General features: G+C 43.3%; 2 protein-coding genes across 2 annotated transcripts; one reads left to right on the top strand and one right to left on the bottom strand.

Annotated features, from left to right (window-relative positions):
* Positions 1 to 2,697: 2,697 nt before the first annotated feature.
* Positions 2,698 to 16,590, bottom strand: nae1 (nedd8 activating enzyme E1 subunit 1). The gene is made up of 20 exons (XM_076286663.1): positions 16,484 to 16,590; positions 11,616 to 11,719; positions 11,387 to 11,447; positions 11,158 to 11,188; positions 10,972 to 11,043; positions 10,779 to 10,858; positions 10,346 to 10,455; positions 9,433 to 9,542; positions 8,962 to 9,024; positions 8,782 to 8,845; positions 8,308 to 8,399; positions 8,118 to 8,177; positions 7,720 to 7,853; positions 7,316 to 7,391; positions 6,916 to 6,955; positions 6,045 to 6,131; positions 5,437 to 5,529; positions 5,231 to 5,345; positions 3,328 to 3,377; positions 2,698 to 2,924 (listed from the first exon to the last, which is right to left on the bottom strand). Exons 1-20 carry the CDS (start codon positions 16,531 to 16,533, stop codon positions 2,815 to 2,817), a joined length of 1,602 nt encoding a protein of 533 aa, XP_076142778.1. The 5' UTR covers positions 16,534 to 16,590; the 3' UTR covers positions 2,698 to 2,814.
* A 1,066-nt stretch (positions 16,591 to 17,656) lies between these two features.
* Positions 17,657 to 42,266, top strand: ca7 (carbonic anhydrase VII). Its single transcript, XM_076286664.1, has 7 exons — positions 17,657 to 17,693; positions 18,319 to 18,516; positions 21,832 to 21,950; positions 22,358 to 22,453; positions 23,115 to 23,177; positions 23,502 to 23,657; positions 42,144 to 42,266. Exons 1-7 carry the CDS (start codon positions 17,657 to 17,659, stop codon positions 42,264 to 42,266), a joined length of 792 nt encoding a protein of 263 aa, XP_076142779.1.
* Positions 42,267 to 62,500: the final 20,234 nt, after the last annotated feature.

The raw sequence follows: 62,500 nt of genomic DNA on the forward strand, positions 1-62,500 counted from the left end.
TAGAGTCTTTATAACAGACACTGTGGACAGAGGAGGACATCAGAGGGGCATGGCATGCTCACTAAGCTATAGGATAATGGGTGTTTGTCCAAAAGATCAATAAATAATTTATCCATCAATCTATATCTTTATCTGTCCATCAGCCCTTTATCTAGCTGTGTCCCTGTATTGTCCAGCACAAACCAAACTATGAGACTTCATGTTCTTTGACAGACGTCCGTGCTGCTGGTCTGTGTTCTAGGGCGGGGGGTGCGAAGCGTGTGTTTAGAAAGGGGGGGGGTGGTTAGCTCTGACAAGACAAAATCTGCCCAGGGAAAATTTCCATTTGTTTCCTCTCTTTTGAGCCGGAGGCAAAACCCAGAAAGAGGACAGCAGGCAAGGCCTTGCAGTCTGCAGACTCGCATGAAACCTCACATGCAGGCTTCTCAACGAACAGTCACACGCACACACAAACAAAAAGTTTCCATACAAATGCCTAGCAAGACAAGCCCATATTCAACCCATGTCTCAATCAATAGCTCGTGTTCTGTCCTATACATTAACAAGTTAATGCAGAATGTCCCGAGCCTTCCCAAGCCTTAAAGACAACGTGACAGTCACTGATCAACGCACCGCTGTGTTAGTGAGGCTGCTGATTAACGCCAGCCCCAGTCACAGACTTCTTTCTTCACTCGTACGCTGGAGAAGAGTGGAGAATTATTCACTCAACAATAGCAGGCTGTGCGTGTTTCATGGATGAAAATATGTGGTGCTTTTATTTTTTCGGTTTTCAGTTCTATTGACATGGTCGGGGCCCTTTCAAACATAGAGAAGATCGCCCCCTACTGTTGATAGGCAAAAATGAATGCTGACTGTTGACTTCATTGGAGGCTTGTGATGGTCTCTGCACTTTCCTGCACTCGCCTCGAAAGACAGAGATTATTTTCACATGGGCATGATTCAATCTGCTACCCTCTTTCTTCCTCTCATACACACACATACACACACACACACACACACACACACACAGATTCTTCTGTGTTCACAGATAGACATTCATATTCGATACATACTGTAGGTGTAAGTATACCGTTATACTCATAGTATTACTTATATATGAACACACATATAGATCCTTCATAACACACACAGGCTTGGGAATCGGTTCCAAACATTCAGAGCCATCGGAATTGTACACGTCCACACGTTAACGATTCCACACGTTCCGTTCCGTCCATTCTTAACGATGTCCATCCCTACACACACACACACTGCTGAAGTCTAGACAGTGTGCAGTAAGTCACTTCTCTGGCCACAGAGTTCACACTGAATATAGAAGGGCCCCAGACAAACAGCACCCCGCCCTGCCTTAGGAAACAGACTATAATCTGGCCCGACGGGAGACACAAGCACCACAAACACTGCAAACACACACACACACCAGCAAACATGGACAAACTCACACCACCACAAAAGCTTAAAAAGAGTAACGCAGCATGACCACACATGGGTGCGCACACACACATCATAAGAGTTTTCTAAACGGCACACAAACACAGTAATCACACTGGTGTAAACATCAAACAGCTACTGCGCAAACAAATGTGCTCCTCACAGCCACACAGTAAGACACACACACACACAGTCAAATGTGCACTCGCATATCCTCAGAAAGACACAAATCCTATCAACATTTTTTTATTCAGCATCGTACATCGTTCCAAGCAAAAGACTAACAAAAGTGCCTCTTCTACGTGCTCGTGCCTGTGCGAAGGCAGACATCAGCATGTCCGTGTCTGGACTGCCCGTCGTCCAGCCAAAATGTCTGCTTGCCTTCAGCCCCGAGTGATTATAAAACACAACAGCACGACCAGGCTGATCTCCTGGCCCCTGCGGCATCTGCCCACGCCAGCTTACTAGAGGGGCAGCTTGTCAAAGCAAGTTATGAGCAGGACCAGGAGATGAGGAGGTTGGCGCGCACAGGACCAGGAGATGAGGAGGTGGGCAGGAGGTGGGTGGCAGGGGGTGCGCGGGCAGATTATGTCATTTAGGCGAGAGCTGTTTTGCTGCTATCCTCCAAAACGGCAGCCTCAAAGGCAAAGTGTGTGTATCAGTCTGTGTGTGTTTCTTTGAGTCTGTCAAAATGTTTCTGTGTGTGAGTTTGTCTTGCGTTTCTGAGTCTGTCAATATGTGTGTATGTGTGAATCACAACACTTTCAATAGCAACCGTCCATATGGCTGGGATATCATGATGTCCTGACTGCCGGTTTGTCCAACACAGCACGGGATTGTCCAGGACATGCTGACCAGTGGAAACTTGTTGAATGACATCTGCCGAGGCAGGCAACATATCTTAATAATATAGATAGCATGTTCCCTTAGCCTGTTTATGCGCAATCTACCTTGTTATCTTGTTGTCAAACACACAAAGGTAGCCTTTAACTGTTGCGATGTATGAAATGCCACCTATGACTCTTTAGGAAGTTTTAAACATTTTATGGTGACCAACAACATTCTTGGGAGCCAACAACATACTTAAACATAAACACAAACAAAGCAGAGCTCTAGACCTAGGAGACTGAAACTCTACACACACACACACACACACACACACACACACACACACACACACACACACACACACACACACACACACACACACACACACACACACACACACACACACACACACACACACACACACACACACACACACACACACACACACACACACACACACACACACACACACACACACACACACACACACACACACACACTTTGTACAGGAAAGTAGAAAAGGTTGGGAGGGCTAGCGTGGTCCGACAGCAGAGCCTACAGCTGGAGCGTAGCACTGGTCTGGGCCATGGCATTGTAGATGAACGTGTTGTTAAATGGGACAAACTGGTGGGTGATGACTTTGATGACCTCCTGAGCTGCAGAACCTGAATCACACACACACACACACACACACACACATTTATACAATTTGAGGGGACACTGGACATAGATATGCAGGCAGACATTTTGGGCAATAACATGTCACAATGTACTGTACATGTAAAGCTCTAAATAATTGTCGTAATAATAGTCATAAACTTCGCCCTCGATTTTTTATTGATGTTCCTTGATGCGATCAGAGTACATGGTCACATCAGAGTAGGATAGCAACAGATTTGCTTATGAAAAACGTTAAGCGATGTTCTTCCCTGTATGGTCAAATTTCAAGCCACACAAGTGTGTGTGTGTAGGTAGATAGGTAGATAGATAGATAGATAAATAGATACTTTATTGATCCTTAAGGGGAAATTCAACAGTGTGCGTGTGTGTGTGTGTGTGTGTTCATACCTCCCAAGAACGCCGCCACAGTATGGGGTTCAGCAGCTCCACACCGGCAGCTGTGAGAAGGAGGATCAGACATAAAATGATCACCCAAATGTCCCTTTTTAATAATGGTCAGATCAGAGGTACGTTCAAAACCTGTGAATATTAGAGACAAACACATTTTCCTTCATTTCCTTACCATTTTCCTGTTAAATTTAAGTCCAAATTCTTAAATAACCCATTTGCATAGCTCCCAGTGTCCATAAATGTTTGCAGAGAACTTTCTCATCAGATCGCTTGAGTAAGCGCTTTCAGACATACGTGTAAGACCGGAGGTTCTGCGGATGTTAAACGGTGGGGCCGTATATCTGAACGCCATAACCGGTCATATGGAAGTCCGAATTTAGCCGGTGTTTTTACTACTCCCCACCCTAGTATTTCCTCCGGACATTATGTAAATGTGCTGTGTCTGAACTAAGCGTAGAACATGTGGTTAAATTCACACCTAGTGAGAGGGCGTGTCGGTGACGTTTCTTTCGTGCGTCCATGTGGTTAAATCTGACTTAAATGCCAGTGTTATGATGGAGTGGCATAGTGCTGTCCAGAAAATCTCCGACCTGGAAAGATGCAGACATCACGAAGCTACTGTCCATGTGGGCATACAACATTTTGATAGAACACATTAGGGAACGGCAAGAGACACGTTGTAGCCTACAACTGCATGGCAAGGCCAAACGAATTCAAAAGACTGAATCATCATATAAGCAGAAGGCACTAAAAAAAAGGCAGTAGCCTACAGCGACGTCGTTGACGACAATAACAGGAGTAGCCTATTTAATAAATTGTTAGCCAACACGGTCGGTTTTCTGTTCATTGATAGCCTTCTCATGACCTCACTGCTGAGCTCGCAGTATTGTTGATATCTGTTGAGCATAAATATGCCTAGAGAAAATGAAAATTTTGTTCCAAGCTCCTTACGTAAATGCAATAGACACATGGGGAGAGGATGCTTTTGGAAAAAATAAACCATGAAAAAACGAACCACTTCACTGTTATGTTAGTATTTTGTTTGTTGCTTAAAAACGTTGTATATGATGGCCTTGAAGTCTTGAGTTAGCCTACTGAATTGGCTGGTACCATAAAGTTCGTGCATGCTCTCTCTCCAACACAAACCAGATTTGGGGTTCCATAGCCAAGTAATTCTGCTACATAACGTTGAAAACAGATAAATGTGTTTATTCGAAGCACACATACAAATACTGTAGGTCAATTTCAAGTGTGCACGTGACTACTTCAAGTATTAGCCTACACACAATAGATTTTTCTTCTTTAGCCTACATAATCACTTTGTAAACAAACAGCAGCTGTGACAGGCAGCGGCCGCATATATTCTGCTTCATATCTCAAATCTTGTGAACTCTACAAGCCCCCACCCCTCACTCGACAACCACACGGAGATTCTGTAATGTGCGTGTATGTCGTTCACACATAGGTCCGTATAAGGTCAGTATAAGGTCTGCAGGTTAGCATCATATCTGAATCATCCGAAGGGTAGGACCTCCGTTTGACAAACCTCCGCATATACTCTGGAGGTTCTATCTGAAAGCGCTTAGTGCAAACTCAAAGCAGACAAAAGAGCATTTGCAAGTGTTTGTGAACGCCTGCGTTTGTTTGCATCTTTGAATGCACCTCTGGGGGGTATTCCAAGAACGTGGTTTAGTGACAAACCTGGGTAAGTTAACTCCGGGTAAGTGGTAAACCTCCTAATAAAAGAGCTGTATGGCTTCATTCTCCTAACAAAACAATGCCATAGGGCTCTTGTTGTAGGAGGTTTACCACTTACTTGGAGTTAACTTACCCAGGTCACTAAAACATGTACTTGGAATACCCCCCTGGTCTGCTACGAGTCAACCAGAGAGGAACTCACAACTCGTGGATGTAGTCGTCTTTGACGCTGACGCTCAGACCGTACTCCTGCAGCAGGCTGTTCACACACACCTTCAGCTTACTGATGTCCTCCTCCACCTGGTAGTTATACACACCTGAGGAGAAGGGAACAGCATTTTAGGACCACACACACACACACACGACAGATTCAAGCACTAGACTAGCGGTAGTCAAGCAGGAGGTTACCTGGGTAACGGGAGTGCTGCTGATAGAAGCGGTCGATGGAGCGGAGCATGAGGTAGAGAACCATCTCACTGTCTGGGTTATCCATGCAGGATGCTACACACACACACACACACACACACACACACACACACACACACACACAGGCAGATTATGTCCACGCTGCCATGGCACACCACAGCAGGCGTAACCATCCAGAATTTCACAGTAAATCTACAATCCCTGTTACCCAATGAGGAGGATCAGAGTAAGAGTGCCTTCTCATGGCCTATTATTCATCACTGTAAACAAGCACCGTCTCATGTTCAGGTGAGATTCACAGAGGACTAGTGGTTGCAGGGTTTGAGGGATTGGCGCACATAGCTTCACTCGGACATGCAGTGTGCGTCGTCTGACCACACTGAGCCGACTCACTCCTCAAAGTGGACGGAACAATGTAGCATGGAGGTGGACCTCCAGGGGTAAATACAAATACTCGGACTAGAAATAACACTGGGGCTGGTCATCACATCCACCAGAACAGCTCTCTGATATAGCACACACTATATGACAGCTGTGTATATCTGTGCAAGTATTGTGTGTGTGTGGTGTGTGTGTGGTAAAGCACTTACTAATTTCGTCTCTGTTGAAGGTCTCCACACTGTACTCGTCTGCCAGTGACCTACAGCGCACCACCCTGAGGAAGGCTGCATTCTTGCCTGGGGAGGGACACATGACCTTGTCACACACATGAACAATCTCACAGAGAAAACACACCTGGACGCAGTGACACAATCTGGAGCACAGACCTGAGGAAATCTGCCAGATATGATTTACAGATATTAAGATACCTGAGTGACAAACGTACCTACTGTAAAAATAGCACACTGAATTTCTCTGGGAGTGTGTGTGTGTGTGTGTGTGTGTGTGTGTATCAGTGTCCAGCTGCCACCCCTGCCAGTCCAGTCTGTGATTTAAGTCATATTACATTAGAGGACGTTACACACTCCATACAGGTCACCTGACCAACAGCAGGCTTTAGGTTATCACTAAACCAGTTAGGACATGGCCATTCCTCTCCCCACACACCTCCCTTTCTACATGAAGCGTGTGTTTGTGAGTGTCGTGTGAGTGTCGTGTGAGTGTCGTGTGTGTGTGTGTGTGTGTGTGTGTGTGTGTGCGCGTGTGCGTGTGTGTGTGCGCGTGTGTGCGTGTCAGTGTCCACCTGGCACCCCTATGCTCAGCCTGTGATATTGGCCATATTACATTAAGGGAAGTTGCACAAGTTCATAGGCATAAGGGACACCTGATCAACATCAACGCTAAAGCACTTAGAGGATTCAGCACAGCAGAGCCATTCCTCCCATTCCCATAAACTTCCTGTTCAATATGCATATGGAACGAGTGTGTGTAAGTGTGGTTGTGTGAGTGCGCATGTGTGCATGTTGTGTAAGTGTATATATTAGCACAAGTGTGTGTGTGTGTACTGAAAGCTGTACTTACAGAATAACTTGATTTCCTGTTCAGCAATGCTCTCTGTAGGCTTTGAAGTGAAGAGAGAGAGAGAGAGAGAGAGAGAGAGAGAGAGAGAGAGAGAGAGAGAGAGAGAGAGAGAGAGAGAGAGAGAGAGAGAGAGAGAGAGAGAGAGAGAGAGAGAGAGAGAGAGAGAGAGAGAGAGAGAGAGAGAGAGAGAGAGAGAGAGACCCCTTTTGTTTTATCCTGAAACTTTATAAATAACACTCCCATCCCTCCTTGATGTTAGGCTATCTCCCAAAATAGCTCTGAACCTCTAAATATCATTCCAAACTTCAATACAGCCTTGTGAGGAGGTGTCAGATGAAAGCATGCCACACACACACACACACACACACACACACACACACACACACGGAGAGCAGCCTACCTTTCCAACGGACTGCAGGAGAGACTCCACGTGCTTGGACACGACCGTAGCGTCCAGCATCGCCTTCTCCCTGTAACTGCAACACACACACACACACCACACACACACACACACACACACACTTCAGCTGCAGAGACGTCTGGATGTACCCATACTCAGCATGAATAACATGCACGGTATGAAATGTGATACTTGTGTGAGGATGGTCCAACAGGAGTTTGCACGTGAGATTGAGTCGTACAATCAAGTCTACTTCAGACAGGTCACCGCACGTTTTACTACATTAAGCCCGACATGTAGTCCTTACTCTAGGTCTTTATACTCTGGTACTATTTTGTGTGTGTGTGTGTGTGTGTGTGTATGCATTTGGGTGTGTTCCTGTGCGTGCGTAGTTGGTCACTTACACATTCTGCAGGTTGATGAACTTGTGTGAATCGGCGATCATGTCGGGGATAGTGCCACGCACAGGCAGGCAGCCATTCCCCTCATTCCTCACAAACTCCCTCACCCCCCGCACCATCACCCAGAAGGATGGAGTCTGGGACACACACACACACACATACCACGCACACACCACACACCCACACCACACACACACACACACACACACACATCACACCCACACACCCACACACACACACACACACACACACACACACACACACGGAGAACAAAATGATAATCACGCTGTCCTCTTGGAACTCACTAGTATGTAGTAGGAAACGGCTTCCATGCACTTCAATTGTTTGCATATTGAGTACCATCTGGCAAGTGTTCTACACATGCAGACTTTGGGACTCACCTGGGCAGAGATGTTATTGCACTGCTCTCCATTGAAGAGGTCTTCTACTGCACTGGTGATCTACACGCCGCCGGACAGAGACGGACAAACGCAAATGATCAGTGAACAGAACAAAAAGTGTTCTTTAAAGCTTTAGTGTCCCTTAAATGTCCTTTAAAGCTTCATCAAGAAGGAGCATATTCAGGGGAACCTTAGTGGGGTTCAGGGCTGTGTTGACGTTCTTGATGGCCTCCTCAAAGTTCTCCTCATCCTCAGGTGCTCCATGTTCGTTCTTCAAGATCCCTGGTGGGGAGCCAAGTAAGAACAAAAAAGCAACATGAATCAATACCATTAAACATCAGTATGACGTTCATATAAGCACAGCATTGCTCCTGTGAAAGAGCTGACATGTTCTTCTCAGAAAATGTGTTTTGGGGTTGGTGTTATGAGGGAAGCATGAAATGTAGGAGGGAAATCAACTTTTGGAGTTTTCCTTTTATTTATTTATTTTTCTTTCTGATGTTCGTGTTTAGAGAGAAATGTAATTTAAACATTGCTCTTATTTTCCCTCTGTAAGCATTCAGTATGAATGGTATCTTCAGTTGTAAAGTGCTGACACTCATAACTTCATATAATAAAAAATAATTATAAAAAAAAAAGGAAAATGCATTTTCATCCAACTCACCTTGCCGGATCAGCTCTCTGAAAGCCTCCTTCTCTTTGTAGTTCTTTGGTAGCTGAGAATCATGCTGTAAAAAATGAAGCAATGTAAATAAAACCATGCTGTTCACTAGAATGTATAACTGATTCTAATATGGGGTAAACTGGTAAACAATAAACTGGTAAACAATAAACAGACACATACTTCACTTCTCCAGTTCTCCAAGTACTTTGCAATGACAATGATCCATGGTGTGTGACTGTGATCCTGGCAAGACACATAAGTATAAGTATAAGTATATATACTCCTTTGATCCCGTGATGGAAATTTGGTCTCTGCATTTATCCCAATCCGTGAATTAGTGAAACACACTCAGCACACAGTGAGGTGAAGCACACACTAATCCCGGTGCAGTGAGCTGCCTGCTACAACAGCAGCGCTCGGGGAGCAGTGAGGGGTTAGGTGCCTTGCTCAAGGGCACTTCAGCCATGCCTACTGGTCGGGGTTCGAACCGGCAACCCTCCGGTTACAGGTCCAGAGTGCTAACCAGTGGGCCACGGCTGCCCCTAAAAGGCAGGATATATTAAAAACATAAGAAAAAAAATCCCACCATGCAAGACTGTTTGAATCTCATTCACTTCCTCTTGCGAAACATAGCATAAGAGCCATCCTCACCTTTTTCTCCATGCTATCCAGGTCGTAGGACTCAATGTGATTCTTGAGCTCAGGGAAAGGCTGGTCCAGCCTCAGGTCTTCCAGTGCGTTGTCTGGGTGGGACTCCACAACTGTGGGAATAGAATGGATCACACTGATGGGGTGGTGTGCAGAGTAACTACTGAGATGGGTTTTTAGGTTTATAGGGTGGGTTATAGGTTGGGCTAAGTTGGGTTTTTAGGTTTATAGGGTGGGTTATAGGTTGGGCTAGGTTGGGTTTTTAGGTTTATAGTGTGGGTTATAGGTTGGGCTAGGTTGGGTTTTTAGGTTTATAGGGTGGGTTATAGGTTGGGCTAGGTTGGGTTTTTAGGTTTATAGGGTGGGTTATAGGTTGGGCTAGGTTGGGTTTTTAGGTTTATAGTGTGAGTTATAGGTTGGGCTAGGTTGGGTTTTTAGGTTTATAGTGTGGGTTATAGGTTGGGCTAGGTTGTATTTTTAGGTTTATAGTGTGGGTTATAGTTGGGTTAGGTTGGGTTTTTAGGTTTATAGTGTGGGTTATAGCCAGGTTGGGTTTTTATCAATCTGCAAAAGGATGTGGCTGAATTCTGATTCTGAATTCAACACTGATAACCCCTTTACAAAACAAATAAACCCTTACTGATCATTAATGGGCTGAGTCACTCACCATGACCTAGGAAGCTCTATGAAGGCCCCTAACAGTGAGCTCAGTTCACAAAGGGCATTACAGCCTGGTGAGACATTTGGCCCACTCTGCTGACCAAGAGGAATAAGAGCACACACATGCACACGTGTGTGTGCGCACAAACACACAAACACACATGCCGACGGACAAGATGCAAACACACATGCATTTTTTTACACACGCAGACACCCACACACTCACACACGACTGTATCTCTCTTGCATGTCATACCTGTGTGTTCTCTAACCACCAGTCTCATGTAGCCAGTGAGACCATAGGTCCTGCACACGAGGAAGGGAATGCTTGCGTTCCAGAGGACAACGCCCAACCTCAAACACGTGCTGTAGGACAGAGAGGACACACACACATTTACACAACTCACCGGCACACAGATCCAACATCAACAATGTAAGAGTCATTAGTCACGGTTACCACAGTCAGGGAGTGCATACTGGCCACACACACACACACACACACACACACACACACACACACACACACACACGATCAGCAAACTTCAACGGAGACATTGAATACATAATAAAGCAAGATGCAAGAACCGTTAAACTAAAAAGGTAGTCACCAGTGAAAGATTGTCTGCAGAAGCACACCAAAGGAAAAGAAAATAAATAATAATAATTTTTAAAAAAAACAATACACTGACCTTTCAGGCAACTGAACTCCAATCACCAGGCTAAACCTGTGGAAGAACTCTGGCTCACCGTCCAGGAGTTTGTCAGGAGACTGAAGAGGTCAGAAACAATTTATTACTGAGACGAACACTTCCTTTCTTTCAGTGGACGGCATGAAATAAAATAAAAGATAACATGCAGTGACAAAAACAAACAAGTGTTCACCTCCTCCACAAAATTCCCCGACACATCACTGTTCAGCTCCTGGAGAAGCTCAGTAGCAGCCTGGGCCCGATTCTACGGAAAAAGTGTGAATATCAGTCTGACTTCATACCACATTTAATCAGATTTTCATGCTCCAGGGGTAACTGTACTGATTTAGTGTTGAGATCAATCACCAGTGATGCATACCTTTCCAATGCTGTTGTTGCTGAGAAAAAAGCTGCAATACAACCAATGGGAGGAAAAAGTCAGTTTCTCTGTGAACAGGGTTCAGGGGATTCAAGGAATTAGTAGTAGTGTTAGTAGTAGTGGTTACACCAGGTGGGTAAACCCAAGTATGGCAAAGCATGCTATACTGCACTGCCAATGAACATAAACTTAAAAAGCAGATTTGCTGCAGAAGGGTGTGTCAACATACTTATTTCCTACGTCTTCCCCTGAAACTTTGTGGCCATCAACGATGGTGAAGGCACCAATTCCTGCAAAGACAGAGAAGGCCGTGAGAGAAATAGAGAAATTGAGAGTTAATCATCAAAATACTCCCATACTTCTAGAAAATAAATAGAGAAATTGAGAGTTAATCATCAAAATACTCCCATACTTCTAGAAAATAAATGCATTGAATGGATAAAAAAAACAATCTGTACCTGGCAGGACCAGGTTCTTGAGTATTTCTGTGCCAGTAGCAGTGGCATTGATCAGACATATGTGGGCGTTCTCTAAAGCCTCTTGGCCATGGTCACCCCATAACCTATAAACAGCAGCAAAATCAGCACAATCATGAAGTCTAATGTAGGCTGCATAATAGATAAATAGATAAATAGATAGATAGATACTTTATTGATCCCCAAGGGGAAATTCAAGGTCTCAGTAGCATACAGACATCACACACACATTTACTAACAGCAGAAAAAAGTAACTAGAAAAGCATTTCCTGAAGGAAATACAGTGCATGAAAATGCAAAAAATATGATGTAAAATATCATACAGAGTAAAAACAAACTATATTGGTTGCTAGGTAGATGAGGTTTAATATAGTTGGAGTGACTGAACAGTTAAATAGGTGGATAGTTTATATGGTTAAATGATTTGCTTGGTAGATAAGGTTTAATATAGTTGGAATGATTGAACGGTTAAATAAGTGGATAATACTTAACTTAGTTAACTTAGCTAATGTTTTCATTTTTAGTAGTTATGCTAACTAGCCTGTTAGCAATGCTAACATGCTAACTATGTTAACCATGTGACTTAGCTAACCTAGCTAATCATTTTTAGCAGTTTTGTTAACTATGCTAACTAGCATGTTAACATGCTAGCATGCTAACTATGCTAATCATTTTACTTAGCTAACTTAGCTAATCATTTTTAGCAGTTTTGCAAAAAATGCTAACTAGCATGCTAACATGCTAGCATGCTAACTATGCTAACCATGTGACTTAGCTAACTTAGCTAATCATTTTTAACAGTTTTGCAAAAAATGCTGACTAGCATGCTAACATGCTAGCATGCTAACTATGCTAACCATGTGACTTATCTAACTTAGCTAATCATTTTTAACAGTTTTGCAAAAAATACTAACTAGCATGCTAACATGCTAGCATGCTAACTATGCTAACCATGTGACTTAGCTAACTTAGCTAATCATTTTTAGTAGTTTTGCAAAAAATGCTAACTAGCATGCTAACATGTTAGCATGCTAACTATGCTAACCATGTGACTTAGCTAACTTAGCTAATCATTTTTAGCAGTTTTGCAAAAAATGCTAACTAGCATGCTAACATGCTAACTATGCTAACCATGCTAACTAGCTACAGTGGGTAGGAGTCATAGTTGATGACAAGTAACAGTTACAATGGCTGAATAGTTAAAAAGTTCAGTAGTTTAAAGGGTTAAATTGTTTAACAGTGAAATATTGTAGTGAGGACTTTTATTTTGAAACAGTTTTTGGCAGAGGAAGCAGTTGAACAGGATGTGTAGTCTTAATAGGGCCAGTTTGTATGCTTAAAGCCTGAGACTGGCAGTTGAAACAGGTGGCCCGAACACCTGCCATAGGATTCTAATTGCTTAACGGCCGTATTGTGATGTCATAATCATAATGTTAAGTCAATGGGGAAATTTTGATTAGTTTTTAATTAATAGTTTAAAAAGTATAAAAGTTACAAAGTTGAAAAATACAAAGCTCACAAAGCTAAGTAAGACCTACGTAACATAGTTTGAATGAAGTTTCTACGTTAAACGGTTGAAGCTGCATTAAGTGCGTTAGAAGAAGAATAATAACTAGAAAAGCATTTCCTGAAGGAAATACAGTGCATGAAAATGCAAAAATATGATGAGTTCATATGGTTAAATGATTTGCTTGGTAGATAAGGTTTAATATAGTTGGAATGACTAAACAGTTAAATAGGTTGATCATTGAAATGGTTAAATTATTTAGGCAGATAGTTGACGATAACTAACAGTTGGAATGGCTCTAATGTTTGCTAGTAGTTATGCTAACTATGTTAACAAAGATAATAATGTTAACCAAGTTACTATGCTAACTAGCATGCTAACAATGTAAAAATGTTAACTATGCTAACCATATGACTTAGCTAACCTAGCTAATCATTTTTATTAGTTATGATAACTATGCTAATTAGCATGCTAACATGCTAATTGTGTTAACCATGTTACTTAGCTAACTTAGCTAATCATTTTAGCAGTTTTGTAAAAAATGCTAACTAGCATGCTAACATGTTAGCATGCTAACTATGCTAACCATGTGACTTAGCTAACTTAGCTAATCATTTTTAGCAGTTTTGTAAAAAATGCTAACTAGCATGCTAACATGTTAGCATGCTAACATGCTAGCATGCTAACATGCTAACCATGTGACTTAGCTAACTTAGCTAATCATTTTTAGCAGTTTTGCTAAAAAATGCTAACTAGCATGCTAACATGCTAGCATGCTAACTATGCTAACCATATGACTTAGCTAACTTAGCTAATCATTTTTAGCAGTTTTACAAAAAATGCTAACTAGCATGCTAACATGTTAGCATGCTAACTATGCTAACCATGTGACTTAGCTAACTTAGCTAATCATTTTTAGCAGTTTTGCAAAAAATGCTAACTAGCATGCTAACATGTTAGCATGCTAACTATGTTAACCATGTGACTTAGCTAACTTAGCTAATCGTTTTTAACAGTTTTGCTAAAAATGCTAACTAGCATGCTAACTAGCATGCTAACATGCTAGCATGCTAACTATGCTAACCATATGACTTAGCTAACTTAGCTAATCATTTTTAGCAGTTTTACAAAAAATGCTAACTAGCATGCTAACATGTTAGCATGCTAACTATGCTAACCATGTGACTTAGCTAACTTAGCTAATCATTTTTAGCAGTTTTGCAAAAAATGCTAACTAGCATGCTAACATGTTAGCATGCTAACTATGCTAACCATGTGACTTAGCTAACTTAGCTAATCATTTTTAACAGTTTTGCTAAAAATGCTAACTAGCATGCTAACTAGCATGCTAACATGCTAGCATGCTAACTATGCTAACCAAGTTACTTAGCTATCTTAGCTAACTAGCTACAGTGGGTAGGAGTCATAGTTGATGACAAGTAACAGTTACAATGGCTGAACAGATAAAAGTTCAGTAGTTTAAAGGGTTAAATTGTTTAACAGTGAAATATTGTAGTGAGGACTTTTATTTTGAAACAGTTTTTGGCAGAGGAAGCAGTTGAACAGGATGTGTAGTCTTAATAGGGCCAGTTTGTATGCTTAAAGCCTGAGACTGGCAGTTGATGCAGCTGGCCCGAACACCTGCCATAGGATTCTAATTGCTTAACGGCTCTATTGTGATGTCATCAGCCCATGTTAAGTCTATGGGGAAATTTTGAACAGTTTTTAATTAATAGTTTAAAAAGTATAAAAGTTACAAAGCTGAAAAATACAAAGCACCCATGTCCTAAGTAAGACCTACGTAACATAGTTTGAATGAAGTTTCTACGTTAAGCGGTTGAAGCTGCATTAATTGCGTTAGAAGAAGAAGAATAAGAAGCCTAGGAAGAACAGTACAGTGCATTTTCATGCACTGTAATAAGAAGCCTAGGAAGAACAGTACAGTGCATTTTCATGCACTGTAATAAGAAGAAGCCTAGGAAGAACAGTACAGTGCATTTTCATGCACTGTAATAATAATAAAATGCCTTGGAATAACAGTACAGTGCATTTTCATGCACTGTAATAAGAATAAAATGCCTAGGAAGAACAGTACAGTGCATTTTCATGCACTGTAATAATAAAATGCCTTGGAATAACAGTACAGTGCATTTTCATGCACTGTAATAATAATAATAAAATGCCTTGGAATAACAGTACAGTGCATTTTCATGCACTGTAATAAGAAGAAGAAGCCCAGGAAGAACAGTAGAGTGCATTTTCATGCACTCTAATTAAAAGTATATGATATAAAAACACAACTAAGCAATAACAATAAGGACAGTAGAAGATAAAGAATATACTAAAATACAAATTATACTAACTAACACTTAATCTAAATCAATTCTAAAAACAGTATCCACATAGTGGGTGATTAATCAAGAGGCGCTTGCAATGACTGAGGCAGGGACTGAGCCTGTGATTCTCTGTGCATAGTAAGGTAAGGTAAGGTGCTCTGTGTGAGTGAGTGTCATGGTGATGGTGAAAATGAGTAAGTGCAACAGTGCAACAGTGCAAGAATAAAGTCTAGAGATCAGCATAAAATAAATATGGACATATCAGAGAGTAGGCAAGGTAATATAAAAAAAACTGTAGAAAAAAGTATATTGATTGATCTATCTATCTATCTATCTCTAGTTCCTATATTAAGGTATAAGTGTTGCCACAATCCGGCTGTGGCATGGAGGGAGGGGTTATGCATATGTGCTAATAAAGCACGCAAACAGTGAGGCAGTAAGACAGTGGTAAAAAGTGGCTAGTGGACAGACAGTACCCAAACATGGAGAGGGAGACAGACTATTGTCCTTGACAATAATGTTTGACTTGGGGAAGGGGTGAGGTGCAAGAACGGTGGAATAAGTTGTGGGCAAAAACATTAATGTTGTTTTGAATACTGACAGGTGCCATGTAGCCTACACTGGCCTGGGTAACATTTGCTAGTCATTTGTATCCATCTCCAATGGTTCACCGTGGGTTAACGTTACATCTAGACAGCTAGCAAATTAGCGAGCAAGTAAGAACAGTCTAATATTAGACTATTAATTCGCTTCACTCCAAATATTTGTTTGGCTAGTCAGCAAGTTTAGTAGCATAGCTTTGCAGGACAAAAAGTGAAAGAAAATAATCTTAAACATGGTAAAGTTATTCTGCTCGGTAACAGGCTAAGATAACTGCTATAACACAACACCTGATCAGGCCCCCATCGCACCAGGGCATTGATAAACACAAATAATAAACTAATACGCTTTAGGTTTGCCATGATGACGCAAAATAATAATAATAAAATAAACGTATTTATCGTTACCTCAGCTGTCTGTCATACTTTTGTTCCTTAGATGTTTTAGTTGCTGCCATTCTGCTCAGTTTTAAACCGGTGGTGGCCAATTTTACAACTTGTCTTTCCACTGACAGATTCGTCGCTCTCTTACTTTGATTACTAACAGCACATTCGCCAAATTTTACTTGTAATTTCAATTTATACCACGAGAGGGCGCACTTACTGTAGTAGGCTACAGCCAGATGGCTCTGGCTACAGCTTTAGGTAAATACACTGTATTATCTATTGATTTTCGTTACGAAAGATTATTGTATTAAGAATAGTTGTGAATATGTTTATTATATTACGCAAATAATAATAGGTATATTGTAGGCTATGCCATTGTGATTAAAAAGGCAAAATATCCTACCGCCAATTAGACTTTTCTCGTGGCTGAGGTGCTATGCCCCAATTGTTTCAAATACATAATGTGGTATGCATGCCTTGATATATGGTGAGAAACAGATTCAAAATATTAGCCTTCATCAATCTTTAACTATCTTTAATGTAGGCCTAGGCCATAGCCTGTTGCAGAGGCGGACATCCCGGGTCCAGACATGTCCTTAATTCGTTCTACCTGTGCACTTAACACAGCTGATATCACTAATTATCTGATCCACCTGGCTGTTTAGGATGAGCTGCTTTACTAAATGGTAGGCCTTTTACTTTCTGAACCCGGGATGTCAGCCTCTGCCTAATTGTGGAAATCTGATCCCTTATTCAGCCTAATTTGTCAGAACACCGAGTTGCCAACCCTGTAATTACCCCCCCCCCCCTGATTCCATGCTAAAATCTCCTTAATATTCCCGTTTCAATTACCTAAAAATGAGGGGAATAATTCTGTTGCATTGTGTAACCGTAATGCTCAGCACTAACATCACGCACGCAACAGCTTGTGGCAACCTACTACGTTTTGAGAATATCTTTGAGCAAGAGGATTCTGAGGGGGCGTGGTAAGAGAGGATAACTACACTTGCCTCATAATACACGCGCTCACAAGAAGCTTTCAGTTGCCCCATCTCTCCCTCAAGCTTCAGTCAGGGCATTTCTGCGAAACTCCATTCATTCATCAGTTCACCAGCGCCCCCGTTGTTTGGAAATACCCTCGCAGCCAGAGTGTGTTGCAGCTGAGAAGCCAAGTGCCAAGAGGAATTCCTCGAAATGACCGGACACCACTGGGGATACGGAGAGGAGGACGGTAAGTTAATTAAGCGAGTGTGCCAGCAGTATGCACGTTTTCTGCATATTAAATCATCATCTCTTGCGGTCAGTCAGAGATCTTTTGAAGATAGGAATTGTAACTTCACAGGAACGCACTGAGTAGTAGCCTACCATTGGTCAGTAACTATTGTATCAAGACAGAACTCCAAGTCCTCTTTCATGTTCGTAAAGCAGGGCACAGGGATTAAGAAGTAGCCTACTTTGCAAGTGGCTTGGACGTGAGCTCCTTTGTCTTTCAATTGGATTCATAATGCATTGTCAAGAAAGGCAGAGGCAATCCATCAGACAGAAACAGAAGGGCACAGAAAGGCATAGGGCAGTCTTTTTGAGCTCATTTGGTATAATGGTCACTGGGTATAATGGTCATTGGGTATAATGGAAAACAGCACATCACACTGATATGCTGTAATGATGGTACACCTATGGATTATAAAAATGCTTTAGACGGGGTTGAAGGTTGACAGGTTGTTCACCTGTGATCTCATCTTCTGGGTCATTAACGACAGGTTTTTGTGACATCATGACTTTGAACTGTATCTTTTTTTATGGGACCAGTTTCTGCACTTGTGTGATTCTACCCTCTGCCCACCTGTGTCTCTCAGGCCCTTCCGCATGGCATAAAGACTACCCCATCGCCCAGGGCAACCGCCAGTCTCCCATCGACATTGTCCCCACGGAAACGGTCTACGATGCCAACCTGCCCCCCATCTTCCTGTCCTATGAGAACTGCACATCCACCAGCATCTCCAATAACGGCCACTCGGTTGTGGTGGAGTTCGAGGACTCGGACGACCGATCGGGTAAGGAGACCAGAGAGGAGATGTGATCACCTACTCACCCACCAACCAGCTCACCTGCAGCACCTTGACCGGTGACATCATGTGACTGACTGGCAGGCGACCTGGGTCTGTGATGTCACCCAGCTCTGGTGGGGTTTAGGGTTTGTAGGTTGGGGCTTATTCTTAGCCTGATCCCTTTAAGCTCACCTCACCTCTTTCAGCACAGAGAACAGAAGTGCCTGACCGGTAGGGCCCACAGACCATAGCCAGTCCTTGAGGATGACCCCATTTTGGTGAGAGGGAGTTCTAATACGAGACCTTGGGAAATATTAGTCCTGAGGTGTGGAAATGTATGATTTGAATAGCAAATCAAGTGGAATGCCTTGATATGATGCTGGTGATTCACCTTTGCCTAAGAGTCACCACAAGGCCTGTCCATGTTCTTTGCATAGACTGGTGTGGTTACACATGCCATACCATTGTTTAGTACACACACACACACACACACACGTGTGTTCTCTTTCTGTGTAAACAGTTGTAAAACAGTTGTGCTAATCCACTTATTTTAAAACCTAATACTCTTTGCACATTCAACCATTGTTTAGTATACTAGTTTAAATGTCCATGTAGGCTGGAAAATGTTCACCATTCATTATTGAGGACATGTTATTGTTTTATCAAAAAGTGTATTTAATTCTTAAGGAGCCATAATATTTACATAACCCCGCTGTGATTTGGCTGCTAGTTTTTATCAGCTTTTATCATGTTGTACATTGGACCAGGCTCTCTGTGTCAGACTCAAAGCCATTGTTTTCCACTTCCACAAGTCCGATCTTGGAACATAACCATATAAATCACTGTACACATCAGCAATATTACTCCCACAGTGATCTGATTAGCGTTGAAGCCATGTCTACTTTATAATGGCTGACGTGTACTAAAAGATGTACTTTGAAAGGTTAAACACAGATGTGCAACTGCTGAGCTGGGTCTCAGTGGTATAGTCATTGCAGTTTCTTATATATCTATGGTATGCAGTAGCTGTCTCTCAGTGGTATAGTCATTACAGTTTCTTATATGTCTATGGTATGCAGTAGCTGTGTCTCAGTGGTATAGTCATTGCAGTTTCTTATATGTCTATGGTATGCAGTAGCTGGGCCTCAGTGTGTACTCTAAAGACAGGCGAGGGGACTGACCTGATGTGTCAGCAAACACAACACAAAGTATAAGTATATATACTCTTTTGATCCCTGTATAAGTATATATACTCTTTTGATCCCGGGAGGGAAATTTGGTCTCTGCATTTAACCCAATCCGTGAATTAGTGAAACACACACAGCACACAGTGAACACACAGTGAGGTGAAGCACACACTAATCCTGGCGCAGTGAGCTGCCTGCTACAACGGCGGCACTCGGGGAGCAGTGAGGGGTTAGGTGCCTTGCTCAAGGGCACTTCAGCCGTGGCCCACTGGTCGGGGTTCGAACCGGCAACCCTCCGGTTACAAGTCCAGAGTGCTAACCAGTGGGCCACGGCTGGCCCAAACCGTATGCCGGTGCCTGTTTAGGGAACTCTCTGGTTTAGCGAGTCATTTCATGACTGAGTACACTCCTATCTATGTGCACACACAAACATGGACACACACACACACACACACACACACACACACACACACACACACACACACACACACACACACACACACACAAACAATACATGTAGCCGTGTAACAGTCACATAACTACACTTTATCAGAACCAATAGCTTAATATAGTTGACTGACTGACTTATATGCTATGTACACACACACACACACACACACACACACACACACACACACACACACACACACACACACACACACACACACACACACACACACACACACATACCCAGCTGTTATTAAAGACTTGAAAGCCACAGATGCTTCAGGTTTAAATCAATTAGTGGGGGACAAATGTCTGGTCAATTATGCTGTCTGTTTTGAGAGAGAGAGAGAGAGAGAGAGAGAGAGAGAGAGAGAGAGAGAGAGAGACACACACACACAGACACACACACACACACACACTGCATTTTATTTTACTTTTACCTATTTATTTTATTCTTATGAAAATCTACTGACATGTACAGTATGTGTTCAGATTTATTGTATAACTGCTTTGGCAATATAAGTGAGCTTGTCATGCCAATAAAGCATTCTTGAATTGAATTGAATTGAATTGAATTGAGAGAGAGAGAGAGAGAGAGAGAGAGAGAGAGAGAGAGAGAGAGAGATTGTCTGTCATGTTGCATGTGTTGTCTCTAGTGGTGTTTGACAGATTTTCACACCTACTGGCCTGGCATGAGTGGCATCCACTGGCATGAGGGGCGCTCTAACGAAGGGCTCTGGCCTCTAGTCGCCAACAAGCCCAGCCGAGCAGCTGGACCAGAGATATTATCTCAGTCACCCAACACTGCCAGCTTTCTCTTCACCCTTCTGAACCATGTCAGATAGGCTGCCTCTCTCTCTCTCTTTTTCTCTCTCTCTCTCTCCCAAAATCAACAGACAGAAGGTAAGCAGTCAGTCATGATACTGAATGATGAAATGGAAACAATATGTGGAAATTGCTTACATGCGTAATTCTGTGGAAACAGAATTGATGAGACATGTTCCTAACAGATCAAATCAACCCAGGGTCCACGCACAGCCTGGTTAGGTGCAGGTAGATTGCAGGAACAAACTTAAATAGCAATAATTAGAACGCTCTACCGCACACTATTGACTTTACTCAATTTAATTCAGAGCGAACAATGCGTTTCGCATACAGCGTTCTCAGGTTTGCTCAGGTATATCTGTTCGCTCTGAATAAAATTGAGTAAAGTCAATAGTGTGCGGTAGAGCATTCTTCTTATTGCTATTTATGTTTCTAACACATGTTTGGCACAATGCATTACAGATTTTCATTTATGTCATGTGCTGGGTGTTAGCAATGTGTAGTTTGATTAACTGGTTGGACCTGCACTTCACAATAGTTTTATTGTGCTACCAATGAGAGTTTTCAACATCATTGTCTCTCTGTCATTAAACAGTGGCCATTGCACAATGCAGCTTATTGGAATGGAAACCCAGCCAAGGCCATAACAGTTCTACCATCATGGAGAAGGAAAGAGAGTTGTTGTTTTGTGCACTACTCTCTCTGTCTCCACGCTTGATGATGCTGTAGATGCCTGCTGAGGTGATCGTGTCTGTTGTGTGGCAGCTGGTTATGCCAAGCTGCCAGCTGGGCATGCCATGGGCTCAGCAGGGCATCGCCAGGGTGACGGGGTTAATAAGGCTGCTTTGTGTTGCCATGACAGTGATCCAGGGAGGCCCGCTGGACAACGCCTACAGGCTGAAGCAGTTCCACTTCCACTGGGGGGGCAAGGGTTGCCATGGCTCTGAGCACACTGTCGCCGGCAAGACCTTTGCATCGGAGGTGAGCACACAGTCACAGTGACACAATAACTCCAGGCCTCTCGGACAGCCTGTTTGTCCGCTGGACAAAGCATGTTTTGGGAGCCATGAATCTGATTGGATCTGTGTGACTGCAGTGTGTGACTACAGCCTTGTGCCACAATGTGTTACATCATATGGTTATGAGGTGCTGTTGAAACCTCCGCTGCTGTTGAAACAGCGGCTAAGTACGCATTGTGTGCCAGGGCAGAGGACCAAGATCTGAAACTGACGTTGTATAATATCGTCCATACATCAAGAGATTCCTCTTCACTGTGACATTGCCCTGTTTGTAGACTTCCACTGTGCCCCCAGTAAGCCCTCTTCCTTTTCCTTCCTCTTCCCCTCCTCCTCCTCCTCTTCCTCTTCTTCCTCTCGTCCGGTCCATAGCTACATCTGGTCCATTGGAATGCCTCCAAGTACAAGACATTTGGGGAAGCAGCATCAGCTCCTGATGGCCTGGCTGTCCTTGGTATCTTTCTGGAGGTCAGTGTGAGCGTTTGTGCATGTGTGGGCAAAAATCTAGGCCACACACACACACACACACACACACACACACCAGTAATTCCCAGAGAATTTAATTCCATTTGTGGTGGTTGGTTTGCAGAATTAACTTGACTGCAACAGTTTTTAACAAATTAGCGCAGCGTGGTTATGATGCTAACCAGATTTAAGCACAATTTAGTACAACCTGAAAAATCATTGTGTGGTGGTCAATGTTGATATTGTGGTGGGCCGCCACAAATACATGTAAGTCAATGTATGGGAAACACTGCACACACACACACACACACACACACACACACAGTGGTATGTGGATATTAAATGGGCAGTTGCTCTTTTCCTGTGCCATATTTCTTCTCTTTGGGATAGTCCTGCTGTTGAAGCTGAATCTGTCCCCTCGTAGCCAGCAGTTTATGGCCGGTTTGCTTATGGTCCTGATTATCTGTCTTATACCACAGCCACCATACTGTCACTGTCCACTTAGCTGTGGAATAAATATGCTAGCTAAAAGCCTGTGCTGTATCATTAATAGAGACACTATTAGGAAGAGTGGGGAACGTGGATGACAGTCTATGACATTAGTTTCACTTTCAGCTGGGTCCATTCTTGTCAGTGTTTTAGTTTCTTTCCTCTACGTCCCTAGACAGGAGATGAACACAGAGGATTGCACAAGATAACAGACGCCATGTACATGGTGAAGTTCAAGGTACGTGGGATTCCCTTGATGGTTGTATGTTTTGGGTGAGAGGGTTTGCAAACATTAATAATTTCCTTTTAATTAGTGAATATGATTGATTTGTCACTGCTGATAACCTGCCCTGAAATATTATTTTTAGTATTTAGAGAGCTAGAGTGGTAACAAAAAAAATGAATAATCACATTGAATGACACAGCACACAATCAGTATTTATATATAAACGTCAATACCCCAACACCATGACCACCAGGTGTGCATTTATTGTATTGGACTGTAGTGGACTTGCTGAACTATCTTGACATGGTTCGGTTTGGTGGCTGCTTTCCTTCTTAGGGAACGATGGTGGACTTCAAAGGCTTCAACCCCAAATGCCTTCTGCCCGACAACCTCAACTTCTGGACCTACCCCGGATCCCTGACTACTCCCCCCCTGCACGAGAGCGTCACCTGGCTTGTCCTCCAGGAGCCGATCATGGTGTCCGAAAAACAGGTGAGGGGCAGTTAATGTGGTTGTCAGAGCACCTTGCCTAGACCTCGTGTGTGTGTGTGTGTGTGAGGGAGAGAGTGTGTGTGAGAGAGTGTTTGGGTGGGGCACAACTATGGAAATGGCTAGTGTTTTATGTGATGTGTGGAAAATTGGTGGTCACATGAGCAGACCACATGATTTGACCAGGAGGAAACCGGACCAGACGGTTTGGCAAAGTTGTCTGCCCGCAGATGCCTCTTCCTCTGTTCATCTCACGCTTTCCTCCCTTGTGCCGTGTTGTCTTTAGTGTGTGTGTGTGAAAGACAGAGTCGAGGAGAAAAAACTAATTCTGATGATCAAAAGATGATTTTTGAATAAATTAAACATCTATTTTGTCTGATCATGGTACTGGGCACACCGTGTGTGTGTGTGTGTGTGTGTGTGTGTGTGTCTGTGTGTGTGTGTGTGTGTGTGTGTGTGTGTGTGTGTGTGTGTGTGTGTGTGTGTGTGTGTGTGTGTGTGTGTGTGTGTGTGTGTGTGTGTGTGTGTGTGTGTGTGTGTGTGTGTGTGTGTCATTCAATCATTTAGGGGAAACTGTAAGTATCGGTGGGTGGTATCGGGGACTTTTTTAATTTTTATCGGCCCGATGCCAGTATCGGGCCATCACTACAATCATCCAATGCTATTCATCCATTCTTTGTCTTGTTGGATTAGTTGTCTCTGAATGTCCAGATCCTAATGTATCTGGTCAGCCAGAAGAAGCTGAAGGGTTGTGAATTCCTCCAGATTGCGGATGATCATTGATCATAATACTCAAATATCTCCTTATACTTTCTTCTTTTGTTCTCCTTACTCTTGGGGTTCATGGTGGTCAGTGTGTGTGTGTGTGTGTGTGTGTGTGTGTGTGTGCGCGCAGTCGTGGCCTGCTGGTTAGGGCTTGGAACTGAAGGGTTGCTGGTTCGATCACCGACCAGTAGGAAAAATGTGGGTGGGGGAAGTGGTCGAGCACTGCTCTCCCATGCCCACATACCGCTGAAGTGCCCTTGAGTGTTAGTGTGTGCTTCACCTCACTGTGTGTTCACTGTGTGCTCTGTGTGTTCACTAATTCACGGATGGAATAAATGCAGAGACCAAATTCCTTGTATACGCAAGTATACCGTATTTTCCGGACCATAAGTCGCTCTGGAGTATAAGTCGCATTAGTCAAAAAAAGTGTCATGAACAGGAAAAAAACATATATAAGTCGCACTGGACTACAAGTCGCATTTATTTAGAAATGTATTTTACAAAATCCAAAACCAAAAACAGAGACTATGTAACTGGACTATTGAGGCCAAAAGGATTAATGTTAATGAAGACGAAGGAGTGAAGGCAGCCAAGAAGAGGGCCAGAAGGTCTAATTGTAAAGCAAAAGATTCACTGAAAGAAAATGCCATGTGGTACACCAAAATTTAGCTAAAATGTGGAGAATACAATGCAATCAAGCATTTTGGGCGATGTGGAGTCACAAGCTGGCAGCAGATTAAATGTTCATGAGAGAGAAAAACATGGTTTTAAAAGGAAGTGACCGAAGCAAGCCAGGCATAGACCTATAGGCCCGAAGGTAATTGTAAAGCAAATTACAAAAGATTCACTGAACAAAAATGCTAATATAGTACATGCAAATTTAGCTAAAAATGTGGAGAATGCAATGCAATCAAGCATTTTGGGCAATGTGGAGTCAATAGCTGGCAGCAGATTAAATGCTCACGAGAGAGAAATAGACGGTTTTAAAAGGACGTGACCAAAGCGCAAACCAGGCGATCGGCCTATAGGCCCGACAGTAATTGTAAAGCAATTTACAAAAGATTCACTGAACAAAAATGTTGATGTGGTACATTAATATTTAGCTAAAAATGTAGAGAATGCAACGCAATCAAGCATTTTGGGTGATGTGGAGTAACAAGCCGGCAGCAGATTAAATGCCCACGAGAGAGAAAAAGATGCGGTGTTAAGAAGACGTGCACAGACCGGTTTAAATAGGACGTGCAGAACCAAAGCTGCAGGAAGCAGGTGATATTAAGAAATGTATTTCACAAAATCCAAGACCAAGAACAGACAGATGTAACTGGACACATAGAAGCCAAAAATATTGACAATGTTAATGAAGACGAAGGAGTGAATAGCGGCAAGAGGCAAGCCGACGGCTGCTGACGAGTGCCCGCGCTAATTGTAAAGCAATTTACAAAAGATTCACTGAACAAAAATGCTGATGTGGTACATGAAAATTTAGCTAAAAATGTGTAGAATGCAACGCAAGCATTTTGAACGATATATTGGCACAAGCTGGCAGCCGAAGAAACACTCGGCTGGCCACCTCCGAGAGAGGCTATGGCATTTAAGCTACGTTTATACGGAGACGATGAAAAGAGAAGACTCAGAAGTGGCGTCTCGTCTTCATTTTTTTATTCGCGTTTAAACAAGCATTCTCAGGGGAAAATCTTTGTTTATATTGTAATGATTTGATAGCAACACTCACAGTTGTCCAATCAAAAGGTTTATTAGCTGAGAACGAGAGCAGGGACACAGACCCAGAACACAATGCACACAGAGTAGGTCAAGTACACACACACACTACACATACAGGGGAGGACGCAGCCCCCCACACAAAAAGGATCACACACGAAGGAGAACTAAAAGGGAAACATGTTACAACAAAGACGCTAACTTTAGACTTATAACTTAGGAGAAATATAGACATAAACCCCCAAATGTTCGCTCCCGTATCCCAGCATGCCCTGCGTGGGAGAACGCTAACAATGTCTTGTGCGCCGACGTTACATAGCTCCCCCAACAAGCCATTGCCGTCCTCGGCAATGACCACGAGGTAGCCACATGCTAACGTCGGCGCGCGTCGCCCGCCACTCAGTCCAGTGCGACAGTACCGCCAACTCGCGTGGGGTGCACGCTGCAGGAGCTCACTCAACGGGGAGCCACGCTGCTAGCAATCCAGTGCGGGCGTGCTAGCAGCCACGTAGCCGTCCCCGCTCGTCACCAGCTCCCTCTCAGCAGCCGCCCTCAGGCTGCACTTTCCGCGGCGTCACCGCGGCACTCCTCCTCTCCTGGCGGGGCCCTAGGTGGCCTTTCCAACCGTCGACACTGTACCAAGCACCGGGGTTCGAGGGGGGTCAGATGTAGCTGTACCAACGCCGCTCCGCTCTGACGATTCACCGACCAGGACAGACAGGCACCGACTCCGCTGCAGCTACCGTCTTCGGCATCCCTCCTCGTGTTGCCTCCTTGCAGAGCCGTCCTGCTCTGCTCACGGCCCGTTCCACTCCCTCGCGGCCTCAGCGAAGGCACGACCCCCGAGGTGGCCATGCTATCGAACTCCACACGACAAACTTTTTTTTTTTTTTTTTTTTTTTTTTTTAAAAAGGCGCCGGCCAACAGGCCAACTACAACGGGTGCCCACACAGCACGGTGCCTCTCACACGTACCCAAACGTTTAAAAGTTCAGAGGGCCTTTCCGTCAAAGCTGCCCCACCGTCGTGAGTTCGCTGCCCCCAGCGCCTCTGCCAACCGTCCGTCGTCCAGGAACCTCTTCCTTGCCGCTCTCCCTCGGCTCTGCTCACGCGTCGCGGCCACCGCCATCTCCACCCTCGAACCGCCCGGCGCGGAGTCACTGCCCAGGCCAGCGTCGTCTTCTCCGCGAACGCTTCTTCAGGCCCCTCTTCCGGCAAGATCTCCTCCCATGGCAGCAGGCAGGTCCAGACGACAGCACCTTTCCTCTGTCGGCAGTAGCGATAGAAGGCCCCGAGCTTTTTAGCAGCCCTTACAAGGGCTCTCTCCGGATCCTCTTGCGTGGGCCTCCACCCAGTGGTGAGGTCTCCCACTCCCAGCTTCTCTCGCTGAGCGGAGACCATGTTCGAAAGTCGCTTCTGATACCAATGTAACGATTTGATAGCGACACACACTGAGAACGAGAGCAGGGACACAGACCCAGAACACGATACACACGAAGCAGGTCAAGTACACACACACACTACACATACAGGAAAGGATGCAGCCCCCCACACAAAAAGGATCACACACGAGGGAGAACTAAAAGGGAAACATGTTACAATAAAGACGCTAACTTTAGACTTATAACTTAGGAGAAATACAGACATAAAACCCCAAATGTTCGCTCCCGTATCCCAGCATGCCCTGCGTGGGAGAACGCTAACAATGTCTTGTGCGCCGACGTTACAATATGAAGACGCAAGAGTATGTGATATTCGATTGGATATGCCGCTGGGTGGTGGTGTGATAGAACCCCGGTACGTCACACGCAGACATTCTAATTTGACAGTTTAGCCAGAGAGGTAATCAAGGCTCTTTGGTTTAGCCGTTTAGACGGAGACGCAACCCGGATCGTCTTCAAAACTCTACACTCTGGAAGGAGTCTTCAGATTTTTGTGTCTTTAAGCCCTAGATAGATAGATAGATAGATAGATAGATAGATAGATAGATAGATACTTTATTGATCCCCAGGGGAAATTCAAGGTCTCAGCAGCATACATACAACACAAACACATTCTTTAACAGCAGAAAGAGTAATTAAAGTATATACACAACTAAGCAGTAAGGACAGTAGAAGATAAAGAATATGCTAAATATACTAAAATACAAATTATACAAACACTTAATACAATATATAAAAATATACTAAAATACAAATTACAAATTATATTAACTAACACTTAATCTAAATCAATTCTAAAAACAGTATCCACATAGTGGTGATTAATAAATCAGAGGCGCTTGCAATGGCTGAGGCAGGGACTGAGCCTGTGATTCTCTGTGAATAGTAAGGTATGGTAAGGTGCTCTGTGTGAATGAGTGTCATGGTGGTAGTGCAATGGAGATAGTGGTCATGGTGATAGTGCAAATGAGTAAGTCAACAGTACAACAATGCAGAAATAAAGTAAAGTAAAGTCTATATATCTATATATTTAACTATTTAAGAAAATGTATGTGTGGCCACAGTTCGGCTGTGGCATGGAGGGGGGAGGGTTATGCATATGTGCTAATATAGCACGCAAACAGTGAGGCATAAAGACAGTGGTACAAGTGGCTAGTGGACAGACAGTACCAAACATGGAGGGGCTGAAGAGGCAGACCGACTATGCAGAGAAGTCTATCTCTCCTCTTCCCTTAAGTGAGGCATTGAACAGTTCAATGGCCCTGGGGACAAATGACTTTCTCAGTCTGTCAGTTGTGCAAGGCAGTGAGCGAAGTCTCCAGCTGATCAGGCTCTTCTGCTTAACAATAGTGCTGTGGAGTGGGTGACACTCATTGTCCAAGATGTTGATCAGTTTGTTCAGGGTCCTTTTGTCAGATAGTGAAGTAATGCCATCCAGTTCAGCTCCCACTACAGAGCCAGCTTTCCTTACCGCTCTGTCAATTCGCCCCACATCCTTCTTCCTTGTGCTTCCTCCCCAGCATACTACTGCATAGAAGAGGACGCTGGCAACAACAGACTGGTAGAACTTTCTGAGGAGCTTACTGCACACATTGAAGGACAGCAGCCTCCTCAGGAAGTACAGCCTGCTCTGCCCTTTCTTGTAGAGTGCATCAGTGTTGGCTGACCAGTCCAGTTTATTGTCCAGGTGGAGACCCAGATACTTGTAGGTGCTAACCACCTCCACATTGACCCCATCAATGTGGACTGGTAGCAGAGTGGGCTTAGACCTGCGGAAATCCACCACCAACTCCTTGGTCTTTGAAGTGTTAAGTTGAAGATGATTGAGTTTGCACCATTGCACAAAGTCCTCCACCAGGCTCCTGTACTCCTCCTCCTGCCCGTTCCTGATACACCCCACAATTGCAGTATCATCAGAAAACTTCTGCATGTGGCATGACTCGGTGTTGTAGCAGAAGTCAGATGTGTACAGGGTGAACAGGACTGGAGAGAGCACAGTTCCCTGTGGCGCTCCGGTGCTGCAGATCACAGTGTCAGAGAGACAGTTCTTCAGTCTGACGAACTGTGGTCGCTCGGTCAGGTAATCTGTAATCCAGGTTACCAGGTGAGCGTCCACACCCATCTGCAAGAGCTTGTCCAATCTGAGGGGCTGGATGGTGTTAAAAGCACTTGAGAAATCAAAGAACATGATTCTCACAGCACTTTTCCCCTTGTCTAGGTGAGAATGTGTCCTGTGTAGAAGATAAGTGATGGCATCGTCCACGCCCACTTTCTCCTGGTAAGCAAACTGTAACGGGTCTAGTGCATGGCGTACCTGGGGTCTGAGCATGCCTAAGACCAATCGCTCCAGTGTCTTCATCACATGTGATGTAAGAGCGACAGGTCTGTAGTCATTAAGCTCACTAGGTTGTGGCTTCTTAGGGACAGGGGTGAGACATGATGTCTTCCACAGTGTTGGAACTTGTCCAAGGCGTAGGCTCAAATTGAAGATGTGCTTCAGTGGCTCCCCCAGTTCAGCAGCACAGGCCTTGAGTAGCCTTGGGCACAGTCTGTCAGGCCCAGCTGCTTTATTGCTGCGCAATTTCTTAAGTTGGACTGTCACTTGATCTTTTGTAATGGTGAGGGGGTAAGGGGAGGGGAGGGGGAGGGGTGCATCTGGGATCTGTGTGTCTGATGGCTGTTGACTGAGGTCGTTGTCACCTCATTGTTCGTGATCGCCATGTGGGGGAGAGGTGCAAAATCCAGTGATGGTGGGGGTACGATAGCCTGTGATGATGGAGGTGAGTGTTGCGCTGGTATTGAGGGGGTGTGAGGATGGGGGCTGGGGGATGGTGGACAGACCACCGCCATTGGAGCTGGAGCAGGGCAGTCAAACCTGTTGTAGAAGTGGTTCAACTGGTTCGCCCTGTCCAGGTCCCCCTCCACAGAGCTGCTGTTCTTCTTCAGGCCAGTGATAACCTTCATGCAGTCCCATGTCTCCTTCAAGTTGTTTTCCTGCAGCTTCTGTTCCACCTTCTTTCTGTAATCCTCCTTAGCTTCCTTCAGCTTGAATTTGAGTTCCCCTTGCACGCGCCTCAGCTCTGCCATGTCCCCCTCTCTGAACGTCATCTTTTTCCTGTTGAGAAGGGTCTTGACATTGCTGGTTATCCAAGGTTTGTTGTTGGGAAAGCAGCGTACAGTTCTGGTGGGAACAACAATGTCCATGCAGAAGTTCAGGTAGTCAGTTGTGCACTGTGTGACCTCCTCCAAGTCCTGTCCATTCTGTAACACACTCCAGTCAGTACACTCGAAGCAGTCTCTCAGAGCCTCATCCACTTCCACTTCTGGCGGGGCACTGATGGCGGGGTCGCCGTGTAAACGAAAGGCACTTATGATAAAATATTTTGTCGTCTTCCTTCGCAATCGTTCTCGTATAAACGGCCCCTAAAACCAGGGTCAATATGCGCATTTAAAACCAGGGCCTAAATTTCAGCGTGGGTATTGCGCATAGTTATTAAGTATTGAGCATAATAATAAAAGTCCCACAACTCCATCATAATGAGAGAAATTCCCACACGTTACAGCACTGTCTGATAACATTAATCCAATAATGGAGCCCTGAAAGCGTGACTATTGACTGGATGCACCAACTCTGACTTCAATTGAACCCCATGCACACACGCACGCGCGCAGGACCACTTTGCGGGTGCCTCTCTCTCCCTCTCTCTCACCACTTAAGTCAAATTATAGCTATAGGTGCTTCTACATCAACCGCGATCGACAGGAAAGGAAAACAAACGTTTAGCGATCAGGAACCGTCAGGAATTTTGCGAATACAGAAGCATGACAGCCTAACGGATGTGTTCTCAATTTGAGGAACGTTATAATCGATTGCGGACGTAAACAGACAGATAGCCTACAGACACGGAGCGCATAGTAGGCCTACTTTCACTTTCTAGTGTGTGTATTCATTATGTGAAATATAATTAGTAGCAAAACAGTGATCAAATATTAGCCTACATGGCAGTGAGTTTTGTTTTAAAATGTTTTCATGCATGTCTAGATAACGGGTGAGGAATGTTTAGGAGACAGACTATCGTAAATCCTCAAATCCTTATGGCGGGAGTCTTTTATTTAGGCTGTGCAAAGCATAGCACCTTTATTTGGGGCATGGCTTGTACTGTTTGATATTGCTAAATATCGGGACTGATGACCACTGAAATCTGTGGGTTATTTGACGGTTCATGTATGAAGTGTCGGGATTTCCATCTGCTTATTGCGAGATAAGGCATCCGCTTTCATTTATTCATGGGACATGTGTTGTGTTGAAATGGAAACCTTATTCCGTATAGCCAAAGAGGTCTACGATAGCCTAAATTTAGGGTTGTGGCTAGATGGGATACAGCTAAGAACGGAAGTTACGTAACAGATAGTGAAATCTCGCCGCTCAGGACAGGAAGTAGGAAGCGATCGTGGATATTCCCAAGGGGGCAGGCGAATTCCCGGAAGTAGAAGCATCGATGTAGCGGTGGTTATCAACTCTCTGCTAACCCCATAGAACGCCCATTAATTTAGGATTTTTTTGAACTCCCATAACTTCATATAACATATCATGTGCCGATATTTTAGCTTCTGTGTTATCTACATAAACAATAAAAGGCAAAACAAGACTTGACTACCTCGTACGTAACGTTAGGTTCCCGTAAGAAGAATGTTTAGCATGTCCGGTTGAAGGGAAGCTAACGCACTGAAGGGAGATAACCGTATTGTTTGGATAAGAAGCGTAGTCCAGCCAGCACGGAAACTCGTGAACAAAGCTATGTAGCCTACAATAGCATTGTATGTTAAGGTAAAGCATAGAGGCAAGTAAACATAATGAAAAACAGTAGTTTTACCGTTAGGTAGTCTAACGATAATCATTTCAGAGGTTTTCGATGGATTGACCGTAGGTCAGAAAAGTGGAAAGAAGATTAGCTTCAAGGCTTGAAGCTATAACTTTTTTGTTTTGTTTTACCATGACTGTTTTTGAAGATGATCATGTGTGGTAGTTTCAACATTAACACGACTTGATATCACTTGTGAGGATGATATTAATAATAATACATAAATAAATGTTTAACTTTGATGACTTTGAAGGCGAAGGAAGTGTGAGAAGAATTTCTGTGTATCTATCATATGAGTTACAAGATTCAGTTCGATGGCTAACGTCACGAAGTTAAGTGCGAGTCTGCGCAGTACTGGGGGGACCAACTGAAAAATAGGGGAGTTCGACTTGCGGCAGATCTGTGCAGATCTGACTTGATGTGATGCATGCTGGGTTGAACACAATGCATACTGGGATGGACGCAATGCATACTGGTTAGAAATTCTGTCCGACTTCTGTCAGCCAGGGAGGGACTTACCACCGTGACACCATGTCACATGGCCTTAAAATATCGCGGGAGTCTTAGCCTGCAGACAGATCTTGCAGTTGCGTTCCACGAGCTGCACGAGCTGAAACACACCCTCATGACGTCAGTTCAAAGACGTGATAGGGCCATTTGGGAGGAATGTCCTCATGACGATTATGACTAGAGGCTCATGCTGCTTCCTTATGTTGGAATATGCGAAAATAAACAGAAATCGAAGGGATACCTTCTTATACGTGATTTCTGCAACAATGGTAGGCTAGCCTACTGAAAACGTTTTGATATTCTGTTATTTTCTGCTGTTGGCTAAATAGATAGACACACATATAGGGAAAACACTTGATATTGAATTTATGTGCTACAATGCAGGCCTGTTAACTGTATGACAACAGTGGTTTATTTAAACTACATCATAAGAATTTATTTCGTCAGTCATCATGCTCATTTTAATGAGTAAGAATGAAAGTTCTGCTGTGTTTATTGCAAACAACATATCTCCCGCGATGTCTCCCGCGAGTCACGTCAGGCAGACTGTAGCCTTTCTGTCCGGGATGAGCTGCCCTCTGTTGTAGCTCCTCCCGGCTAGCCTCTGAAGATCACGTTTACGTAGAAAGCCCGACGAAAGTCAGACTCGGGCAAGACGAACAAGCCTAATGACTCAGTGCCCTCCCATTGAGAACGACGGAGTCTGTTCGTCCATTTCTTTTACTGTCTATGGATATTCCACATAGATATATATACTGACTAGATGTCGCCTTGACTACTGCTGTTCATTGGAACGAATGCGTCAATCGAGACGCAATCTTGCCGCGGTGATCCACTCCTCTATAATGCATTAGCGTCAATCTAGGCAAAGATCTAACGAAAATAAAATCACCATAAATCGTCAAAATCTCAAGCAACTATCTAGTTTTTTGGGTTGTTCCAACTGACAGGCATGTGTTTATGGTCGAGTCTAGAGAAAACTAAGCTTTTGACGATAATAAAGATACATTTTACCCATGTAGCCTCATAGACTCCCATTCATTCTGCACTAGCTATCGGCGGCCCCTAGAGGAACAATGAGTGAACTGCAACCAGGTTCGATACAATGAAAGTATACAGGATCTCCGTAGACAGGCTCTGGTTGAGGCCACATACCTCTCGTCTCGTTGAATCATGTTAGTTGTAATCTCACCAGAAGTTGCTGTAGATCTGTAGAACATTTACTTCCGTGCTTTAACATGGTCTGCTACTACATAGGCCAGTCGTTACTTTTAAAATCATGGGTCAATGCTTTGGGCGAACGAGATGTAGCTTAAAGGAACACGCCACCCAAAATCAGTAGTGATGTATGTTCTTACCGTAACTTTCACGAGTTGAGTCGTACCTCTCCCGCGTCGGTAGGTGCACTCAAACGCTCTGTCGCGCGGCGCGAATGTGTTAGCATGTTGCTATGCTAGCGGGCTCTGCCGTGGCCGTAGAGAGAGACACATAGCAGTATTCAAACACCTCCACGTTTTACCTACTTAAATACAGTTGCAGGAGTTGATGAAAAATTTTAGGGCACACAACATGAAACGTGACTATTTTCCAAGCGAATAAACATGAGAACTACAATGTGTGGCGCAATAGCACTTGGGAGTACTTCGACCTAGCGTGGTAATATTATTAACACCTAATTGTAGATCCTATCCACCACAGAGTTTAGAATCCATGCTGGATCGACCCTCAGCCTCTCCCTCCCCTCTGAGCGAGAGAGGCACACACTAGAGGTGGTGGCTGGTTGTTTTAATGTAGGCTATATGGGTGATGCAGCGCTGCTGACGTGAGGCTAGAAAGCCCTTGCCTGTTCTAGAAAGACTGATCTAATGCAGCAAATATATTAAAAGGCAAAAGTCGTACATTGGCTAGGCCTATCCCCAGAAAATCAGCAGCAAACTCAGTCTCTGTCGCGCAAAACAGTCTCCAAATAAAACGCACATCGGCCTGTTGCCTATTCTGCCAGCTTGTGACAATATATCGTCCAAAATGCTTGATTGCATTGCATTCTCCACATTTTTAGCTACATTTTCATGTACCACATCAGCATTTTTGTTCAGTGAATCTTTTGTAAATTGCTTTACAATTACCGTCGGGCCTATAGGCCTATTGCCTGGCTTGCCTCAGCTTCGGTCACGTCCTTTTACAATTTTATCATTGTAATAAAAAACGCAATTTGCCACATAATTTCAGCATGCTCCTGGCCAACTAATTAATGCCTATTGTACTTTATTTTTTGCAAAAAGAAAGAAATCCTTCAAGTCATTCACATTATAGGCTACTTTACACACTGTTATGTCAGGTTGACTGACAAGCCTGTTCTGAAGACTCCCATTCATTTTGACTGCACGAGCGCGTCTTTTTCAGACAGACATCGCAATTAATTTTATAGCAGGCCATCGGACAAATATGACGCCTCGATATTAAAGAAACTCCGACTCCATTCATTCTGAAAGTCCACCGCACAAAAATGCAACGGGCATGTTCACATTTTTAGTAACAACCGCCAAACTTGCTTGCTTGCCTTACACATCTAAGTTTTCCGACTATTTTTCTTACCTTCTTTTTCCGCTGTGGATGTTAGTGAGTTTGTAGAAGTTTTAGCTCTTACGTTCTGAACATCTCGCACTGCCATCGCCCGATGTCATTTCTTAGTCATATCACTCTCTGTCTCTCTTTTAAATGCCTATTCCCTGAATGGTAGGCTACAATTATGTGTTTTATATATAGGCTAATATCTAAACAAAATAACCCAGGCAGTCTCATCTAGGATATAACACAGGTTGAAGTTGGTTCTATTTAGGGAGGTGAACATCTGTAGATGACTCAGAAATGACATCGGAAGACAAGGAGTGAATATGGCAAGAGGCAAGCCGAAGTCTGCTGACAAGGGCCCGACGGTAATTGTAAAGCAATTTACAAAAGATTCACTGAACAAAAATGCTGATGTGGTACATGAAAATGTAGCTAAAAATGTGGAGAATGCAATGCAATCAAGCATTTTGGACGATACATTGTCACAAGCTGGCAGAATAGGCAACAGGCCGATGTGCGTTTTATTTGGAGACTGTTTTGCGCGACAGAGACTGAGTTTGCTGCTGATATTCTGGGGATAGGCCTAGCCAATGTACGACTTTTGCCTTTTAATATATTTGCTGCATTAGATCAGTCTTTCTAGAACAGGCAAGGGCTTTCTAGCCTCACGTCAGCAGCGCTGCATCACCCATATAGCCTACATTAAAACAACCAGCCACCACCTCTAGTGTGTGTGCCTCTCTCGCTCAGAGGGGAGGGAGAGGCTGAGGGTCGATCCAGCATGGATTCTAAACTCTGTGGTGGATAGGATCTACAATTAGGTGTTAATAATATTACCACGCTAGGTCGAAGTACTCCCAAGTGCTATTGCGCCACACATCGTAGTTCTCATGTTTATTCGCTTGGAAAATCGTCACGTTTCATGTTGTGTGCCCTAACATTTTTCATCAACTACTTGTGCAACTGTATTTAAGTAGGTAAAACGTGGAGGTGTTTGAATACTGCTATGTGCCTCTCTCTACGGCCACGGCAGAGCCCGCTAGCATAGCAACATGCTAACACATTCGCGCCGCGCGACAGAGCGTTTGAGTGCACCTACCGACGCGGGAGAGGTACGACTCAACTCGTGAAAGTTACAGTAAGAACATATATCACTACTGATTTTGGGTGGCGTGTTCCTTTAATTCACAAATGAAAAAGCCATGAGAAAGGTGATTTTCTGACGTTTCAACAATGAAACCGAGTTTGCCATCATTGTGAGAACTTCCCAAATTTGTCGCTAATCGCTAAAAAGGTTTTCTATCGCTGGGGATGGCCAAGCGTCTAAATAGGTAACACTGACATTACGGGAGAACTAGTTTAGAACTTCAGATCCCCGCTCCAAGATGGCGGGGACGCATGCTGAGAAGCAGAAGGTGACATCTAGTCAGTATATATATCTATGGATATTCCAAAGGAAACAAAACAGGTTGTGGCTAGATGGGATAGCTAAGAACGGAAGTTACGTAACAGATAGTTTTAAATCTGCATGATTTACTTTTTTATAAAATCCGTAGCCTGATGCCTGGCAGCAACAATTTGTGTTTATTACATTAATACACAGGATTAGATGTTAAAATCCCTTGTGCCAAAATCCAAGGTAAAAACACATTCAGAAGCCCCTGCTCAAGTTTAACTTTAAAAAGCACACTACCCACAAATCCGCCAACAAATGGTCACAAGTACAATGCAAATGGCCTATCCAACAGCAGTAGCCTATATAGTATGCGGCATGTCATTGGGGTTATCAAGTGGGCACCCTCATTCACCGATGTTTCGTTAAGTTAGGCCCACGACACCTCATGAAGGCTTAACAGTGAAACCAGCGTCCTGGAGACACTCCCCTCCATGCTGCCACCATATTACCACATTGAAATATCCAATACTCAAAATACTCTTAACCAGCCCAGGCATGGTCTAAGTTGGCTAGGTCGGTCCGTCCCGTTGATGTGGACTGAACCATAAACCATAAAGAACCTTAGCCAAGTACCATCACCCTAGGCACAGCCCATCACAAACACAAAACAAATTAGCCAGTTAGCTTAGCCCATTATCTTAGGCCCCATCCCAAACACAAAACAAATTAGCCAGCAGTTAGCAGTTAGCTTACGCCCCATGCTGCCCCATATTACCACAACAAGCATCCAAATACCCTTAACCAACCTAGGCATGGTCTAAGTTGGCTAGGTCGGTCCGTCCCGTTGATGTGGACTGAACCATAAACCATAAAGAACCTTAGCCAAGTACCATCAACCTAGGCACAGTCCATCACAAACACAAAACAAATGAGCCAGTTAGCTTACCTTAGCTTGCGCCCCAGGAAGGGTAACTTCTCCTTACCCACGACCAAAACAAATGAGCCAGTTAGCTTACCTTAGCTTGCGCCCCAGGAAGGGTAACTTCTCCTTACCCACAACCATTCGCTTGCCCGTTCTGCTGCTAAGGACATGTTACTAACCACCTGCCTTAGACTTCGACCACAAATGCCCAATTCAGACAGCAAGCCAATAGCAAAATACTGCTTCAGCCTCTGGCAAGCTCATGGGGGCGGCATGCAACTGGTAGCTTGAGAGCAAGTTGGAGACTCGTGTAAGACAATGACTTTTCATTGGCAACAATATTAAACCAACCAACAATATAAAATATTAAGAAGAGCTCTTTTATGAGTTAAATTGAAACAAAATTATTACTGGCCTTTATTTGTCCGAATCTGAGGCCCGGCTAAAAATAGAATCCCGGCCATAATTTGATGATTTAGGTGCACATGTGCTTCAGGCATAGCGCTACCACTAATCTCTGACTGAAAGTGCACAGAACTTGTGCATTTGAGAGCGCTCTCTCGCGCTAGACAGTAATGTTTCATGTAGGGTTCATGTCAGTTAATATGAATTAACATTTAAAAACATGTTCAATTATATATTTCTTTTCATATTTAAGTCGCACCTGACTATAAGTCGCAGGGCCAGCCAAACTGTGAAAAAAAAGTGCGACTTATAGTCCGGAAAATACGGTACTTGGCCTAGAAACCTGATTTACATTTACATTAAGCATGAGTGTCCAGTTATAGAGAAGAATGCAGGGCTGTAGTCCAAGACAAGTCCAAGAGAGACGGAGTCGAGGCAAAAAAACAAATTCTCAACACCACTTACCTATGTAAAGGTTCTACTTTATTTTCTACACCACTTACCTATGTAAAGGTCCTACTTTACAACACCACTTACCTATGTAAAGGTTCTACTTTATTCTCAACACCGCTTACCTATGTAAAGGTTCTACTTTATTCTCAACACCACTTACCTATGTAAAGGTTCTACTTTACAACACCACTTACCTATGTAAAGGTTCTACTTTATTTTCTACACCACTTACCTATGTAAAGGTCCTACTTTACAACACCACTTACCTATGTAAAGGTTCTACTTTATTCTCAACACCGCTTACCTATGTAAAGGTTCTACTTTATTCTCAACACCACTTACCTATGTAAAGGTTCTACTTTACAACACCACTTACCTATGTAAAGGTTCTACTTTATTCTCAACACCACTTACCTATGTAAAGGTTCTACTTTATTCTCAACACCACTTACCTATGTAAAGGTTCTACTTTACAACACCACTTACCTATGTAAAGGTTCTACTTTATTCTCAACACCACTTACCTGTGTAAAGGTTCTACTTTATTCTCAACACCACTTACCTATGTAAAGGTTCTACTTTATTCTCAACACCACTTACCTATGTAAAGGTTCTACTTTATTCTCAACACCACTTACCTATGTAAAGGTTCTACTTTACAACACCACTTACCTATGTAAAGGTTCTACTTTATTCTCAACACCACTTACCTGTGTAAAGGTTCTACTTTATTCTCAACACCACTTACCTATGTAAAGGTTCTACTTTATTCTCAACACCACTTACCTATGTAAAGGTTCTACTTTATTCTCAACACCACTTACCTATGTAAAGGTTCTACTTTACAACACCACTTACCTATGTAAAGGTTCTACTTTATTCTTTATTCTATGTCAAGGCACAGCCAATTATAGATTAATTTTGAATAAATGAAACATCTATTTTGTCTGATCATGGTACTGTGTGTGTGTGGGGGGGGGGGGTCTGGCTAAAGCAGAAACACACTGATCAACAGTAGCAGTAGGTAATCCTTCTTACCAAAATGGTCAAAAGGCCTCTTTGTTCAGTAAGGAGCTCCGTTCAGGACTTGTGCCCTTACTGCATCGTGTCCAGCCCCTACACACACACACACACACACACACACACACACACACACACACACACACACACACACACACACTCCCACTTCCACATCACTCTGACCTTAAGAGGGCTTCACACTCTTATATAACTCAGCACATGCTGTAAATACTATTTACGTCACGTTTAGAGTTCATTGAAAATTCACACCAAATGGAAAAATATGGAAATAAAAAGTTTTTTTTATTCCCTAGTTAAACCATAAGCAAGCAATATACAATATACCTAAGACTTCAGATTCAACAAATGGTTACAAGTTCTGTTAATTTGCATCTATTTAATCCTTTTTAACAAAATTAGCCATTTAAAATTTCTGGCCTGTAACAGTTAATACATGATATGTGCAAAATGCCATACGTAGATTATTGCCCCCGATTCTTAGATGTAACCTATTTGTAAGCCTCAGAGATTTCCACGTTTCCTGTGGAGCCTTGATTCCCCTTGTTTCTCTTCTTCCGTTGGCCTCCTGATATGACTTAATGATTAGTGAAAATGGGGCAGAGCCTGAAGGCCTGCTAAGCCTACATTTGCTCCTGGTGGCTTGTGCTGCTTTTGAGCAGTCCTCAGACATGCCGAGGATCTCCTCCGACTCCAGTTACTGCAGTGGCAGCATGCTTCTCTCACGCTCTGGGTCTCGCCAGGGCCCAGGTCTTAGTGACGGCAACGCCAGCAGCAGTTCAAGTCACTGACTTCACTGAAACACTGAACACTCAACAAACTAGAGATTAGACAATGATACAAACAGCATGATTTCCATTTGTAATCATATTGTTTTCTGTTATATGTAAACTGTATGCATTTCACATTTCATAGTGAGAGATCACATTTTCATATGACCTGTTGTAAAAGGTGTTGATTCCTAAGTGGATGATGGTGTGGTTTCACCCCATGAACAGAACACTGGTCTCCCTCTTACCCGAGATAACACCCAGAGTCTCAGGGCCAGATGTACATACATTTGCGAACGTAGCGTTATTAGCGTCATGGACAAACCGCAGATTGCGAACGCTGTCAGACCCAAGTTTCCGTCGCATTTATCAATCGTTCAATCCTTAGTGTAAACTGCACCTTTCTCTGCCTTTCTCCGCCCATAAACGCAATTTACGAATGTCCACAACTGAATGGCAGCGCCTACATACAGTACAAGCGCAGTTGAATGAAGTTAACTGATGACAACATTAAGAATCAAACGTTTAGCGATCATGAAATAATACCATGTGATAAGATGTCAACAAGCAGGGAGATAATGAATATCAGTAGTTCTAGTCAAACTACTTGTGCTCGTAGGCTATGGAAGATCATGGTCAAATCTAGCAAGTAGGAAAGTTTAAGTGAATGACGTGAAAGTAAGACATTCGAAAGGCCAACGAAAGTTAATGTTGCTTTTGGATAGTACAAAGACTTACAAAACTGGTGCTCTAAATAGCGATTCTGTTGTCTTTGAAAGGTTCTCTTATTGACGCATTGAACTGCAATTTGGATTAACACCTGCTTTTACAAGGCGGAAGTATTTAGGCACAGAATAGACGTGCGCTTTCAGGAGCAGTCTTTGTACATACCGCGGAATACATAATTAGGTGCTATTTACTCTTCCCCTCCCATCTTTTTACGCTAAACTCCCACTTTCCCCTGGATCCTCCCATGAATGCATATGCATAACATTAAAAACGCAATCTGCCACTTTCAGCTCCCGTGACAGGCAGTTTGCGCTTTTACATCATTGCAACCTGTTTGTACATACCTCGCAATGATTTTACACGCCCGTTGCGAAACAAATACGCCTGAAGTGGGCGCAAAAGCGTTAGTACATCTGGCCCTTAGTCTCTCTCTTACAGTTGAACTCACAGACTGTACCTAACTACAGAATACAGACTGAATGTGTTGGACTCTCTCTAGGATTGTTCTCTATAGGAATCTCTCAGTTCACCACCCCCCTGTGTTCAGCCATCCAGTGGCCAGTGCTGCACTGAGGGCTTATGGGAAATTTAATTAAGGGCAGCTTTGGTGGCACGGCATGCTGTCTGCATGCCTCAGGCATGGACTGCTCTCCTGTGTGTGTGTGTGTGTGTGTGTGTGTGTGTGTGTGTGTGTGTGTGTGTGTGTGTGTGTGTGTGTGTGTGTGTGTGTGTGTGTGAGAGATATATAAGAGAGAGGGGGCAGAGACCACTGAGTGAGATGCTTTGATCTTCTCAATCTGATTAACATTGATTGACAGGTATGCCTTGTGTGTTTCTTTGTCTTGCACTTACAACATGGATTGTTTTGATCCATTTCCTCTCTCTCTCTGCTTCTCTCTACCCTTCAGATGGGGAAGTTTCGACTGCTGTTGTTCAGCGGTGAGGAGGAGGAACAGAGGAAGAGGATGGAAAACAACTTCCGACCGCCGCAACCCCTCAAAGGCAGAAAGGTCCTGGCCTCCTTCAAATAACCCCATCCCATGCCAACCCCTCTGGCCAGCACTACATCTCCTGCACTCTTTCGCTCTGCTCCAGAGAATAATCTACAGTAGAAGCGGTCCCCATCATTTTGGTTACACAACATTTATATAGGTTAATTGTAACAGAAAACAACTGAATTTTCTATAGAAAAAAGCCTTCAAGGCTTCATGCAAACATGCCGTCTTACCCAATCATGCATATCTGGCTATACATCCAGAAGGTCTTTTTAGCATAGAAACACTTTAGGCTCCTGCTTTGGGCTCTATGGATGATTAATGTTTCAGTTTAATTGACTGCTGACCATGAGCTCAAAGTAAAGAACTGAAAACTCAGTGTGTGTGCTTACCCTATATGTAATCTCTACTTTGTAAAGTCTTGAGTGACTCTTTGCTCTGTCGCCATCAATCAGTTGTAAACAGGCGTTGCAAGTTTCTTTAGGATTACTGTAAGAAGTGGCCGACGGTGCGTGAGACGATCCTTGGTTGTTGCTATGTGGGTTGTTGCTATGTGGGTTGTGACCTCGCCTCCCCTTCCTGTTAGCCGTTGCCTCCTTCATGAGATCCGTGTTGAGCCTCATTGATTAAGGCTTGTGCAAACGGATCTGCATCCTGAATGTCGGCGATCTTTTCACGTGACGCTTGACCGACAGCCGCAGACGGGATTACTGGCGCAGGGGCCTTTCCCCTCGATCTGCTGCTTCGTTGGAGATGACCGAGGTGGAGGAGTCCCGTAATAAGGCCTAAGTCCAGGCAGCAACTGCCCATGACCATGAAAGGGGTCTCAGATTAAATCCTGATGGGCATCTTCACCGCCTCTTGAAGTCCATCTCATTAGGGCAGATGGGGCTTTGAAACTGATCCTAGTACAGCTTAGCACTCACACGCTAGGGCTACAGGCAGCCAACGCGATGGCACCGACACCGAAAAATAAAACGTATAAAAATATAATAAATAAATATATAAATAAAAATAAAACTCCAGAATGTATGTGACGCTGCTTTGATCATGGATGCCATAGCTAGCATTGTTACTTGCGATGATGCTCTGCTGACAGAGGAAGGATTTTTTTTGACAGTTTTGTGCAGGGGACAAGCCATAGCACACCACCAAGCTAAGATGGTGATGCGGCCTGGTTTGTATGCATGTTTGGCCTCTCCCGTAATATATCACTCCCATGCTTTTACCGTAATGGAACGTTCCTTTTTTATGTGTGGGCCTTTGAAGGTCAGAGTGATGAATATAGTACCACACACACTTAAGAAAGGAAAATTAGGTCCCAACATCCCCAGAGCAATCACTACTGGTGGTTGTGTGTCTCTGTGTGTGTGTGTCTCTGTGTGTGTTTGTCTCTCTGTGTGTGTCTGTGTGTGTGTCTGCATGTGTGTCTGTCTGTATGTGTGTGTAAGAGAGTTTGTGTATGCTTTGGTGCTTAGGAGCATGGTATGGGTTAGAGAACAGAGTGCTAAAGTATCTGCATCACACACATTATCACTACCAGTTGAAGTCAACCCCTAATGGAAAATGGACCATACTTTTAGCAGCTTTGGGCAATCATTGCTTTACTACGCTGTGATATACACCCTGAATAAGAATGACTTTTGCCCATCACTGTCCACTCATGCTGATAAGAAATATGACCTGAAATGAACCGTAGCCACCATGTCAACCCTGACCGTGGCACCGGGCAGATTTACAGCCATGTGAGGTGACCTCTGTGACTACCAGCCATAGGCAGTGCACATGGTGCTGTAGATTAGCATGCTGCCTTTAACACTACTGCAGTAGAGAAGAGAAGAGTGAGAAGAGAGAGGGGATGGCCAATCAAGCTGTTTCTGATTCTGATTCTGATTCTGAATACCGACACACATACGCTGTGGAACACTTGACGATGAGATTTGACTGAAAAAGGATTGATAACGGGGTATCTGTGGGACATTTCTCTGGCTCATATATGCAACAATGCAGATAAGGTTTAGGTATCTTGTTTTACTGGTGACCACAATGCACAACTTTGAAAGAATGTAGCCTTTTCCTTGAGGGGTTCTTAATTCCATCTAGATAAGGCTTTGGTTGTAAATGTAAACGATAATGACTGTACAAATTATTTATGAAACATATTATTATTGTCAAATTAATTACTGTGCTTGGAATGAATTGGTATCTATTTAATGAGCTGTAATAAATTATTTTGTAAATTAAAATATGAAAATATGAAAGAAGATTGTTGAAATCATGTGTTGTTGACTGAAGAATAAAGTTGATGGCTATAAATGATATTGTGTATTTGTACAAAACACATCAGGGCATTTGTCATACCATACCAAAGTCTATTGTCTTGTTAATCCCAGATATGGTATGAGGACTGATTTGTTGGATCTACAGTGTGTAGTGATGCTAGATGTAAATGTGTCTGATACTGCCACCTTGTGGTTGGGATTTGAAGTTCACACACAACTTCAGCACTAATAGAGAATGCATATAACATGTAAATAGGCAAACATGTTTAATCCCAAATTGGATTTTAAAAGAATGCAGAATCAAATTCCATTGCTCTGCAGGTTCTCTCAAATGTCTGGAACCTCATTTTGGTTATGAAACACCTCTGACAGCATCTCCAGTCTAATCAAATCATTAACAGATTTGTTGTGCCTCAAATGCAGCAGCCCAGCACAGACAGCACAGTTAATACATATCAGATGAAGAAAACAACGCTGAATGTTACAATTGCTGAATGTTGCAATCGCTCAATGGTGTTTTAAGCCCCCTAACCGTAACCCATGCCTAACCCTAACCCTAACCCATGCCTAACCCCAACCCTGACCCCAACCTTAACCCATGCCTAACCCTAACCTTAACCCATGCCTAACCCTAGTGCCTTACAGGCAGCGCTGCCTTGAAGACAACATTGGGGGCGTAACATACCAAGAAACGTTGCAACCTTTCTTCAGGATTTGATACACCATATTTACCGGTACTCAGAAATGGCTCTTTTGTTATTCTACAATACGTGCTTTGTTCTGAGAACACAGATCAGTACTGATGAGCAGTGTGACTGTGATCCATCTAAAACAAATGTATCTATACTGTAATCAAGTAAGAGGCCTTGAAGTAGGCTAGTACTGCCGCACAACAAGGACACCACGTCCTTGTCATTATTTCATGCAGGTTACATCAATCTAGAGGTGTGTGTGTGTGTGTGTGTGTTTTACCAAATTTCCCTCACGGGATCAAAAGAGTATATTTATACTTATACTGTGTGATGTGTGTTTGCATGTATGTGCGTGTTTTTGTGTTTTCATGACTACTGATGTGGAGATGTTTATATATATATATATATATATATATATATATATATATATATATATATATATATATATATATATATTCAATTATATAATTATATTGCTTTTAAGATGCATAAAAGGACCTTGGAACTGCACTTGATGCAAAGCAGTTAATTCATTTAGATCATTGTGCTAAACATTTGATGACCCTCCATTCATTTGTTCCGGTTGGTCAACACTGCAAGCCTCATTTCACCGATGACCCAATGAGAGTGATGGAGAGGAGATCATCTGTTTGCCATCCCGTCCCCATCACGTCCTGCACAGACCAGGCCGAAGACATCAAGACGTCATGAGACGTCCTCATGTAAATCTGTCCAACCTAAGTGCAGTTGTCTTTTAGGGACAGAGGAATCAGTTTCTAACAGCGATTCTAAGCAATTTCTCATCCGTAACTCTTTTGTCATATTCAGCGGATATCTCTTCATAATCCACTTAGAACTGGAAACAAACAACGTGGAGCAATCCTGTCCCCCAAAAATAACAAAACTGTTCCAGCCAGTCACCAAAAAAGTCCGCCAAGCATGGAAAGATAGCCTTATCACCTACAAAAAAGCACTCCTATTTGGTAAAAATGAGGAAAGACTTAGGGTTGCCACTCTCCTTGACACAAAAGGGTTGAAGGCAAAGGATACTGTTAAAAATCTTGGTGTATTAATTGACAGTGATCTAAATTTCAACAGCCACATGAAAGCGATAACTAAATCAGCTTTTTACCACAAAAATATTGCCAAACTCAGAGGGCTGATGTCAAAACATGACTTAGAAAAACTCATTCATGCATTTATCTCCAGCAGGGTTGATTACTGCAATGGACTGTTCACAGGCCTTCCTAAAAAGACTATTAAACAGCTTCAGGTGATACAAAATGCAGCAGCTAGGATTCTAACAAAAACTAAAAGAACTGACCACATTACTCCAATTCTTAAGTCCTTGCACTGGCTTCCAATAAGTCACAGAATTGACTTTAAAGCACTATTGCTTGTTTATAAATCAGTAAATGGAGCAGGACCTAAATACTTGTCAGACATGCTTCAGCAGTACACACCTTCTCGTCCTCTCAGGTCCCAGGTGAAAAACCTGCTAGTAAAACCTACTGTTAGAACTAAACATGGTGAAGCAGCTTTTAGCTGCTATGCGGCTCAGCTGTGGAACCAACTTTCGGATGACATCAAAAAGGCCCCAACTGTAGCCAGTTTTAAATCTAGACTTAAGACCAAACTGTTCTCAGATGCTTTCTGCTAACTGTGCCGAGTTACAAATTCTGAATCTGCCTTGATAATTATTCTACTTTGTCTTTTATTACTTTTTTTTACTACTTTTGCCTTTGTTTTTGCTTACTAATTATTCTTTATTTTTAAATGATTTTACCTTGTGTTTTATGTTTTCTTTTTATTATGATCTTTACCTTTTAACTATTCTTTGACTATATTGCCCTTCTATGCTTTATTTGTTATTATTGTTTGGTTTTGTTTATGTAAAGCACATTGAATGACCTCTGTGTATGAAATGCGCTATATAAATAAACTTGACTTGACTTGACTTGACTCAACGAAGCTAAGTCAACCTACTATTCCTCGCTGATCGAAGAAAACAAAAACAATACAATATTTCTCTTTACCACAATCTCCCGCCTGACAAAGAGCCACACCGAAGTAACCGAATCTATCCCTATTTGCCTAAACAGTAATGACTTCATGAACTTTTTCAATGACAAAATTGAAACAATTAGAGATAAGATTAATAACCAATAAGTCTCCATTGCTGAACGGTAGCGAAAACATAATTGAATCACAGATGAGAATTAATTTACACCTATCGACATATTAGACCTCACTTCCACAATCTCTTCATCAAAATCTACAACTAGTCTACTAGATCTTATTCCTACCCATCTTCTGAAGACTGCTCTCCCTTTCTTGGATAATGCTTTGCTCCAGATTATAAATAACTCACTGCTATCAGGGCATGTACCACAGTTGTTTAAGTTATCTCTTATTAAGCCATCCCTCCTAAAACCTTGACCCTAACAACCTGGCCAACTATAGGCCTATATCTAATCTCCCTTTTTTGTCAAAAATACTAGAAAAAAATTGGTACCTTCTTGCATATGAATAAAATCCAATAATTATATCAGTCTGGTTTCAGAGCTCACCACAGTACTGAATCAGCCTTAGTTAAAGTTTTTAATGACCTCCTCATCGCTGCCGATAATGGAGATATATCAATATTGGTCCTCCTGGACCTCAGTGCTGCCTTTGAAACCATAGACCACAACATACTACTCCACAGGCTTGAACATTCGATAGGCATTAAAGACTCAGCATTCACTTTTTAGATCATACCTTTCTAACCGCAGACAATTTGTACAAGTTCACAATAAACCGTCTACCCAGACTATGGTAAAATATGGGGTGCCTCAAGGCTCAGTACTAGGGCCCCTATTATTTTCTCTCTATATGCTTCCTCTAGACTCATAAATTAGGAAACATGGCATTAAATTTCATTCTTATGCAGACGATATACAACTATACCTTTCCATAAAACCTGACGAATTAACTCCGTTAGCCAAACTTGACACATGTATAAGAGACATAAAACAGAAAAACAGACTCAGATAAAACAGAAGTCATGGTTTTAGGCCCTAAAAAGATGAGGGATATCCTATCCTCATCACAGGCTACATTTACTGATCTTCGACTATCCTCATCCACAAGTGTTAAAAATCTAGGAGTTACAATTGACCAAGACCTATCACTAAGTAATCACATAAAACAGATTACCAAAACTTCATTTTATCATTTAAGGAACATTTCAAAGATAAGGAAGTCTTTATCCTTACCAGACACTGAGAAATTAATCCATGCTTTTGTCACCTCAAGGATTGATTATTGCAATGCTCTATACGCTGGCTGCAATAACACCTGTCTAAAGAGCTTACAGCTTATACAAAATGCAGCTGCTTGCACACTCACTAGAACTAAAAAATATGAACATATTTCCCCTATCCTGGCATCTCTACACTGGCTGCCTGTTAAAAGTCGCACTGACTTCTAACATACAAAGCCATTAATGGCCAGACACCAGAATATATTAAAGATCTCCTAGTCCCATATAACCCACCCAGACCGCTACGATCACAGAATACTGGCCTTCTTGTAATTCCAAGAATCTCAAAAACTACAGTAGGAGGCAGAGCTTTCAGCTATCGCGCACCCCTCCTCTGGAATAATCTCCCTTCCTCAATTCGACTAGCAGACACCCTCCCTATTTTTAAGTCTAGACTTAAAACATACCTCTTTACTGCCTCCCATAGTTAAGTATAGTGCGGTGTGGAACTTCACCCACCTTAGGGATTTTTGGAATGGACCACCCTGCTGAGTCGTCGTGTGACTGGCACCCCAATCGCGCATGCGATGGTGGTCACTGACCATACCTGCGCTGGTGTCGACTACCCCTCACCATGCCTTAGTTATGCTGCTATAGCATAGTGCTGTCATGGACTTTTCATGCGTCACGCCATACAACCCCCACCCCTCTAACCCCCCTTCTCTCTCTCTCTCTCTCAACTCTCCCTCTCTTGCCTATTCTCACTATGGTATACTGTAACAATATATAGTACCACTGATTACTTATTGACATTAACCATTTTGATTTTCAGTAATACTAACCCACTCTACGTCTCTTTCTTCCCCCTTACTGTACCTCACTTGTGAGGTATATCATCACCAGTCATCAACCATCCGTGTGTTGGCCCTCCTCTCACCTGAAGTCCCATCCTCGACTGCCCTATTACTGTCCCCCTATCTGGATTCCTGGCCCCTACAGCCTAGCGACCCATAACCTGCCTATGACAACTCTGCCCGGATTCCTGGCCTGTCTGCCGACCCACCACATGCCCCTTGACAACTCCCTTCCTCTGGACAATTCCAACGCTGGACTATTTGAACTTTCTGTCACTAAATCAGGATTAATGAATTATCATACCGGATACGTAATCATCCCACCTCTTGTCCCTTCCAGCTCGAGGGCTTTTAACACCATGTCTTATTCTCTACACCTGACTATCATATGCATTTGTCATGTATACAGACCTTACTGTCCTGTACTGACCCTAGGCAGATGGGTCAGGCCCTTGAGTCGTGGATCTGCTGGAGGTTTCTTCCTATATCTCTAATTCTAGGGAGTTTTTCCTCACCCCTGTTACCCATGGGCCTCTCTCTGTCTTTTCTTTTCTTCCTTTCTTTCCTTTTTTCTCTGATTTCCTACATTCTGTAAAGCGCCATGATACATGTGTTATGTTTTGGCGCTCTATAAGCACAATAAATTGAAATTGAATTGAAATATCACTTAAACTGGAGGGGATTGAAAGAAGAAGATATATATGAAACAAGGCAGTAAGGAGAAAGGAAGAGAGCGAAGTGGAGTAGAGATATCTTAGTTGCCATATCTGCCCCAGTGGCCGTGTACAAAGAGCCCATGATCAGCACACAGAGCTCCTTCTGAGGCACTGGGAGTCTGGGACAGAACAAAAGAGTGTGAACAACGCATGGCGTTATGCAGTCACAGTGAGCACAAATGAAGCCAACATTTGGCCATTAGGCTACTGGCAGAAGCAAAACTGGAGTCCGTGCGGCCCATACAGAATGGACCATATTTGCTTTATTCTCCACCTTTTCCTGGTTCCTTACGATGATTTCATTTTTGACTGAGTGTACGCTGTCCGTGTTTTTTTGCAGATTCTGAGTAGAACCTCTCTGGCCCTGGCCAGGCCCAGACGCAACAGGTCAATGCCAAAGCACTGGACTCCTATTTTTATCCTCAGGTCTGTCTGCACTTTGTCTGCATGCTACATGTAACATGTTGCCCGAGCTGATCACTGCAACTCTAGTCAGGGCCTTTCAGAGGCGTCCCAGTGGCGTCCCAGGCGTCCCAGAAGCAACTTTTCGTTCTACACCATTTTGCTGCTTCTGCTGTGCTTCAGAAAGTGCCATTGCAGCCGGAAGGCAGTGACTCGGTCTCCATGATCTCCATCAGGTACTCATCTTTATCTTAGTTATGAGATTTGGCACTTACGTATGGCATTTTTAACACTTCTCCAAGGTGACAAAATAAAAGCATTACTGAAACTAACAAGAACCAATAAAGATCATGTATGATATTAGGCTATAGTAGGTTAACAGTATTGCACATCATCTTTTTGTAAAAAATAACAATTATTACAGAAATGATTAATAATCCTCTTTCTGACATCGGCTAAGCACTTGGTCCACACACATAACTGTAAAGGTCACTTATGAAACCAGAGAAAAAAAAATGTGTGCGTCCTATTGGATGTTCCTGGTATGACTCATGCTCCCTAAAATGTCTTCCTCAAGGCCGTCCATCTCTGATGCTAACAGATACATGTAATGAAAAGCATTATATTCAGTCATGAAAAGGACTGACTCATATGTCTGTTGCTATTTGAGATGTGGAGGCCACTCCTGTGCGCTTTTGTGAAGTCGTTGAGAGAGAGGCAGACCAGCTACAGACCAGCTACAGTGCCATAAAAAGTCTTCAGCCCCATGCTAAAGTTAACTAAAAAGAGGAATAAACATTTTTTTCTTTTGGAAATGGATCTTAATGCCTTAATTTAAAAAATGAGGAAAAATCCAACCTTTAAGGACACAAATTTTCTTTGTGAATGAATAATGTATCGTAAATAAATAAATGTTCTTCATTAAAATACAGGACTGTAGATGCCTGTTTTCTTTTAACATACCTTTTCTGTCAATGGTATTTCTTAACAGTTCAATTGAAATGGCAGATTCATTCATTTAATTGTAGATAAATCCATTATAGTTTACATCAGCTTACAGGTACATCACTAAGGTCCATTAAACTCAACTATATGGAACTATATGGCGTTTAAAGAACATTAAGGGAATTAGTCAGGCACCTGCAGCTGGTAGATGGCACGCATCTAGGGTGGTTATTGGCTCATAGTTCTGTGTCTTTATTGTAAAACCTGACCTGTGTTAATTTTATTTAATTTGATTTATTGAGGTTACAAAGGCACTTTTTAAAAAGGGGATTTAACAGTGTTATTAACAGCACTTGAAAGACCTGAAAGGGACCAGTATAGTTCAATACAAGAATATGATACAGTAATGAGATCGATGTAAAGATGAAAGCCAAGAGCAGTGGCAGTGTAATCCATTTGTTGAGACAATAGGTCTACTTTATTTCATGAAAATCCCTGTATTACTGTCAAAATAATAAAACGCAATGTGGGAATTCCCCATTTGTATCAATTGTCAACATACTGGGTAACCATTTACCGCTAAGGGGGTAACCAATTAGTCTAAAACTGAAAAATAGGGTCGCACTCCTACCCACAACAGCTTTACATGGTGCAATACCAGGCATTCCGGGTGCACATCGGCAATGTCAGAGACTACACTCTTCAATCACATTGATTGTAAGTCAGAGTAGCATCAAGTCTGAAGCCGTCATTTGAAGGTAAACTAACTATATTGTGTTGCTTTGAGTCCACAAGGTGGCAGCATTGTACTTATAAAGAAGAGCTGAGCCGTTCCACATTGACAGCAGAGGGGGGAAATACTCATGCATGACATGCCCTCTAAATTTGATTTCAAACAAAGAAAAAAATTGTATTTGGATAAAGTAATTTCACAGAATAAAACCTAAGGAAGTTGTAGTCGTATTCATGATGGTGTATACTGATCAATAGTTCACAATGGCAAATTGGATGTGCTGTTTGACATCACTTGTTCTGGTAAATCCCATGCTGTGTTGTCAAATGACAGTAAGCTGATTGCTTTAGTCTGATCTGCATCTGTGATAATATATATTAAAGTGCATAGAAAGAACTTTATACTTGCAGGGCTAAAGAAATCCGTTAAATAAATCAAATCAAATATGGCATGACGCATATCATTTTACATCAGTGTCAAGACATATCCAAAAAAGAGGTAATTATAACAAAAATCCTTAAAAGATTCACACAACAGAAATTACTTTTCAAACGATGCAATTTATCTTTGATTGATCTTTGAGAAAAAAAAACAGACTTTTAATTTGAGTGGTCCCTTAATTAGGGCCTCATAAATCCACAAATTGTGCCCTTGAATCAGAAAAGAGGCCACAAGTATCTTGTTGACATTCAAAACCCTCTGAGGTTTGCATGCCCCTGCCCTGTCACCACACCAACTGAGGCATGCATGGAGATATTTTGCAGATTCATGCATTACTGATGAAGCAGGACGTCTGGCATATTTGAACACACTTTGTTGGCAAAAATAAGCATCCCAGAATAGCAACGCATCGGCTGTCTTAAAACCCAAGGATACCTGAGTTGGCACAAAATTCATGAGCACAATCAATGTGCCATGTACTGCAATGCAAAGTGCATTTGAGCCGGACGGAAATAGCAGTCTGGCAGATTTAAATAGCACGCCGTACAGTATATCAGGATGCTATATCTACTGACGTGGCTGAAGCAGGCCAGAGACATATCTAATACCTCCGGACGGGCAACATGCAGACACACTCCAGACGCCCAGCCATATCTTCTGCATCAGATAGAGTTTGTGGAAGAGGGTTATTTGTGTGAGTGTTTAGAATCCACTGATGGGACAAAAAGGGCCGACTCTATTAAACCCTTTCTGCCCACACAGACCACCTTGTATCTGATTGTTGTCAAAGGCAGAGGACTGTGCGTAGTGAGGATGACTATATTGTCCTCTTCGGGTAAGTGCTCATCGTTCATTATAAACACTGCAAAAGGCAGCTTGTGTGTAGAGGAGCCTTCAGGTTGTGTTTTACGGCACGCCGGGTTAAGGTCATACGCCTCAGCCCTATCCCGACTGAAGTGCGCCCGAGCGTTTGACTTTGGGCCGTTGCCTAGGCGACAAACAAACAACCCCCCCCACCCCCCACCCCGCCTCCCTCGACTCCTTCACAGTAAGCACGTGACTCACAGTCCCCACACTGCCCTGACCAAAAAAATAAAGGATGGCTAGTGCCCCTGTCGCCCCAGAGTCCCACCCCACACACACACACACACACACACACACACACACACACACACACACACACATTCTTGGCCACGTGCTTTTACTGTATGTGTCTTTATTTAGCAAATACACACCCTCTCGTCTACTCTCTCCTCTCTCCTTTCCTGCCTCTGCAGCTCGCTGCTGTTCTGTTCACGGCAGTGAGTGACCCTCATCCTCCCCTTCACCTTGGGGTTGGTGGCGCAGCCTCTGAGTGGACCTTGAGTAATGGCTGCACTCATAGACACGTTCGGGCCATAAAAGAGAGCTGGTGGTTGGGTGTGACCTTCACGCTCTGTAGAGGGTGTGGACTCATCCAGATTGTCCACTGATTGCCCAGAGGGATTGCTCCCTCAAAGAGGATGCTGCAGATCAGCAGATGAGTGTTTGTATGCTACAAGGTGTGTGTGTGTGTGTGTGTGTGTGTGTGTATGTGTGTGTGTGTTTGTGTGTATGTGTGTGTGTGTGTGTGTGTATGTGTGTGTGTGTGTTTGTGTTTGTGTTTGTGTTTGTGTATGTGTGTGTATGTGTGTGTGTGTGTGTTTGTGTTTGTTTTTGTGTTTGTGTATGTGTGTGTGTGTGTGTGTGTGTGTGTGTGTGTGTGTGTGTGTGCCTGTGTGTGTGTGTGTGCGTGTGTGCAGGTATGTAGGTAGCATACTGGCTTTACACACTCATGCAATTAGTCAGTGCTGAGTTTAAAGCCAGTCACCATCACAGCCCACTGCCAGTGTTACCATGGCACCTGGTGTGTTTGTGTGTGTGTCTGATCTGACTGTAGGCTTCAGGCATAACTCTCATTCTCAGCCAGTGAAGGGATCTCATGGAGTTTCCCAGCAAACCAGGAGACTGGTTTACAGTCAAGGATAGCTCACTTGATCAAGTAACAAGTGTGTGTGTGTGTGTGTGTGTGTGTGTGTGTGTGTGTGTGTGTGTGTGGGTGTGCACATTATAATGGGTATGTGGGTTAGACTGGCCTGGGTACCTCACCCTGAACAAGTAACAAGTGTGTGTGTGTGTGTGTGTGTGTGTGTGTGTGTGTGCATGTGTGTGTGTGTGTGTGTGTGTGTGTATGTAGGTATGTAGGTAGCATACTGACCCTACACGGTACACACTCATGCAATTAGTCAGCACTGAGTTTAAAGTCACCATCGCAACCCACTGCCAGTGTTACCACGGCACCCATGACTGGGTTGCCACGGCACTCATGACAGATGACACAGCATGACGATGCGGCCAGTTGCTACTGGCACAGACCTGATAAATGCTTGGCACACACACACACACACACACACACACACACACACATACTGTGTCTCATACAAATACAGTCAAACACACACAATTATACTTAGGCTTGCACACGCACACACACACACACACACACACACACACACACACACACACACACACACACACACACACACATAAACACACACACACACAGTATAACCTACATCTACCCAGAGACCCTCCCGTAAATGAAATAAAAGCAAAGCATCCAGACGGATGTCCCTTGTGTGACCCCTCTATGGTCAGACTTTCCCTGGGTCTTTCCTCGTCCTTAGAGCACCACCCTAAGAAGCCCTGACAGTAACCCAAGTAATACTAACCGTCAGTGACTTTGGCCGAGCTAGCCAGAGTGACTGTAACTGTTTGTGGACCCTCTCCCATGCTGACACCCCCCTCCTCACTGGCTACTGTTGACTCCAAACAGGGTTGCTGAGGGGCTGAAGTTTGACACCATGAAAGGCTATGATTCATCAGTGCCAATCATCAGCCCTCTCCTCTCCTTTCATGATATTTCCTGATATTATCCATATATCTCCCCCATCTCTCACTCAATTCAATTCAATTCAATTCAAAGGAGCTTTATTAGCATGACTGTTTGGATACAGTGTTGCCAAAGCCAGTGTTACAGATAACACAGTATAATAACAAAAGAAAGAAAATAGACATACAGCAATGCGGGTATAACATGTGAACATAGAATAAATAATAGCATATGAGTGTGTGTGTGCGTGTGTGTTTGTGTGTGTGTGTGTGTGTGTGTGTGTGTGTGTGTGTGTGTGTGTGTGTGCGTGTGTGTTTGTGTGTGTGTGTGTGTGTGTGTGTGTGTGTGTGTAGGTCTGTGAGTACACATATATACATGTACACACATACAGTACATATATATACATACACACACATCTGTGCACAGGAACATGTATGTGTCTGTTAACACAGAGACAGGTTTTTTTTTTCACTCCGTTTGTCTATCTCTCTCTCTCTCTCTCAAACACATACACATTCTCTCTCTCTTTCTCTCCTTCTCTATCTCTCTCTCTCTCACACACACACACACACACACACCCACACACACTCTCTCTCTCTTTGTCTAACCTGCTGCCTACTGACCCACATTGCACTGTCACTGAAAAGAGCCTTTGCAAGAGAATCAAAAGCTGCCTTACAAAACAGATTTGAGTTCTTTTTGTTTACTGTATCTTACTGTTGGCCTTTGGTGACAGAGAAGTGTGTCCTTGTTGAACTCACTCTGAAGTTGTGTCACTTGACAGTTGTGTACCCTGGAGTGTTGCTATGGAAAGCCCTCTAACCCCAACAGTGTGACATGTATTACATAACTATAGGGCCTGAGAACGCTATACAAAGGAGTGTGTGAACATGTCTGTGTGTGTGTGTGTGTGTGTGTGTGTGTGTGTGTGTGTGTGTGTGTGTGTGTCTGTGTGTGTGTGTGTGTGTGTGTGTCTCTGTGTGTGTGTGTGTGTGTGTGTGTGTGTGTGTGTGTGTGTGTGTGAAAGAGAGAGAGAGAGAGAGAGAGTGTGTGTGTGTCTTTCAGAATGGCTTCAGTATGAATCTGTTGGGTAAATCTCAAATTATAAAATTGGAGATTTACCAAATAATCTCTCTTTCTAACTGTGGTCTTTATTTGGACATCATAAGAACGACGTCTAACGTTTTGGTCTGTTGAATATCCCTCACCACTCCAAAACGGCTGCATTAGCAAGTCAACCATCCTCTCAATCATAAAAAGAATCCAATCACACCCCCTACACACTGAGGTCAGGCAGGTCTCGGCTGTTTGTGGACAATGCAAGCGCAGGTGGGGGGTGGGGTGGGGGAGAAGGGGGTTAGTCATGCACCCCTCTGAATTTTCCACGACCCGTCGCCTGAAATAGCCCCTCTAGCCTTTTATAAATCAAAGGGTGCCTAAAAAAGCCCTCAGTGGCCAGTGGTGGAGGCCTCATCGGCCCTATCTCCAGTTTATTTATGTCCCGCCGTTGACAGCCCCACTTGTGAGCTTTCCAGTCACCGTTCAATAGGTCACATGTCTGCTGGGGCCTCGCTGGCTGGAAAGCGCCGTGTTGGGAAGCGGGATTTCGCACGTTACACCAGTGCTGAGGGTCCCCCGACGAGTCTGACTATTATTCACGCCAAAAAAGAAACACCAACGCACTCCGCCCCCCCCCCCCACACACACACACACACACACACACACAGACACACACACCTCCCCCGCAGAAATTCTTTCCATCCAATTATGGTTTATTTGGCCGTTCAGGCGTAATATTATAGTGGACACACCTGTTTGGCTCTGTCATGGTTACGAGCTGTTTCCCGGCGGCCAGAGTTGCTTTCGAGTCGCAGTGTCCAGCGATGGCCGGATTAACGCAAACACAACATCCTGTTCTTTTTAGTGCTGATATGTTTATACTGGGGAAATCTGATTGAGCTGCAATATCACTTCAGAGGAAATCAACTAAAAGCGGTGATGCTATGTTGGTGCTTTTGACGCAAGCGTCCGCAAACAGGCCCCTAGGGGGAGAAATATCACGCCACAAACATCAAACCTTCTCTGTGTATCCATAAAAGCCTCTCCTCTTTTCATCAAGGAGGCTATATCATAGATATATGATATAGCAGTGTGTGTGTTTGTTTGTGTGTGGGTGTGTGTGTGTGTGTGTGTGAGAGAGAGAGAGAGAGAGAGAGAGAGAGAGTGTGTGTATGCCTGTGTGCCTGCGTGCACACGTGTGTGTGAGTGTGTTTGTGTATGTTTGTAGAAGTGTGTGTGTGTGTGTGTATGTGTGTGTGTTAGAGAGAGAGAGAGAGAGATTGTGTGTGATTGTGAGAGATTATGAGTGTGTTTGTGCATGTGTGTGTGTGTGTGCGCGTGCGCGTGCGCGTGTAAGTGTGCGTGTAAGTGTGTGTGTACGTGTGCGTGCAGAGTAGGGGTGGAAACAAGCCAACCCTTGTTGCCCCTGACCGCTACAGTGCCCTGAGCAAACCCCTTGACCTCCCTCTCCATCCACCTTTGCTCCGTCCCCCTTTCACTCTGACCCCTACACCAGTGGCATGCAGGCCTTCTCCAAGTTTCCAGTGAGCGTGCGTGATAAGGGCCGACAGTTTACAGTGGAGGAGCTGTTGAGCTGCTTGGCTAAATGTGGCTGCCAGCAGAGGCCAAGCCTGGAGAGCACAGAGAGAGAGAGAGAGAGAGAGAGGGAGAGAGAGGAAGAGAGAGAAAGGGAGAGAGAGAGGAAGAGAGAGAGAGGGAGAGAGGAAGAGAGAGAAAGGGAGAGAGAGAGGAAGAGAGAGAGAGAGAGGATGGTGAAAGAGTGCTGGCTGAGGAAAGTTGTGTTGTTCACACCTCCTGCTTTGAGTGGCACAGAATCTCTTTGTTGTTATTAGAAGGTCAGTTCCCACAGCAACCATCAAGGGCCCATCGGCCCTGAGTGGGTTTGAAAGGCTGATGCAGGGCCAAGCACGGAACGCTGTCCGGTCAGGTGTGGGGTCCATGGGAAGAGCCCAAGCACGGGACGCTGTCCGGTCAGGTGTGGGGTCCATGGGAAGAGCCAGAGGAATAGGCATGCACCTTATATACAGTCTATGGCCTGCACCCTGATAATCCCCGTGAGAGCATCAGCACGATTAATAAAGCCTACTGTTGTCCCAGCATAGTGCACATTGCTGCAATACTCACCTAACCTCTAAACCACACTACTATAAGGGTATTGCACCCGTGGCCCACGTACCACAAGGGGCAACACAGTAGCGTATGGGAATGGGAGATTGGTATGCCCACAAGGAGGTGTGCAACCAGGGATGGACAGTATTTATGATTTATTTCAAATACAAAAATATAGATATGGAAGGTTTGCAAAGTGATTTCATGCTCCCTTGTATTTTTATTATTTTAATACCCTTAAAATTACATTTTGATGTTTTTTTGCCCATCCTTGTGTACAGCTACACATAAACATGCACACACACAAATACACACACACACACACACACACATATTATATACTGTACATTGACAGATACACAAATAAAGTCACTCCCTCGATTTGCATACATATACAGTAGATTTCTATACCCTAATGCAGTGGTCCCCAAACTTTTTCTTCCGAGGGCCAGCTCACTATGCCTGGCTCTAAGACAGGGCCAGAGACTCGGAGTATATCAGTAACCATAAATAGCTTAGTGCTGTGAACAACAACAGTCTACCTTAGTTGAATATTCCATTACATTTAATCATAGGCTAATGCAATTTAATACCATTGTTAGCTGTGTTTATATTGCCATCATGCCATGTAAAATGTAGCTCAAATGAAATAATACTAATAAAAAGACTTTAGCATTCCCAAAAGTATTAGCAGGGAGTCCCAAAAGTATATTTTATTTAAAATGTGTGAACTCTGAACTCTGGGTCTTTGCATACACAGCTCAAGTTGTGAACAAGCAATATCCTACAAATAATTTAAAGTTCTCAAACTAGAGTGAGTAGAGAGAGTTTTATGAAATGCTGGCAAAAACATCTGGAATGACCACCATTCTAACTTTCACTCACCTGATGAGAACTTTGTGAATTGTGAATTTAGATGAACATTTGAACGAGTGAATAAGTCCCAGAAATATGACTTGAATAGAAGTTAGTTAGTTATTAACAATTAATTGATAAACTTTTAGAATACTTTGAGCACTGATGCAGTCAGCATAGGCCTCTTACATTGTTTGCAGGTATAGGCCTACATTTCATTCCGTTTTCGATAGTAAACGCGAAACAGCGCCAAAACAACCACCAGTGGACAAAAAGAGTATTACACGTGTACTGTTAAGACTCGCCGTAGAGAATGAATGGGGGAAATTACGGCGGTTATAGTTTGACATGTCGTACTCCCGTGCGGGCCAGATGCTATATACCACAGACATGTTTTAGGGGGCCACCCAAAATGAGGTGGCGGGCCGTAGTTTGGGGACCACTGCCCTAATGTGTATGTGTTGACAATAGGCTGGCATAAACATGTTGTGCATGTACATTTTTAGAAGGCTGGTATTAATCTTTTGACCAAAGGGAATGTAAAAGCCATTCTATGGACATCTCATAGAGAGATATATACATATCGTGGTAGATGCCAGGCTAATGGACTTAGTTTTTTAATCAACAGTAGCTCAGAGTCCAGCCAGAGAAAAGAAAGAGAGAAAGAAAGAGATGGAGAGAGAGATGGAGAGAGAGATGGACTGACCCAGCTGGGTGATGGCATACTTCTGTCACCCTTGAGGATGGCGGGAGAGAAAGATGTCTGCGCTCAGTGGTGCTAAAAGGTCCTGAGGGCTCTCTCTCTGTTGCCGTTTAGAAGAACCCACACATGGTTTGTGTCATTTTTCAATGACTTTTCCCAAATGTTTAGACAGGTGTCTTCACGTATATCCCAGCTAACGTGTAAGACTGCCCAGGGACCGGCTTTGTGTGTGTAAATAATATGAAATTACCGCTATGTGTGGGCATGCATCTCTGTATGTGTGTGTGTGTGTGTGTGTGTGTGTGTGTGTGTGTTCCATGTGCATGTGTTTGTGTTTATGTGGTGTGTGTGTGTGTGTGGGTGTGTGTGTGTGTGTGTGTGTTTCATGTGCATAGGCATGTGTTTGTGTTTATGTGGTGTGTGTGTGTGTGTGTGTATGTGTGTGTGTGTGTGTGTGTGTTTCATGTGCATAGGCATGTGTTTGTGTTTATGTGGTCTGTGTGTGTGTGTGTGTGTGTATGTGTGTGTGTGTGTGTGTGTGTTCCATGTGCATAGGCATGTGTTTGTGTGTGTGTCTGTGTGTGTGTGTGCTAACACTGTTAAGGATGTACTTCCAGATAATGTGACCATGTACAAACATTCACGTATTATGCCAGAATGGTTTAACAGCTCCACTGATGTGTTTTGTAACATCCCTAACACCCCTGATGCTGTGTTTTTAGACCGAGACAGAAGGGAAGTACTTATACTTGAAATAGGATGTGTGTACGATCTCTACATGGACATGACTTTTAATGACAAAATCATGAAGTACCAACCCATACGGACAAAACTATGTGACCTAGGCTATCAGTGTAAGCTAGTGGCGTTGATCTTTGGCAGCTTGGGGCATGTCCACAAACTTGTTTCCAGTGGGTTAAGGCTGGCAGGGCTCTCCAGCAGAAAAATAAAACAGCTAGCAAAGTTTTGCTCCATATCTGCAGTTATAGGCAGCCTTGCAGTATGGCGCAGGAGATGTTTTTTGTACCCCTGAATATCATTGAGTGACAAAGCCCTATCTTATCTCTTGAAATATTTGAATCCTGTCTATTGTAATATGATTTGTGGATTTAAATAAATAATTAAATGTGTGTGTGTGTGGCTATTTCTGTCCATAAAAGAGTGTGTGTGTGTGTGTGTGGCTATGTCTGTCCATAAAAGTGTGTGTGTGTGTGTGTGTGTGTGTATGTGTGTCCATATGTTTATTCTTATTCCACTGCTTGGTTGAATTTCCCATTGTCCTACGTAATTTAGAACGACCATTAACCGTATGTTATTTGCACAGCTACGAAGTAGATCCATTTTTTTGGCCGTATCACACTTGTATAATAATTCGCCGAACTCGTTGTGAAGTTTAAATGAACTGTCACGTTGCATCTGAGCTGTAAAATGCAGACGTTCAGAACATTGCAACATTGTAGCATATGACGGAGGTGGCTTTTAGCTAGATGGATGACAGCAGGCTAAGTAAAATAGCGATGTGTCAAAGCTAAAGTTCATCAGAATCTTGGGATACGCCCGCTTGACAACGGGAGAGATAGAACTAACGACTGGCCTTTGGCCGTAGCAACCATCCAAGGGCGTAGGTTTGGTCTGAGCTTTGGTGGGGACACTACCCACTAACCCCCCCCCCCCCCCCAGCCCCCCCGAAAAAACAAACAAACAAAAAACACTCAACTCTTTCACCAGCCACTATAGATATATAAACTGATTAAAATGTGCTACTGTCCAACTACTATCCATGATTAAAATGTGCTACTGTTCAACTTGATCTAACTACACTGTGTAGCCTACATAATCTGATTTTAATATGTAGGCTACAGATATGTAGGCTATATTTAACATTTATTATGACCGCCGCGCAGCGAAGCGGCGGTCATATAGGTTTAGTCAGATTTTTTTTTTTTTTTTTTCTTTTTCGCATGTCCAAATTTCCGTCAATGAGTCCCGGGACACTGAAAGACCGGGGTAGACGAAACTTGGTGGGCATGTAACCCCATATGGATAGCATGGAACCATCGTTTTTCGTTTTGATCTGTAGCCCCCCCGCTGGACTGCACCCCCCGAAAGGAGGGTAGGGCAGACACAGTTTTCTGTGAATATCTCGAGAACCGTAAGGTTTAGGAGGACCATTTTTTTTTTGTAAGTTGATCTCAAGGGGCCATGTCAACCCATTCCATAACCACTCATTTCATGTATAGCGCCACCTAGTTAAACACAAAAAAGTAAAAATGAGGTGTTGTAATCGCAGGTATCTGTGACCT

This window comes from Alosa pseudoharengus, unplaced genomic scaffold (assembly GCF_046254945.1).
Source record: "Alosa pseudoharengus isolate Yale_2024_CS ecotype anadromous, Long Island Sound unplaced genomic scaffold, YU_APseudo_1.1 YU_APseudo_1.1_scf_16, whole genome shotgun sequence".
In the NCBI taxonomy this organism is placed as follows: domain Eukaryota; kingdom Metazoa; phylum Chordata; class Actinopteri; order Clupeiformes; family Clupeidae; genus Alosa; species Alosa pseudoharengus.

Bases quoted from the DNA above. Each gene is read 5' to 3' on its own strand.
- nae1 (XM_076286663.1), bottom strand. From the start codon at position 16,533: ATGGCAGCAACTAAAACATCTAAGGAACAAAAGTATGACAGACAGCTG. The intron at 5,530-6,044 runs GTAAGTGCTTTA...GTGTGTGTGTAG, and splicing joins CTTCAACAGAGACGAAATTA to CATCCTGCATGGATAACCCA. The intron at 5,346-5,436 runs GTAACCTCCTGC...CCTTCTCCTCAG, and splicing joins GCAGCACTCCCGTTACCCAG to GTGTGTATAACTACCAGGTG.
- ca7 (XM_076286664.1), top strand. From the start codon at position 17,657: ATGACCGGACACCACTGGGGATACGGAGAGGAGGACG. The intron at 22,454-23,114 runs GTCAGTGTGAGC...CTACGTCCCTAG, and splicing joins TCCTTGGTATCTTTCTGGAG to ACAGGAGATGAACACAGAGG. The intron at 23,178-23,501 runs GTACGTGGGATT...TTTCCTTCTTAG, and splicing joins TGTACATGGTGAAGTTCAAG to GGAACGATGGTGGACTTCAA.